The sequence below is a fragment of the Haemaphysalis longicornis genome, unplaced genomic scaffold, assembly GCF_048455015.1.
Source record: "Haemaphysalis longicornis isolate Haplotype H1 unplaced genomic scaffold, Haemaphysalis longicornis Haplotype H1 scaffold_7, whole genome shotgun sequence".
Classification (NCBI taxonomy): domain Eukaryota; kingdom Metazoa; phylum Arthropoda; class Arachnida; order Ixodida; family Ixodidae; genus Haemaphysalis; species Haemaphysalis longicornis.
In genome coordinates, this window is record NW_027526422.1 from 99,577,680 (window position 1) to 99,638,627 (window position 60,948).

The window sequence follows — 60,948 nt, forward strand, 5'->3', positions numbered from 1 at the left end:
TGCATATGAGGGAGAGTGAGGGGGTTGGCCGAATTGCTGTGCTTCAGGAGTACAGAGAGTGAATTGTGGATTAGGTGCGTGGTAGGAATGATTTCAGGGAATTAAACACCAATTTTGCGTGTTTTGTGAATTATTGCAGTGAGTTTGCCGTGTTCTTTCGGTTTCGGTTGGACGTACGGGGCCCCACATATGATACGACTCACTAGGAAAGCTTCAACAAGTCGGTACGTGTCTTGCTTACGGAGGCTGCGGGGTTGGATGCCGACTGTTTGGGTGAGGTATGTTAGCTGCGTGACGACAAGATGGAGTTGTGGTAAAAGAGTGGCTCCGGAACTGTCGGCGTGTAAGAGAATGCCGAGTATTCGAAGAGTGGTCCCCCGCCGGACGGGAACAGAGGCTATGGTGACGGACGGACGGGTCACGAGTTGGTTGGGGATGACGGCCGCGTGCGCGTGCGCAGAGCACAAGTAATGCGGACTTCTGGGGCACAGGTGAGGCCTCAGTGCTGTAGGTATTCGAGCGTGTAGTCCGTGGTTCGGTGTATATTGTCTTGCTGTTGTCCTACTGATACGGTGTTGGTTCAGGTTGTTAAAACAACTCCGTCAAATGCGTGGTGGAGTTTGGCAATACGAGATAGTTTGCATAGAAGCTGGAGGGCGATATTGAAAAGTAAGGAGAAAACGACGAATCCTTGAGAGGTGCCTTTTGCTCGCGTGGGAAATGGTCGTATTGTATGGGTCCCAGACTGATTGTGGCTGTCCGACCTACCACAAAGGCTTGACCAAAGTGGTAAGTAGCCGTGAGGCAGTTCCTTGTTTGGAGGCCTCGCTCACGAGATGGCCTTCTTATTGGGGGAACACCTTATAAGACCCATTCTGCGCAAACCCATGGCATCCGGTGCCTACAACAGTAACAAAAATCCTGTTGACTGAGCCGTTCACATACTCCCATATTATTCTTATGTACCCGCTCAAGGAGACATTGGTTAACACACAGCGCCATTGGCGGAAGCCAAACTTGAAGCTTGCTGACGATTTATCCTCAACAATCAAGTAAGTAAGGATTTCGCCTATCACAAACATAAGAAATTTTGAGACTCTTTTTTGATTTCCGTTTTCTCAAGGTGCGGGAACAAGTTCTCCGAAGGGAATTTTATGGCAGCGTATTTAGTCGTCCAGAGAAGGGACAATCATAGTCTGGTCGTCGTCCGGGACACCGTTCTACACGATGCGCTGTCGTCGGGAGGGCAAGGCGAGACCACACCATATAATTGTCTGCACAAGATGACCACGCGGTACAATATCGGAAATTATGCACCTAAAGTGCCCCTTGGTGAATGTGTGATAGTTTATATATGGTGTGCGGAAAATCTTTTGTCGACTACAAATTTAGGAATTAGATCCAGTGGAGCTCGACCTAGTGTTCAGGCAACTGGAGCGGCATTCTCGAGTTTTGTTCCTTTTGCGTCCCTTTCAAAAGTGTCCCTTTTGGCGAGCCCTGATTGGCTAAAAGCAAACAACCGGAAGTGACGTAACGCAAGCGCGGCAAACCTACTGCCAACGCCCACTGCTTAACCGGAAGTACGTCACGGTGAAAGGGACTCAAAAGGGACGTTTTCAAAAGGGACAGTTTCGAGAATACCGCCCCTGGAGTCTGTTACTAACCTGAAGGCGACGTTCATGAGTCCCAAGATTTTCACATCAAATTTCGGAACCCTCCAGTCGAAGGTTTGCGACCAAAAAAGCAAGATATTGCAAATATTTAAAGGCTGAGGTAAACGCGAAGAATACCCAATACGTGCTGCAATAAAGTACGAAACTTGCATGCCCCTAGACATCCCGAAAACGGCAGTCCAAAGAATCGGCTTGACATGTGAACGGTCCCCTCATCAACTGTAAGGGCAGTAACTTGACAATTATGCAAAAACTATTTACATATCTGCAATGAAGTTTTACAATTTTCATATCCAAGTTGACTCCTTGCATTACCCAAAATATTACTTTTCTGCCATGGTTTCAACAGTTGTCTGAGCAATCGGCCCTTTCTTTGAGCGAGTAAAACTGGTGTGTTCCTCCGACTTCAATGGCAGCTAACCTAAAACCATCAGCCTTAAAACAATTAACCATCTCTCATAATTAAATTAAATTAATTTTGCGACATTAATTCGTAAAATTTCCAGCAACAGCGGCTACTTCCCAACCCCACGATCTAACCGCGCAATCACAGCACACTTGACTATAAACAGCGCGAAGTGAACGGGACAAAAAGGGTTAACGACGACAAACGAGCGCGTTTTCAAAACTGCCGAAACTTGGGTCGGTTGGTACATGATCTAAGCGATGAAAACAGGGCGACTGACGGGCCACAAGGAAAGAGATGTACAAACACTTGCGCTGGTGTTTGCCTCTCCTTTCTTGCGTCCCATTCATCGCGCTGTTTCCGTCGCTTCGAGAGCTGATGTACAAACACTTGCGCTGGTGTTTGCCTCTCCTTTCTTGCGTCCCATTCATCGCGCTGTTTCCGTCGCTTCGAGAGCTGCTTGTCGTCGTTTTTTAACCCTTCCTGTCACGCGTCCACTTACCGCTGGTTAGTAGAGAATGCTAGCGAACCAACTAGCCCAGCTTTCACGTTTGTTATAGAACAACAGTACGCGTAGAGGCACGGCAGCAGACAAGGGTTGAGGAAGAGGGCGGGGTCCGGCCGCTAGATGAGTTTATTGTCGAACGTGAAGGGCAGGTTCCTGGCGGAGACGTGCGGACTGGCGGTGCTCGAGGACAGCTCCGAGACCACGGTCGGGGCGAGCGTGGTGTTGACCAGCGTGAGCGCCTCGTCGCCCACCACCAGTCCGCCCACGGAGTTGAGAATGCCCAGGTACAGGAAGCAGGACATGATCTTCATCACGATGCCCGGAAGGATCTGCATGTGGGCCACGAACTATAAGTAGGCCTGCTCAACGTAGCACGGCTACTGCTTGGTTTTGAGGCGACACTGTGGCTGTCACGGGGATGACATGGCAGCGCTCGTGCGCCGTTCTTTTAACGCTGACCACCTGTCGACGAGAAACGCTGCATGCTCACCAGCGTAAATCACGACCTGTCCATTTATGTGAAACTTGCCGCAAGCGTATAGACTGCAGAAAGAAAAGTTTTGTCGAAATCACTTCCGCAATATTTCTGGGACGGCAAGACTCTGAACAGAGCGGATGGACAACAGTTGAAAGAAAAGAAGATGGACAAAGGAAGTTTTAGCTTATAAACAACCTCCACTTCCGTCTTCCTGATAACTTTCGTGATTGATCCAAATCCCCCAGCTGGTTTATTTCCCCTCCTCTTCCTCCCCTTCCCCCGCACGAGGCATTCGGCCTCTCCCTTTTAAATAAATTCATTCCTTCATTCATTACCAACCTCTTTGTCTTCTTTATCCACAGTCCGCCCATTCACTATACGCCACCCTCCACTTGGAAACTACCTCGGGGTCGGAGCCTGCTCCAGTCAGGCCAGTTTTACAATTTTCAAGTAGAATAAAACTACCACTACTGCCTCCTACAGTGCCCTTCTTAGCATCGCATTCATGTCTACATTTGATGTATACGCACCATCTCCAGCGACGAAACGTAGGAGATCTCGAAGATGATGGCGTTCCGAGCTCCCGACGACGGCATCATGTAGTTGAACTCAGAGGCCGCGGACACGGGCAACATCAGGCTCAGAGGGTGGATGTCCGTCAGCTGGCTCTGCGAAAGGCGCGGGAAAATTTGAACCAGCATTCATACTACACGTGGGCCAAACAGAGAGGCTGCGTTCCGAGGTGGCGTAGTGCCGCACTGGTGTCACGGCAGTGGAGGGCCAAACACATCAGCGACGAACGACGCGTTTGCGCACGCTCTAGAAACCGATGCGGCAGAGATCAGGAACACGCATGAAGGCTGCATAACGGTTTCGGAGAGGGGGAAAATTCACCCTCCCTTCCTGAAGAAATTTAAGCTGAGAGAAGCCTGAAAGCCTTCTATGCCTATACGTGGTTCATACCTTTGTATTCTTCTTCATGGTCGATGCGTTTATTGCCTATCTAGAACCGTTCTTTTTTCGCGATTTTCAAGCAACCATGTAGACACAATGGAAGCCCGATTTCACGCACGCGCCGTGTGTCCAGATATCTTAACAGGGCTTTTCAGTTGACCAACCGGTCTATGTGGAAATGCATTAGTTTTTCTTTTGAACAGGACGTCATCGGCCCCACCAAGAAAGCTTTCACTTTAGAAACGCGTGCGGGAACGCGCCGCTCTCCGCACATGCGTTTTGACACTCGCCGTCAGGCAGACATATATCGCACGTACCACGTTCCCGGCGATGTAGTAGAGTTCGGGGAGCCGCTCCCTCACCGTGGTCACCTCGGAAGCGATGGAGGTGACGAAGAGGAAGAAGAGCTCCAGCCAGACCGTGTTGGAGGACAGCTGCTTGGACCAGTCCATCAGGGCCTTGAACGCGCCGCACTCCTGCGTTCGTGGAAGGACGCGGTGGGGATATTTGCTGAGGAGAAATAACGAATGTTCAGCCGGACAGGGATGCTGGGTTATCGCAGAGCAACCCGCCAAATTTTTGAGCCATATAGCACGAAAGTAGCCAAATGTGGACTCACAGAATGGCTCAAATAGCCAAATTACAAAAGTCCACACAATTCAGTTGAAGCGTTTGTTGAGGTGCCTTCTGCGAATAGTTGGATATGTACAGAATGAGTGCAAGAGTTACAACAAAACATCGCTCGTTTGAAGCCCCAAACAGCTGCAATAAGTCGGGTTGAACCGCTCCAAAATGACCTCGGTAGGTGTGAAGTCCTCAGAATGCTTGCCGTATCGCGTTATTCCGAAATTTACATGCAGGCTGTTCTCAGACATATTTAGGTACACCCTCTTCCGAGAACCAGTTTTCGTTCAAGTTACTTGACTAAAAACTCGTTCAAACGCACCATTGCAAACTGACAGCGTCAGCAGTGAAATGGCTGTCGTTGCAACACGAGTGGAAACACTCGGACACCAGCACTGTATTTGGCACCTAGGACATTCTTGGAAAAAAATGGTTACGGGGTCTTCACGGAGGTCATCAAGCTTACGCTGCAGCAAGCAATATTCTGACTCCATTGCATAAATAATTGACGCAGGAATAAACTTCCCGAAAGCCTTGAACAGAGCATCGAAAGAGAATTCACTATGTTGCACTGCAAGTGGAGGTCGCCTAACCGTTCCAGCTCGGATGGAAGGCGCTTCGAGGGGCTTTTCATACATGCGATCATGAATGAACGGCACTGCTCAAGAATAATGGCCTTCTCGCCCTCGTTATTTTACCCTATAGGCGTCACGAAAAACATTTCCCAGTTGGCAGGCTCGAACATGCTTAAATGGCTGTCACAATCGGCACTCCAAATAGCCAAAAATATAGCCAAATACCCAACCAACAGTTTTTGCCATCAACCACAAAAGCAGGTAGCCCAATTTTCAATTACGCCCATTCTTTTCTAAAGTTCCACTTCAGGCCGTTCGTTGGTGCATTTTGCCGGCGATTTCACAATTTAAGCAGCAACATATACCAGAAGACTCGGTTGTAAAATTATTCGCACTTGTACAGAAAACTCAGCTGCGAAATCAACATTGCACGCAATGTAGACAGCAGGTTGATGCCCGCATGCACAGGACAGACTTACATGCACGCCGAGTACACAATAAAAGAACGCGCTCCACTAGAGCCGCGGTTCCGAAAAAAAACACGGGGCACTTCCGCTACGCGAGAGATTTCGGGGCAGCGTAGATCTCTAGTTCTCATCTCTTCAAAGAATTGCACCGATCTCCCAGAAACCGAAATGCCCGAAGCGATCCAATCTTCTAGTTTTTTTTCAATACCCGTTATACATCGGTGGTACGGGAAGGGTCTCTGTGCATGAGCCCGTTTAATAAAAAAGTTTCCTTTCAATGTTTTCCTGCGCAATGGTCCACTGGTGAAAAAAATGCCTCTTCAAAGTCGTCTTCGGCAACAAAATTCAATGTGTTCTCGGGTAAGTATACATCTGAATTTTGCTCCCTTGGCGGATACTTTAAATGACTTGAGGTCATATCGGGAAAATACACTTGTAGCTAATCGGCACACTTGCTGGGGGCCAATTTAGAAACTATGCAATTATGCGAAAACGGGACATGATTGTCTCTTGGGGCAAAAAGACTGGACGGCTCAAGTGGACGTCAAAAACGGAATTGTCGCGGGGCCAGAACGGGTCGTCTGGTCGCCCCATATATATGAGCTTCTCCTGAGAGTTCTTCCCTCCATGGTGGGGGTCGATCAGCATGCATATTGAAAGAGACAGTGCCAACTTTTTTAAACTTTTTTGTAAATCTTAAATGCTTTCGGATTGTAGTCAGCAAACACATCAGTACTTAGAATAGGGGGTCACAAAATACTTCGGCCTAGAATTACTTCTCTATGCCCATCAGATAACTTATAAACTGGTTAAAAGATTCTTCCATATTTCCCAATCTTGGTGCTCTCCGAGCGCTCGAATGACGTCACCAGAGCGATGTAGCGGCCATTGACCGGATTGCTTTCATTTGCTGCAATGAATACATCCGATGGCCACTTTTGAAAAAATCGCCGCAAAAGCAAAGCGAAACAGAAGGCGTATCTGCTGCGACGGACAAATCACGCAGTGCTGCTCTGTTGTGGCGATAACTACAGCTGTCACAGTGCTTCCAGGCGCGAAGGAAAGAGTGAAAGCGTTTATCGGAAGTGGTTGCAAAATCCCTTGAAAGGACCGTGCTTTCGTACATGCGCATAAAAACGAGAGCCCCCTGAGCGCGCAGTCGCGTACGCACCCAGAGGGCGTAGGAGATGGCGATGTTCCCGGACATGACGAAGATGACCCCCCAGGGCATCTTGTGGTACACCTCGTTCCACTTGAGGATGCGGTTCTTCAGCTCGAAGTTGTGGAAGTCCGACGGCAGCAGAAACGCCAGGATGACTACGAAGTAGCCCACCGTGGATTCGCTCACCAGGCTGCGCGCGCAACAGAAAGAAAAATAAAAGCAGAGTCCTTCAATGCTTTTCTGGTCACGAAACTCCGGCTCCCGTTTCATACAGGGACAAAAGTTGCCGCTAGGGTCGCCGCTGTCAGCGCGGGGGCATTTCATGCCCGCGCCACCCGCGCGCAAGCATTCTGCCGAAGCTGGTACCCGTTCGAGGCAGTTGTTGATAGCTCATAAAATATTCTGCTATCATTCATATTTAGCTTGACGTACAATGTGGTTGCTGCACTCGCGTGTGAAAAGGTTTTCTTCGCTTACCTTTGCATGATATCAACGCTTTGATGGAGCTGCAGTCGTGCCGCAGCAGTTATGAATGTACCTGTTGTTGCGACAGTTCTTTCCTCTCGTGCAGGGCAGCGTAAAATTGTGCTTTGTTTAAGCGAAGGTTACCTACGTGGGCTTGCGACTCTGGCGAAGCCTCAGATTTAGAAATTAGCAAATATATGCGCAGTGAGCACCCGCGGCGACGCTGATCGCGCGAGTTATATGCAATCCGACCGCCTACGCCGCCGGTGTTCGCCGCGGCTGCGGTACCGAAACTAAAGCTCAAGCAGAATCATTCAGTTGATGATAGCGCATAGAATATTCTGCTATTACTCATATTTAGCCTGACGTACAATGTGGTTGCTGCACTCGCGTGTGAAAGTTTTCTTCGCTTACCCTTGCACGATATCAACGCTTCGATGGAGCCAGTCGTGCCGCAGCAGTTATGAATTTACGTGTTGTTGCAGCAGTTTTTTTATCTCGTGCAAGGCAGCGCAAAATTGTGCTTTGTTTAAGCGAAGGTTATCTAGTTGGGCTTGCGACTCTGGCGAAGCCTCAGATTTAAAAATTCGCAATTATGATACGCGCAGTGAGCCCCCGCGGCGACGCCGATCGCGCTATGCAATCCGACCGTCTACGCCGCCGATATATCGCCGCGGCTGTGGTACCGAAGCTAAAGCTATAAATTTCGTGTGTTTAGTTTGTTACAGTTGACCTCATTCCTGTGCGCTCATTACATAGAGCTTCAGCAAAGCTTCAAAGTGCGAGCGATGAAGCTTTCGTCGCATTAATACATGCCCATCTCTAGGATTCTAACCAAGTTTAAGTTCGAGTTCGCAGCTACCTTGTGTTCGTTTTCATGGAACTTCAACAGGGTAATAAAACTTGCTGTTGGGCTAGTTGGTTCATTCCACAGAGTAACGTTACATAGGCACAGAACGAGGAAAAGTGCGTCTCGCGCAATATTTTGCAGCCACTAAAGGTCATTCTAGAAGCTCCAATTTCCGAATTAGTTGCTTTCCCAGAAATATCCCACCCTGCGAGCCAAATCCAACTACCACTTCGATGTTGCATGCTTCAGTTTAACAGGGCGTTTTGCTATGATCGACTATACTCGCATAGCTATGAAGATTGGCCGGGGATGCTTGACCTGCTGAAATGAAGCAGTGTTTTAAAGTCTTTAAAAAAGCACACCTGTTTATGAGCATGATGCTGCTGCTCCACCACTGATTTATTCAGCTGACTACTTCACGTTGGTCAAAATACACTAAATGTTGTCAAGATAACGAGTCGATAACGATCAAGCTAACGATCAAGCTAACGAGACGACAAACGACGTCTCTTTGTTGCTGGCTGGACCATCGTTGAACGGGATCGCGGCTTCGGCTTGCTCAAATACGCCGGCAGCCCGTCGAAGCGCCTTGGAACGGCGTCGGGCCGCAGCTTAAGTTTCTCACGTCGCAAAGAGACGACGCCTCCTTTCACCAAAAAAGTTCCGTTCCAAATAACGTCCGCAGTGTCAAAATGTTTTTCGCAGACACGGACATGCTGCGAGTCAAAAGAAAAGCCGCCGGCTTCCGGTCGCGGTATTGCACGTTTCCACTGCTCGCGCTTATCGGCGTCACTTGGCAAGCAAAACAACGAGACCTTTTCGCTCGTAACTCTGTAGCCGGAATGGCATCCCGGTACGCAACAAGTCTTGGGCATTTCCGCCCAGTGTCCTCGCACAATATTACCAAAGGCGTCACATCAACTGGTAACTTAAAGGGACACTGCAGTGAATTTGTCAAGCTCCCGTTTTTGCTTGCACTGCGTAGACTGGCTCAAATGAGCACACTTTTCATCGTTTATCCGGTTGACAAATCGGTAATTATTTTACAAAGCGCGAAAGAAGAAAAACTACTATGCGCGGTTTGCGGCGGCCGCACCAACTAAGGCTGTGACGTTGGGAGGAGGGGGGCCGTGATTGGACGATGCCCAAGGTTAGCAATCACACAAGTTTCGGTTTCGGTTCTGTAAAACATAACCAATGGCGTTGTTGGATGGGCATTCTCAATATCTCAGTAATCATCGTACCGCGCTTCTGCCATGTTGTCGGCTGTAAAATGCACAAGATAAGCCTCCCAGGACGGCTTGTAATAGTAGCATTCACTAGCCGAGACCTACGCAGTACATGAACGCCCTCCGCGTACCCGCAGACGCCCAAATGTCATGCGCTTTTCCCCCATATTTGGAGCTTGCCTCCCTCATGCCTGTATCGTAAAAAGCGTGTTCGCACCAGGCCAAGGGTCTGTTCATTCTGGCCTGTGCCCACTGCCTGCAAGCAGTCGGTGCTTATGGCAACAGCACGCCAACGAGAACTCGCTAGCGCGCCAGTGCCAGCCTGCGCGCGTTTTGTGAACTAGTTCGTGTAGCCATGAACGTTGCGTCCCAAAAAAAGGTGAACTCAATATAGAAAACATCGGCGGAAAACAAAAAAGTTAACTTACAAAAAAGAAAAAGCACGTACCCGCGGGGATTCGAACTCGTGACTTGCAAAACACTTGCGGTGAAATACCTAGCGCCTCTGACCACTGAGCCACGGAACGGGACGCGGAGGCCTTGCTAATATAGGGTATATATTGTACAACCGGTTTACACTTTTATTTAGTTTTGGCATTTCAAGCAGCTTAGGTGACTATTTGTTGTACTGCGATCGTGCAGTAAGCGTCGCCCGAGTTTCCACAGTAGCTCACGTCTAGCAATTGCATTTCGTAGACGGAAAAGCGTTCGCTTATGCGTAGTCGTGCTGCTGACCGCTGTGCTTGTTCGCCCAACGCAAAAAAGTGCTTCCCGCGCCCTAGTTTTACACGGTAAAAATATCAGTTGATTTTATTTCCTTAGTACCTATATTGACTTCGCTGACTCTTCTCCCGCCTTCAAGAGGCCTTATATTTTCCTACTGGCGTTGCGCTTGTGCAGCGCTTGTGTGAAGCGACCTTGACTTGGAGCTAGATACAGTGTACAAACAAACCAAGTAAAGAAAGGCACATTCTTCCATTCACAAACGTGTCCTGGCTTCGTTTCAACTAAGCGAACGAATTGCGACCAAGCAATTTTTTTTAACCTCCTTGATTGCGACGACCCGCCGGCGGCCGGCGGACGAAACGCTGGGCCGACTGACTCTGTCGGCCGGGGAGCCGTGCAGTAGCGCAGCCGTGGCGCAGCCAATTTCCAGCTCATCCCCTCATGACGTCACACGAAAACGCCACAGAAAATTGGCGAGCGTAAAGAGAGGAGGACAGCATTTTCGAATTAGTTTTTCTACTAAATAAAATCGCGTAAACGCGCCTAGAGTGGTCGAAACATGGCCTGGGGACTCCGGACTACAATTTGCGCTAGTAATCCCGCAATGTTTACATATCACTTCAGTGTCCCTTTTGAAACTCAGAAAACAACGCGCCGATACTACCGGATTCCGTGGGAGTGCAGCCTCGCCGACGCAGCGCGCAGGTTTCGTATGTCCCCCACTATGCACTCAGCGCCGCCCCGCGGCGGCTACGGCGACATAGCAAACTGCTCCCATAGCGTAACGGCGGAGTTTCGTGACCAGAAAAGCATTGAAGGACTCTGATAAAAGCCTTACTTTTGGCCTGAGCACGCAATGCATGAAGTGGTCCATTATGCTGAGTCGCAAAGCACATCGCCAAAGAGAGGAAGCAACGGCAGATTGGCCCCGTCCGCGCTTGAATGTAGCGCGCCACTATCGAGACATATGTGTCTATGCTGACTTCGTGAGATTGCTGTAATGATCCGCGGTACGCGAAAACAGCGTTGTTAAAACCGATTTGGCAACGACTTGTCAGCGTGTCGTTCCCAGTTGACGCGTGACATATGCAAGAGCGTTGCAGCTGTTCCTTTCACGTAACGAATGAGCAAGCGTAACTTTTCTTCTGATGACCACCACCTGGAATCGTGCAGCTCCATAAATATACTTTGTATTTTGGTTGTACTACGTTTCTTACTTCTCAGTGATCCACGCGTATGCACTTCTCTCTGTATACATGGTGAAATGCAACTTTCTGCCCCACTCCTCGCTCAAATTCGTTGATAACGAGGTTGAACCAGTGTCAGATCAAAGCGGTGGAGGAAGGGAAGTGGGGGAGGGGATGACGATCCGTCCCCCTCCCGGGACACCCCTTAAACCACCCCTGTCAAAGCTGCCACCCACGTGCACCCCTCATGGCCATCATGCTCTAACTTATCCGACACCCCGAATCACCTATGTGTGACCAACAAACAAGGGCCAATGACTTTTTACTTTGAACTTGTCATTTAGGGAAAGGCCCTGTATTTTATACCTTCGCTAAAACCAACGCTTTCCGTCGTTATCTTAAGGCTGAGAAAAGGTGTACATCAAACGCCTCATTAACTTGTGGACTAAAGATTTGATTAACGACTGTCGTCCGCTAACAAATGTAATCCTGCTTGTTTCTTAGGGGCTTCTATACACGAATGAAGATAAAACGCAGTAGCCTAATGTCGTATTACTTCCCCCTTTATCCAAAGAAAATAAACTCGTTGCCGAAGTCATGTGGGGTGAAACAAGTTTTGCAAGAGACATCACGCTATCTTCTCAATTTCACCGAAAAAGCACGAAAACGCAAGAATTTCTTTGCCCCGGATCCACCAGCCACTTGGCTTGAGCTGGGAAAGTGTGAGCCACTTTGACGTAATTAGAGCTGCCCATCCGTGACCGTAAATCAGGGCGGTATTCTCGTATTTGTCACTATTGAAAACGTCCATTTTGCGTCCGTTTTATTGTGACGTACTTCGAGCTGTAGGCGGGCTTTGGGATGACTTTTGAGCAACTGTTCTTATAAACGCATTTTAAACGACGAAACCTATTTTATACTATCTTTTATGTGTTTATTATTCCGCCAGCGAACCAACAACAAGGCGACGAAAAATTGTCTGCTCCAAATCGTCTGCTCCGGGAAGCCGCGGTATGCCGCTGCTCATTCTAGTCCACTGTGCGCGGCTCATAGCTTCGCTGTGCTTGCATGGCGTCACATCCGCCGTGCTTGCAGCCAGTCAGGGCTTGCTCAAAACGGACACTTTTGAAAGGGACACAAAACTGACAAAACACGAGAATACCGCCCAGTCTCCCTCACTCCTAAACGCCAGTTACGATATGTCGCCTTGGGACTTCATACGCGTGGATTGCTGAACCGGCTGCCTGGGATATAAGCACCCCTATCTCCTGACGCGGATATAAGCACCCCTGGGATATAAGCACCCCTATCTACTGACGCGACTTGCTGTGCGAGTCGCGTCAGTTTCAATTTCAATTATAAATCATTGGGGCATTCACTTTCGGCTCAGTGGTGCCGATACGAGTGTATAACGTTGTCTTCTGTTTATTTATTTATTTATTTTTTTTTATTGTCAGTATTGACAGATACAGGTAACTACGCGGAAATCAGCAATGAGGTATGTTGAAACCAAACCAATGATAGAGATGATAAGGCAATAAGAAAGTTGACGCGCTATGTAACCAAATTTGGATGAGATTATGTAACTGCACACGAATACGTACATTTCGGGGAAAACGTTTGGATACAAGACAAAGCCAACACCCCGGCAAACAGACGAGTGCGCAAATGTGACCCAGGGAGACAAATTCATCAAATAGGCTTTGTACAGATTACAAGGCGGGACAAAGGAACCGTAAAAAATTTTAAACCCTAACTCTCAACTTCTTAACGAGGGAACCAAGCCTAAAACTCCATTAAAAAATTGGCCGCGTATTTATTTTTTTCGTCGCAAATGTCGACAAAAGACGATAGTCTTTGTCGACATTTGCCAGCTAAATGCCTCCTTTCGCTTCCCCGCTGACCTCTCTTGTTGTTCCTATTTCGTCACGCTCCTCCCAAGGTAAACACGCTATAGGTTTGCTCAGCTCAATTTAAATTTACCGCGTTCTACTGCTTCAGGCTGGATGCCTCGACGCCAGCGCTGCCGTACGACGGAGACGCGCGTGAATCGAGGCGCCTTACTTCAACGTTTATAGAACCCCGTTGCTCTACTCCACGTGCGTTCCAAGCAGAACGTGGAACCTTTCATTGATGTTGCCGTTCGATTTTTCAAATGCCGCAAGGTAGCGCGGGCCACAGCAGGCGACGGTTTTTTGCAGTTGATGTAGTATTTCATTTGCTATCTCAAAAACCAGCTTCCGTGAATGCTTTAGTAAAGGAACACTGCAAGTATCACTAATGTATTGATTTTCTGCCTTATATTTGCGTAATGTATTGTACTTGTTCAACATTAATGTTGACAAGTATTTGTCCGTGAGTATATAAGACTATTGCGCAGATTTAGTTTCACTTTGGCCGGCTGGCTGGATCTAGTCACAGACAGACAGACAGACAGACATGCAGATAGACAGACAGACATGCAGATAGACCAAAATTTGTGTTTAAGTAGCCTAAGAAAGGCTATCGTCCTTAATAAAGTCGCCAGCGAATAGAATAATGACCTGTCGTATGACCTTGACGTCAGCCCACCGGATATAAGTTACCGCGTGAATCATGAACGATCTTCGACAGGACAACAACGGAGAGGTGTTGATGGCAATCGGAGGAGTGATTTCATCCAAACCGGGGGGAAAAATGAGAATGGATGTGCTTGGTCAGGAAAAGCAAGCCGAGTCTGGTGCACCTTACTTATCTAAAGGTTGCTAAGTATAAAGCAGTTTAAGAACGTTGCTCAAGATGTAGCGGCAGAATCACTTTTGAATCGTAGTATTCAATCGAAGAGACGAGGTATAGCTTTTTACTGCGGAAGCGAAGTCGAGCTTGGGGGAGTTGGGGCGTATATACCGCATTTACTCGAATCTAAGCCCCCCCCCCCCCTTTTTTTTTCCGCAATCGCGATGTCCAAAGTGACAGGAATGCCTAGATTAGGAAAACCTAAATTACCGCTCCCAACGCCAATTTTTTTCGGGGACGTGTCTCGACGAGACAGGCGCGGGGAACACTGTTTTATTTGACAAGCATTCAAAAGAAAAATACGTACAGACAGTGTACCCACCGCTTAGGTGATACTCAGTCACTCTCACTACCATATCCTTTGTGTCGCATGGGCCACCGCTCTCAGTGTCCCCCAGCAGGTCTTCTTCTGTTCCGTTGAAGTGGTTTGTAATTGAAAACTTCATAAATTACTTGGCCGCAACGTCAACTCGGGCCCGCTTCCACGCGTCTAAAATCTACCTTCGATGGTTGCTTAAAAGGGAGGGGGCTGAGATTCGCATTCAAACGTTTTTTTTTCTTTTTAACATTTTTTTTTTCGAAAGTAGGGGAGGGTGCTTACAATCGGGGGTGCTTAGAATCGCAAAAATACGGTATGTTGAATGCTTCATAATAAGAACTGAGCCTAAAGTATGTCGATGCTCGCGAACTGGTGCCAAGCATACGCAAACAAGACTTGGGTAAAGCTCTAAAAGACGAACCCAAGACAGTCATGGAGGTCCCTCTCCACTGCCTTGGAATCGATTGATTGATTGTGGGGTTTAACGCGCCGACGCAACGCAGGTGATGAGGCGCGCCGTAGTGGAGGGCTCCGGATTAATTTTGACCACCTGGGGATCTTTAACGTGCGCCGAAATCTCGTACACACGGGCGTTTTTGCTTTTCGCCTCCATACTGCCTTCGAATCAAGAATCCGTATCTTTCCACAGTGCGTAACGTGTTCAAGCTGTACGTGATGCACTCCCCAGAAAAACTTTTTTTTTCTCGGAGAAATGGCTGACTTGATTGCGTTCAAACTTGCAGGAAGATCGCGCGTTTACTGGTAGACACTTTTCCGAAAATATGACACCAATGGCTTTTTTTTTTTTTTTTTTGCAACCGCATTAAAACCCGTCTTTGGTTTTGAGCCCAGCCTAAGCCTTTCTCGTTCTCTCACATGTGCCCCTCGCCGCAAAAAATAAAAACAAAATATTAATAATTTCCTTTAGCTTGGCTCCCAGAGGCACAGCATTGTGTCGTATGCGTTACTCTTAAACAAAACAGACCCTAAATTGTGACCTTCATGCAAATATTCAGTGAAGAGGGCCAGTAAGTTTCACGGAGAAAAATATCTGAGACAAATTTATTGTTGCAACACCATGTGTAGGAAGAGTTACGTTTTGCGGGCGTAGATAATACCTAAGTCTCTGATTTGAGCCAAGTAATTTTTTCTTGCCGTTTCCAGGTATTGAGTCGACGTTCTGTCCGAGTTTACAACGATTTTCCGGTCAGAACTGCGCGGCAGGTGGAGTTTCTTATCGCCGAAGAACTGTGGTAGGGTGGCGTGCTCGTTCCCATGTTAACCTTCATTGACAAATAAAGTAACGTCATTAAAAGCTCTTTATCTAACGTAGGCAAAAAAAAAAATAAAAACCTCCATTGTAGATATTTTGGCACGCGCGAAAGAGACCATTCCTTCCAATCCCCTCATCGGAATAATGATAGCAATTTTTACGAAAATGTAATCAAATAAGTTATATAATTAAGAAAACAGAAGAAAGTATGTGTTGTCTTTTGGTCCCACGGAGCTCGAAGCTTCGGTGCGCAGACCCAGTTTTTATTATTATTATTATTATTATTATTATTATTATTATTCACATTGCTGTTCAATAAAAATTTATTCCTCCTCTTCCTCAATAAAAGGGGGCCGGGTATTGAGCCTTGCGATACTCCGTAAGGCGCTAAAAAAACAAAAAGAAACAGGCCTTGATGGTACCCGCGCCACAAGACCCTGCCCTCATAAATACTATCGCCTTTGTTTTTTTTAGGTAGATCGAGAACCTTACTGCAAAACGTCAGACAGGCCGTGCGTAGACTGCAAACTGCGACCCAAAAGGCCTCAGACTGGTGCGTAGCAGGGAGCTGCGATTTAGATGTTACCGTTCAAATGCTTGCGGAAGAAAAGTAAGTTGGGTCTCTTAGTGCACGTGTGCCCTCGACTTCAAATATCCGACGCCATTTGAAACTAAAAAAGAAAAAAAAAAAATTTGCCGTGACCAGGATTCGAACCTGGGTTATTGCGGCCACAACGCAAGGTACTAACCACTATACGATCACGGCTGTCCGGGGGGACGGGAAACGTCTGCATAAAAATCGACGTTACGCGTGCAGTAAAACCGGCTACAATAATCCCGTTCGCATATTCGCTTGCTTTGCACGCTTTTCACGCAGAAAACTACCGTCACATCTGGGCTAGCCTTGACCGAAGCTTCGTGAGTTTGGACACAACGTCGCAGCGTCGCGACGCCGTAGGAGCATGCCGTAGCAGTGCAGTAGTGAACGAATGCAATCGAGCGCTGCGCAAGCCCGGGGTTCCGTTCAGCGAATGCCGTTAGAAACTCCTAAAAGACATCGATCGAAATTCGTGGCAGCCGTGGCCACACGATTGCGACCATTACGTCGTTCTTTCGCCTGAATTATGAAAACGTAAACACTGCGGCCGAGGCGACGGAACGTGAGGCGGCGCGACGACAGAAGAGAGAGGAGGGCACTTGTGCTACGTTGTACGAAACTCTATCTCATAATAAACCTCGTATTCGTTAAACTCTGTGTATTTAACGAAGAAAGAGAAGCACGAACACTACACGTATGATGTTAGTACGTACTCCAATCGGTGCACGTCGAAGTGAACAAACGCAAGCATGAAGCTCGTGTGTTGAGAAAGTGCGGTGTCGCTTCGTTTTTAATCACTTTGACGTCTCGTCCGTGCACCGTTACTTCTACATTTCACTTTCACGCGCAAACAGCCATGTGCACCTTGGTTACTGCTTGCAGATACGGGGTTACGGTCGACTTGGTCTCTGAGGTGGGCTGCGGGTGTTTCTAATCGCACGCCCTGTGCAAACAATGTTTACTTTCCAGTCGCACGCGGTGTCCGAATAATTTTAGTTTTTAGTTCGCACGCGTCGTGCGAACAATTTATTCCTGGTTCGTTCACGTTGAAAACGCCACTTGCCGCTTGCGGCAATTATCCAGCCCATCCAGCTCTTCGCCCGTGTACACGTCCGTTCATAAATCAGTACATTTGAGTTATTCCTTCATCACTGAGGTGACCTATGGCCTAAATTTATGAGAACGGAGTATAATTTAGAGCACATGCATAACGTCCTCCGATGATTTGGTGGATCTTTTCGATCGCATGTGCATGCTTGCCATCTTAACCCGATTTACTAAGCTGGTACTTTTAGTATAACTGCGCTGTCTATGCCTCCCGTAAACAGAATTAAAAAATTGTGCACGTGAAGTATATAAAAAAAAAAGCTTTAAATGTCCACTGTCCAGTACTTTGAACATTTATCGTGTCCCGGTGTCTGGAGCCCCCCGCTCAAAGTACTAAATTTAAACGACACCGGAGTAGCCATTTACTCTGCAAGCGGTGCGACATTTCGACGCCCAGAGGTGAAAATGGTATTCGAAAAATGGCATAAAATTTGAGCTTAAACGGCCGCTGCCCGGCGAATTTGCTAAAAAAAAAAAAAAAATTGCGGTATAGCTTATTTTTTGAAGATCTGACGTGTATGCATCTTTCGCAGCGGTTTTTTGCGTCCGTAAAAGGAGGAAAGCCTTTCCCTCCATACGTCGACCCCTTGTTCGTTTCCGGCATTTCAAATTTTGATATAAGACAGCGTATATTGCCCTTCCAGAAATGTACGCCTTCCGACCCGCCGCGGTGGCCCCGTGGCTAGGGCGTTGCGCTGCTGAGCACGAGGTCGCGGGTTCGATTCCCGGCCGCGGCGGCCGCTTTTCTGATGGAGGCGAAAAGCAAAAACGCCCGTGTGTGCGAGATTTCGGCGCACGTTAAAGATCCCCAGGTGGTCAAAATTAATCCGGAGCCCTCCACTACGGCGCGCCTCATCGCCTGCGTTGCGTCGGCGCGTTAAACCCCACAATCAATCAAATGTACGCCTTCCGAGCAATGCATGGGTGTTTACAGGTGAAACCGACTTTGCGAGATCGGTGTAAGCTTGGTCCTTGTACGCTGGTTTCCTCGTCACGGTGTGTTGCACAGTGAAGCCTACTCACGATGAAAAAAATAGGTGACCCTCCCGTAAACGCGGCGGGAAGCGGCCGCCAACAACGATCGGGCCGCGGACGCTAAGCGTAAGCGCGATGCCCGTCGGGTCTTCGACGAGGCGGAAGCGCAAAACGTAAGCTGTCGGTGTAGCGCTTCCTCGGCGCCATTTCACTGTGAGTGAAATTTCTGGCCAAACAACAAACAGGATGCCCGCAGGTCATCAACCTTCACAGAGTAGGATATGGCACTGATTTTTTTTTCTTTATTTCTGATTTTATTCATTCGATTTTTACAATCGCATCGTGAGAAACTATAGGCGCACTTCTGATCTCCGATTTAACATGCTTATGAGAAAAAAATAATAATGAAACGTATATTATAGTTTTATCGCAGCAGGCAGTCCGTATACTGTGTACCCTACTGGCAATGTGTGATTTCCTACAGCTGGCTCAGCAAGTTTGGGCAGTGGATGATCACATCCTTGCCTAGTCTCCAAATTATTTTCGGCGTTGATCTGCCCTTCTGAGTATTAATACTATTAATACTGAGGGTCGGACAGACATCAGGACCCAGGTGAGCTCAAATTTTCCGCCCAATGAGACAGCTCCGCTTCAAAGAAAGCCTTGTCGCTTAGCCTAAGAACACTAAACCACCGCGGCACATGCACGGCGTGGCGACAGCACGCACTCCTCCACATTTGCAAATAGAGGAATGTAATGTTTGTTCCTGCTGTCGTCCCTGTGCCGTTTTTAATGCTTCAACGTTCTACGTCCAACCCTTAGCACTTTCTCAGGAAGTTTTCTCGGCACCTGTGCAACCGCTGTAAAAAGGAAGCGAATACGCATCGAATTCCCCAGCCGCAGCGACAGGTCATGTAATGGACAGTCGTGGACGCTTGCGTATGTATCTCGCTTGCAGTTTCAGGGGTGAAGCCCCTTAGGGGCCGGGGCTGTTGGCATCTCCTGTCGTCGTCGTCGTCGTAATTGCCGTTCGTCTCATGTAGCCGCGGTAACTTACCAGGAAACACGTTTACGAGAACGTAACGCGTACTAAAAAACGCCGCGACACTCGTTTACGCCTCGGGCTAGAGAGCTTCGTGCTTCAAAGACAAAAGACTTTTACAGCAAATCTGTATACCTCTACCCTTCAACGGTTTCATCTCCGCTGGCAAAGACGTCAAGGCGTTTTTTGGAGACCGGGATTTTTTTTCTTCTCTTTGTTACCCCGAGACCACCCATCTGTAAATAATACCGTTAATAGTACCGTAGTCCGAGGTGGTCCTGCCAGCCGCGGATGATGTGCGGCTGCCTAGTCACCCACAGCACCAGGCACAGCAGGAACAGGCCAGTCACCGTCATCTCGTTCAGCCTGCGACGCGACACATGGCACGCGCCGGCGTCGAACGACAGACGCCCCGGGGCATTCACAGTGGCGCACACATTGAAGACAACATGCAAGCTAGTTCAATTTAAAAAGAAAAATACTGCCTTTGGTAACTCACTCGACCCCGTTCCATCCAAGAATACGTTTTTTTTAAAGAAACAATGCAAGAACTACGAAAAAAAAAACTCAAATTTCCCGCTACAGTGACGCAATATGCGCAGGAGTGACGCAATAGGGGCCAGCACTAGAAACATCGTTATCAGTGCGTTAACTGGACGTTTGCCTTCAAGTGGTTTCATCAAAAGGAATAAGATACCCTACTACAATCGCCCAGTCATGTTTCTCGGCGGTGGTTTGAGTCAGCGGCCGCCAATCACGTGAGCCAGATTCTGTGACGTCATAGGGAATTCGCCGGAAAATGGCTGCAGAGTCGCCACCGGGGCTCTCCTGTTATCAATCTCGGGCTATGGCTCCCCGAGAAGCGATCCGGAATTCGTTTCTCACATAGTTTCTGTGGCGTGGAGAATCCGCGAGCTATCCGCGGTGAGTCGGATGCTGTAAATCAAAGAGCCGCACTCCTTTATATGTTTTCTTTGGGATCGCTATGATTTGTTTGAAGTTTACAATAAAATTGATATCACTGTTATTGGGACAGAACAGTCTCTTGAATGAACCGAACTTGTGTTTTGTCCCATGTCCCGTTTAAATATACAGACGCGCGCTGTTAGACTGTCTTACGGCGAAAAAATATACGGCACGTTAGGGTAAAGCCACGGGTGTTCTTTTTTATGTCTTCCCTGACATTGATGCCAACAACAGCGTGACCATCAACTAAACACTCGGTGTTTTCTATTGACGAAACTACTCACTATGGTCAAACGTTCGCAGCTGATTAGAAATTACTGCAATTGATTGATTGAATATGAGGTTCAACGAGCCGGCGCTACACAGGCGTTGAGGTGCGCCGCATAGCGGAGGGCTCGGGATTAATTTTTACCGCCTGGGGATCTTTAAGGTGCGCCGAAATCTCGAACGCGCGGGCTTTGTCGCTTTTCGCCTACATCAGAAAAGCGGCCGCCGCGGCCGGGAAGCGAACCCGCGTCCTTGGGTTCAGCAGCACAACGCCTTAGAGAATTACTGCAATGCTTCATATGTATCGAGCCAATTTTCACTTGCACGAATAAAATGTTACATTGTCTCTTTTGTGACCAAATAGAGCTTAACCGGACTGGTTTTGTCAATCACTGTTGTTTAGAACGGGGTAGGGCGGGTGGATATTGGGCGGTATGATGTTTTAACAAAAAAAACGAAGGACGCATTTATTTCAGCTTCGGGTCATGTCAGTCGACTTTCGTGGACGTCAGTTCCACTGCGTACGTAGTATGAAAGATGTATTCAAGCAATAAAACAGGCTTCAATAGATGGCTGACCCGAACATCACGCGATAACATTAAATAAAGGCATAAAAAGAATAACATCACTCTTTCTCGTTATTTTCTTTGAGCACCACCACGGATGTTCGTTACTTGTTTTTTACATATGTTCGATGTATATGTTTTCGTTTATAGCTATCCTTTGACGTTGCCCATTAACGTGAACGTTTAGAAACTCGCCATTTTTCTTCCTGTGCCATTTCACCTTTAACTGAAAGGGAAGGGTATATGGGCCAGAAGTTGACAAAGGTCGCACACTCACGTCATCTCGCCAACTTGCTCGAGCTTGCTGCGGCAAGCTTCCTTGGCGGCTGCAGACTCCTCGGCGCCATCCTCGTCACTGAAACGAATCCAGGACAATCGCTGTAAGAACCTGTAGCCTTGCACCGTCGCCGGACGGGCTCGCGATAGTAAGAGTAAAGAACTGAGCTTTGAAACAGCGTTTGAACGAAGATAGTAAGAGAAGAGAAGACACAGACACGAGCGCTGGTGTCCGTGTCTTCTCTTCTCGTGTCTGTGTCTTGTCTTCTCTTCTCTTATACTGTCTTCGTTTAAGCGCTGTTTCAAAGTTTAATGATGAACCAACCAGCCCAAACCCAAACGTTAGTTAAAGAACTGAGCACACGTTGCGTCGCCACCGTAACGACGAATGTTTTTAAACACTTTCCCATTTGTCTCTCCTTCACCCATATGCCCTATCATGATGATGATGATCGGCACCATCAGCTTATTTTTGTCCACAGTAGGAGCTCCCATTTACTTCCAGCTGATCCTATCGTGCAGCGTCGTAATTCGTTCTTTGCCACCAAATTTCCTTTCCCTCCATCGAGTGATCAGTCTTCTGCTTCAATATTCTCGCCTCTCGGTAGCCACTTTGTTATCCTGGTGTTCTGTCACGTGGTCACTTCTCCGCATAACATGTGCAGCCCAGCTGCACTCCTTCCTCTTACTTTGAGCTAGGGCGTTTTCCAACCGAGTTTGCTGCCTAATCGAAGCAAGTTCAGAAATGTATAGGGATTCAAAAATTGGCCACAACTAGTAGTCAAGTTGTTCCCCATCCTGAATTGGAAAATTTCATCACGAACGACTGTTGCGTACATCGCAATTATAGGGCGCCATGTCTCCAGACAAACTGCTGTTTTATTGTCTTTTTGTCTTCGTTTTTGTTTGCAAAAAACACCAGTTAGTCTGGCCACGGTTGATGCGTTTCGAGGGCCGAAATAATGCAGCCAAGAGAGTGGCCAGCAGGCACTCACTACTTCCTGAGGAAGACGTAGAAGATGAAGAGCCATCCGAAGATCAGGATGACCAGGCCGAAGGTTCCGTTCATCAGCACCCACTTGGACTGGCTGATGCCGTAGTTGTACTGGCTGCAATGAGCGCAGAGTTACACTTAATATACAGTATATATTCAGGTATAGCCATCGTAACCGCCAGCCTGTTTGAGTCCAGTGAAGAATGAATTCCTCTCCCATTGACTTCCAACTGCTCTTATCATGAGCTGTCCGAATCCCTCTTTACCACCAAATTTCCGAAGTTTCTGTAACTCATCCCTCCATCGAGTCTCCCTCTACTTTTAGTCCTGTCTCTTGGTATCCACTTTGTTACCCTGATGGTCAACCTGTAGTCCCTTTTCCGCATTACAAGTCCATCCCAACTCCCCTCCTTTCACTTAACTTGAGCTATTATGTCTCCCGCACGGGTTTTCTCCCTAATCCAAGACGTTTCTTTCTATATCTCTATGCGTTCTATATTCATGTCATTCTCCTTTCCGTGGTTCCTTTGGACGAACTAAGTTTTGTTTCGAGGTGCTTAGTGCTTAGATTTGTGCCAAATTTGTACTTACCGGAACTACGTATTGGTTCTCTATTAGCGACACAAATAGCCCGCTGTTCGCTATTTCCGAGCGTTTAATCGCCAAATGCTCTCCAGCCTCTCTAGTGGGGTTGAAGACGTGCAAATGTTTTGTCCTACAACTTTCACTGAGTGTTTTAAAATTGATCTTAAATTATTCGTGAAACAATGAAAATGTTTTTTAGGCGATCGCACACAACAAACTCCCCCTAAACCACCAGCTAAAAAAACAAAGAAAACCGCTTTACCACTGCTATAACGGGCTTTTATTTCTTTCCTACGCGAATAAACTACCTCCTCAGCGTTATTGCTGCACTTTACGTGTTTTAACTGTTCCAAAAACGTTACAAACGCACCGATTGCGATGTAGTACAAATCTGTACTCTTCCCATAATTTCCACTGAGGCACGGATGGCCTGGAACGAGTCGCGTTGAATCAATCGCCAGGTTGCTCTAGGAACTCTATAGGCATCGGTCGAAACTAGTATCAAAACAGTTGTGGCTGGAAGACTAGGCATTCCGGCGACGTGTGCCTTAGAGGTTACTCAGTTTCTTTTACAGACATCATGAATGTTCTAATGCACCATCGAATGAGGAAACTGCGTATGGCATTCTTACTCCACAAGCAGTGCATCCAGGATGAAACAGGGCTTGTTTGCCAGCAACACGGCCGTTCCGCTGACAGCGGCGTAGCTCAGGGCGAGCATGAACGCCTTCCGCAAGATGGCGCAGTGTCTGCAAACGTCACAACCGCAAGTCCTTGCACTTACACCTTCCAGGCTATTCTAAAACTATGCGAGCATTCAACATGCACAAAGTCGAAGACCCGCCACGGTCAACTATGCAGGAAGTTTAAGCATTCTTAGAGGGATCCATGCCGTTCGGTCAAAAAAACTAATGCATTTCCCCATAGACCGGTTGGTCGGCTGAAAAAGCTCTGATAAGATCTATAAACACGCAACGCGTGTGTGAAACCGGGCCTACATTGTGTCAAGCTTACTGGAAAATCGCGAAAAAGGAACTGTTCTAGAAAAGGCGATGCACGCATCGATCGTGAAGAATAGAATACAATAGCGTGCCGATCACAAACCACGTACGGCGTACAGTTAGATCGTAGATGCGTTTACTTTGTGCGCGAAAAATCGTCGCATGGGTTCGCTCTTCGTTTGCGATTTGGGTCTTTGAAGGTTTGGCGATCGACTGGACGCACTTTCAGCGAAGGTTGGACACGCTTTTAGCTTTCGCACTTCTCTCAACGTTCTTTAAAAAGTGATGGTAAATGTTTGGCAGTAGCTTTGACAGTTTTTTAGTGGTACTCTTAACAGTACGCTTAAATGCTGTACGTTTAGTTAGGCTATCGTCTGTGACGAGGGTGTGGTGACTAGCACCCCTTCCTGGTAAGTGGATTGAAATTGCACTCAGGTAGGAGGGAATCGATGAACCGAGAAAGACGATATGTTATCGAATACTGAGCTAGGCAAATATGCATTCTAAGTCTTCCTTACATGAGAAGGCTCACGCTTGTTCGGGTTGAGGACACTTGCTTAAACATTTCTTTATTGTCTGCTTTGTATCCGCTCATTCCCGAATTCTACTGTGTAGTGCATTTATGTGAATTCTGTAGCTACGGGATCGACGCATTTAAGCTCGGTTTTACTCGTGCTTAAATTTCAATGTCTTCATATCTCAGAATTATCGTGTTTTTGACCCCGTTGCAATCAATGCAAAACTATTCACGATGAAATATTAGTAAGTGTAGCCTTTGAACAAAGTACTTTACGGGGGTGCTTACGTCTGCTCTTCGTGGAGGACGTGGTCGTAGTCCGCTGGAAAGAATGGTTGTAGCAAATCATGACCCAAACTGGTTGCGTGAACTACGAGGGTCGTATAGTCTAAAAGACCTGCGCAAGATTTCGATGAAACTAAACCTCGTTAGAGGCACTAACCAGGTGAGCTTAGAAAAATAACTTGGTGACAGCGCATGACTTTAAACTACACCTCTTAGGATCTAGGGCCAACTACTACATTATTGGTGGAGCTCTAACATCAAAAATATGTAACATCATTGATCTCGGTTACGCAAAACTGACATTACAAGTTTCCAGCCAAAATGTCCCTTCAAAGCTCCGGCTGCAATATGTGATTTCTCCCATCAAGAGATCCACATATCTCGCGTAGGGCCTAACTAAATGCGGCAACATTAATAGTGCGCTAGACGAAGGGAACACGATTGTTAGAAAAGCGTGGTATAACCCCACTTCGAATGAGGCCTAATGGCTAATTTTGATACCTTTTTTTACCCTGAAAATTGGTTTTTCTTTTAAAAAAAGATTGGCATCTAGCCCGTTCATTTATTTTATATTGGCTTTAAACCTGCCATAGCCTTGCTGGAGCGGGTACTGTTCCCCACTTTATTTTTCTTTTTTGTTGTTGTTGGGGGGTAGGGGGGGGGGACACATAATTTTAAAAGGATTTAAAAAAAGCCTGATGGTCTATTGCAGAAATGACATCGACCAGTTTTCTGCGAAGTTTTGCTAAGGCAAAATTTGACATCTACCTGAAATTCAGCCGTGCGGCTAGGGGAAAGCTGTCCAGCCTTTTCATAAAATTCGCAGTCCAAGGTCCTGTAGTACGAGGAATTTTGAATGATCGACGTTCAACGCGCCTACAGGCCACGAGGCGCGCCGTAGTGGAGGGCTCCGGATCAATTTCCACCATGCATTAGGGTATCTTTAACGTGCGCCGAAGTCTCGACTACACCGGCGTTTTCGCGGCGCTTTTCGCCTCCAACCGCGACGGATTCTAATGGTGTATAGCTTTTCCTTGTAGCCACGTCCGGCTGCACTTAGAATGCCAAGTTTTCCCTTTGCACGTATGAACTATTGCGATTAAGTGACTGTCACTGTCATCACTAGCCGCGTAGCATGCTCACCGTAGGGGGCAATGTCCTGCGCCTCGATGGCCGCCTTCGCCGCCTCCTGGTCCGCTCCAGCGGCTGCGGCGGCCGCCTGCTGCTGCTTGAGCCTCGCCTCCTCGGAGGCCTTGTTCAGCTTGACGACGCGCACGCGGACCTTGCTGGCGTACACCTCGGCCACCAGGGTGTCCACCAGGGAGATCATGATGGCCGTCACCGCGGCGTCGGTCACGAACATGGAGAAGAGGAACACGAGGAACATGTACGTGAGCAGCAGCCAGCGCACGCTCGTGCCCACGGCCAGCAGCAGGTAGAGGGCCATGCGCCGGTTCAGCTTGGACGTCTGCAGCAGGATCGAGATGAACAGCCCCGACAGCGCCCGGATGATGTCGTCCTGCGGGCGGAGGGGGAAGACGCCGCATTCGCAGAAGGAGCTTAATTGTCGCTGGACCACCGTGGAGTCCTCGGGCCCGCGTCTGAAAGACTTGTAGTGTTAGACACGAAGGTGATGGCAACGCGGACATTTTAATGTAAAAGAATAAACGCAGAGGAAGAGCGTCAATATATTTGAGGCTTATAACTGATAAGCCTTAGTGCAGTTGGTACACAAATTGCACGATGCTCTCTTGTACGATGTAGTCGGATGCAGGGCTGGAATAATTGAGCATCAGGGAGGGACGAGCTTAAGAACCCCGTCAAAGCTACTCTGCTTTGCTTGTGAGGACAAAATAGCGAGCTAGGCAGGTGCAGAAATCTCCTCCTCTCTCTTCTCCCGATCCCATCGTCCATGCATCAGAGCCACCCCAGTTTCACAAAATTTTTGATTTATTTATTCATACATATACCTGTACTAAAAATTGGTTGCAAAAATTACTTGAACCTCGGAGCATTATAGAAACATCCGTTCCTCAAAGTTTACATTCAAAGCCACGTGCATCAATGCACAGATTTGAGTAGCCAACGCTTTCATGCAGTGGTCCTTGGCCTGTATGACGTTCTCCGATACATACATGTTCTGGATAGGGTGGAAAAACTTTCTTGCGAGAAACAGCGCGCTGGGAACAAGCGGCCCCGTCGGCCATTCTTGGTCTTGCTTCCATAACCTGGTTATTTCTTCATAGCATTTCAAACACTTGAGACAAGACGATGCAGCAACGTGGCGACCGGTGAGGCTGTTACAAAAGCAGACAATGCGTAGCAGACAGTCCGTATGGCTTAGTGGATCAAACAGACGCCTCTTCTTTTCGAACCGCTCTCCTCGCATTTTTAGCGATTCAAAATACTCTGTAACTTGTTTCTATCATACTTATCTTTTCTAAGCTGTAGATGTGTGCTCCTGCTTTCGAAATACCAGATTTTCTGTCACTTTTACACTTTTTGTTTTTGGATAGAATGTTAAACGCTGTAGTTCGCAATTAATTGTCTTGTGTACTTCTTTTGCTTTTGTAGTATTCCACGCTGTATTTTGCAATTGTCTTGTATACTTCTTTTGTTTTTATTGTATTCCAATGTCGCTTTTGTTGTGTCCATTCTTTTCTCTTTTCTTTCGCTAATATTGTATGTTTCGTCGGCTTTCACCTCATTGCCTCCCCTATTAATGCCCACTTGGAGCATTAGGGTGCCTGAATAAATGAATAAAAATAAATAAATGCGCCCTCATTTGTTCGCGGCTAATGCCCACATCTGCTCACGTTCATGTATCTCTTGGCGACGTCCTTGGCTGGAATGAGGTTCGACAGCGGGAACACTACGAGCGGCACGAACGAGGCCACGTGGTACGGGATGGGCTCCAGGGTCCACAGCACCACGATTCCGCCCACGGCCAAGCCGCACTGCAGCAGCTGCAACGGGTGTACAGACGCGCGGTGTTAGGCGCTCAACGCGATGGCCCACGCAGCCGTGGTAAGTTGCAAGCTCCGTGCACACGCACCCTGTCCTTGCCGAGGAAGACGCCCACGAGCATGGCGATGAAGATGAGGTAGCCGACAATGATCTTGTACTTCCGCAACGCGTCCGACAGGAGAACCGAGCGGCTGATGCTGGACGCGTGTGAACCCTCCATGATGTCTGGCTCTTCTTCCTCGGCCTGCGGGCAACGTGCATCAGGGATTCATACACCTCCCCCAACACCCCTCCCCCCCAAAAAGAGATTCCACAACCACGAGCACCCTGCCCAAGGATTTATGCACCCCCAGGGAGGATTTCGACACCACCACAAAATCGAAATTACGGATAAACCCCTGACGTGCATACTCCCGCCGCCTGCTAGTGGGTCACAGACGAGCAAAAATAATCCGAAAGAGCACTCCAACAAGTTACCGGAACGTACAACTAGAAGCAAACAAGTGCTCCGTAATGAAAGAGAATTTTCTCGGAAGTTCGTTCTTGCAAGCGCTCGCTCGAAACGAAACGAAGAAAATGCAATGGCGGTCGCTCGTACGTTTCTCTCGTCCCTACTTCACCGTATCCTGCAGCTGACGAACCAGTGCCGTACGCGGGATTTCATTTCACGGTGTGTAGGGGAGACACCGAAAATACGGAGCGTAAAAACATGAAAAGAAGAAAAAAGAAAATAAAAAGCCTGAACGGGCGTACTCTATGACCTGCCCATTGTCTCATTCGTTTGGTCCTTCTACAGGTACATTGCGAAACGGTTGACTTGTTAGTTGATAGGCACAGAACGCTCGATCCCTGCATGCGACAGTGTGATCACTGTTTGCCATTCAAAAGTGTATACCGTCTCATTCATCTGTTTGGCCGCATAAATGCTGTGCTACCGTTAACGGCCGATCCGGGTCCGGGCCCACCGTCCAAGGCCCTAGCGAGTAGCCTTTGTCGGGGCTCGTTCACAGTCCTCCACCAAGCCCTGGATTCAGTCTGACTGTCAAAAGGTCAAGGCCGTCTCAAAATCGGCGCCAAAAGCTCAAAGCCGGAGAGGGAGAACAAAAAGACGACTGTTTCAGACCCTGCGTTCCCGATTCCCTAAGACGCGCAAGCGCGGTTGTAGTGCGCCGTGCATGAATGCGTGCTTACGTGGGGCGGGTCCTACAAGGGACAAGGGCTTCCTGGCGGCCGCTGCGTGGGAGCCGGGCGAAACACGAGTCGGCGGGGCTGCGGAGAAAGCACGTGACGCAAGCGAAGGGAACTGTTCTTTTACTTCTTCGCGTAGTCAGCTTTGTCAGATTTCAAATTGGCCTGATTAAATTTAGGTGACAGAACTTACGTCACGTGAAGTTTACGCGCACAACAGCGCGCAAAAGGCTCAAGGATTAGGCCTAAGCGCTACAAAATCACGAACCCCCTTCCTTTGTACAGGGCAGCAGCACAAAACCATTCGACTCATTCTTCACTGCGGTGAAGGATAGGAGGGTGCTGCAGTGGACCTCCCAAGAATTGAGGGCGATGAAGAAATTGATCGATGGTTATTGGATCGATAATGCAATCATTGATACTTGTGGCGGCGTTTTGACGACGTTACGTCACTACTTTGATAATACGTTATGCATCTACTTCGGCGCTACATTGAAATCCTCACAAAACCCGCCCCGTATAAGTGTACGCGGCGATGATAAGCTCAATGTTGATTTGAAGGCATCGCCTACCAACGACGCTTTCGCGGCGGCGGGCACACCTGCGACAATTTTGCGACGAGTCATTCCGCGCGCGTTGCCATAGCAACAACGCTCCCCGCGGATAGCGCACGCCCTCGTGTTACCATAGCGACGGCGCTAGTTAGGGAGAGAAATGGATGAGAGAGGGGGATTGGTCTTTGTGGCGACAGGAGTAGGTTAGAGATGGTGAAAGGATAGGAAGTAATGATCTTTTGGTGTAATTTGTGAAAAGGTACAGTAATTATAAGTTGTTACTAGAGCACTGCACAAGCCGATTTTTTCCTGGTGGTTCGATCGATCCTTTAGCTTTTGCAACTGTGTAGTGTCCAAATAGTGGGGAGCTGCTGAGAGAGCGCACAGAGCACGTCGTGCTGTGACCTTTAAAGGTGTGGAATGTAATTGTGGTGGTGGTTCTGAAGTACAGTTTGCTTCCCGTGCGCGCTCTCTCTGCGCAGTCTTGATCACGCTATTCGCGCACCACGGTTAATGATCTCCTACTCGGAGCATTTGGGTCACGTACAGTGCATCGACGACTATATGGCTCACTATGTAGCATATTGTTTAGCACATTTGGGCTTAATTTATTTGTGCGGTTATAATATTATGCGAGTACGCGTCATCTTGGCCCCCTTGGTCGGAAGAGAACCCAGCCAAGAGCTGCACTTTCATCACAATTTCAGCGAATACGCAGCTTTAAAAGTGCTCGATATCCATCGCAATTGCGATGGATATCGAGCGTGCATCAGAACGTGTTGAGCCTTGTTGGGAGAGTCGGCCCCCAAAATGACCTGTAAAATTAGTTCCAAGCGGTGCATCAAAAAACCGATTCTCTTCAATATTCACCAGTGTTCATATAGTGTTCGAAAATTTAAAGATTACATGTAATCTTTAAATTTTCGAACACTATAGACAAAACAGTGTTGGTCATAAAACTGCAGTTTTATGACCAACACTGTTTTGTCTATTGTTCTTCCAAAAATGGTTATTATCTGGTGAACTATAATAACAATAACAATAACAATAACAATAACAATACTTTATTTCAACCCAGGAGGGCTGGGGTGTGCTGGAAAGGCCAAAGGCCCATACCGAAAGGCGCAGCACACCGACTTTTACTTACTCAAAAATAATGCCATATTTGAAATCAGTGGGGGAAAGCAGCAAGACTGACAAGTTTCACAGAGTTTACTTAAAAATTAAATGAAATAGTTTTAAGAGCCATGTCCCCCCTTGCTTACCGCAGCGATGACGTGCAAGCATGAATGTTTGCAGAACTTTTTCCAGGCGGGGGGAAGGGGGGGGTGGGGTGCACATGCCCATAGAAATTTGGGCTCTTGAGGGGGGGGGGGGTGCAAGGGGGGGAGCAAACTTAGAAGGTACACAATAGGCAGTCTAAAAAGTCTGAAAAGGTTACAAAAAAGGTCCAAAATTCCAAGGCGGGTGGGGCACGTGCACCCTGGCACCTTGGAATTCGGCCCCTGGTCAGCTCGCTCCCCTACTGTGCTGGGGAAAGGGATAGCACAAGGAGTCTGTGCATGGGTGCTGGGGGTATCCCTATACAAGGTTGTACGTAAATCCCGGTACGTCGCAGGCAGCGAAGCAAATTTTAGGGGCGAAGCCCCTTAGGACCTCGGGCTGTCGGCGTCTCATGTCCATCGGCGGATCCAGAGAGGGGTCCAGATGTCCTGAGCCACCCCGGCCCGTTAACTATACCCCAAAAATATGAAATATGAGCCCCCAGGTCGTAAAAACAGTCTAGTTGATTGTTTTCAATTTCTTGTATTGTTCGTTTTCCAAAATTTTGGTGAATAAAAAAGGCTACTATCCACATCCTCATCATCATCACTGATAAAGGCTGACCCCTTCTTATCTTCTTATCCCCCTCAGGAAAAACATGGATCCGCCCTGGCTCATGTCATCGTCTCACGTATATATAGTCACGGTACTAAAGCACCTGGATCCTCGTTTGGAACACCTCGCGCTAGAACGCTTTGTGCTTCAAGCAAAGCTGTATACTTCTACCCCCCCCCCCCCAACGGTTTCATCTCCGTGGGCGAAAATTCCAAGGTGCCGAGAATGTTATACAGTGCATGATTCACCCCTCCCCAGGTTTCACGTTAGTGGAGATGGCCCGGGAATTTTTTTTAATATTCTGATGCTCAAGGCAAGTGCAAGGAAGGCTTTTCCACCAAATTGTTGCTTTTCAAGTCCTTTCGTGGCCAATATTGCGTGTATCACTTTTTCACATTATTTGAACTCAAATGAAACATTAATGCACTCAGCCTCATCAATTGAGCTCCTGTCAGGAAAGAAGGAGAGTGAGGAATTAAGAAGGGCCAAGGAAGCTGGCTTTCATACCTCCCCTCCCATTAAAACAAAAAGAGATGGAACGCTGTACTATCCCTACTAGAAGGGGTACACCACGCTGAAAACCTGTAAAAACTCAATTTTCCTTTTACCCGAAGCATGGCTCACCACTGGATCATCACCTCACAAGTGATATGCAGTGGGGTACGTAATATGCCAGCACTTTCTACCAAATGGTGGCCCAGATTTATGGAAAAAAGAAAAAAAAAACATGGGCAAACTACCATCTTAGCCAACAGGTCTACCCCACTAAGGAGAGGTTTTCTCTGCAGGAACTTGTCACAGCACAGCAGTACCCGACAGTGGCATAGCCAGAAGAATATTTTAGAGGCTGAAACAGAAAAAATAGGAGATACTGTGCGGGACGCCCAAGGAATATCTGTCGTTCTTCTGCATGCATAAATTTCAGGGGGTGTTCAGACACCGAAACACTCCCCATGGCTACATCCCAGGTGCCTACAAATGATCAGCTCCTCTAGCTGTGCAAAAATAAGTTCACAGAAGAGAACGTTACTTCAGAGTGCCATGACCTCTAGACTACAGGGAATTGCCTCGTCCAATAACCAGTTTTTCCTTCACTTTTAATGGCTGCTACCAAGCACACAAAGTTGTTTAGCATTATGTGCAAGAATGCATGCTGCCATTTGACGCGGGAGCAGGAAACGTGGAGGCAAAAGTGACTGGCAAAGAAACTGCCACACCAACAACGTCCCTGCTGCCTTCAACTGATTTGCCAAGAAAGGAAAGCTGCAATAGATAATACTACCCCCCCCCCCCCCCCCCCCCCCCCGTCCTTTCAGAAAACTTGGTCAGGGTGCCGCAACTTATCTCCCAATGCAAGCTGTAAAGTTTTCTCAATAAAAGTTTCAGCAGTTTGTGTTTGGCAGTGAAGCAATCAGCCAAGCGACTGGATTTGCCAGTTGTGTTAGTACTACAGTTGGACATATTTCCCAAATTTTCTAAACCAACAAAGTTGGATTCCACCACTGTTAATTTGAATTTTACGATGTTCAAATTAACTCAACAAAATAGTTTGCAGGTCCTTGCAACGTCAATAAATTGAGGTTCGCCTGTACTTTTAATAGGCACAACTGCTTAGTACCAGTCGAGGGTAAATACTAGAAAACTACAATAACCTTGCGACGTTGATGCAAGCTCTCACACAGCGCATTCTAGGTGTTTGAACCACACACACACACACAAAAAGAAAACAACAATCTTTATTTCATATTCAAACAACAAAGCTTTATTTAATCATCTATCAAAAATATTGCAACACTTAATTAGACAACAAAAACCGACATCATTTCTACACGTAACAAAGACATTGCACACACTGTTGGGGGCATCCACCAACTGAAAAGTCCGTTTGAGAAGTGCAGTCATCACCCACCCTCTCATTGTTGCGCGGCCTTACAATCAACATAAAATTGCACACAAGTGCACACACCCACACACAAACACCCGTGCAATGTGCAGTTCCGCACATTTCAAAACGCTCTTAGCGTTTTATATTAAGGCACTTACTGTGAAGATGCGAGATTTAGAAAAAAATTCCAAACTTGCAAGTGCGTAATCTCATAGGACGGAAGAGTACGGCCTATACGCAATCCACCTCATGAACCTAAAGCAATCACAAACTGTCATGTCGACCACCCTTAAAAATACGGATTTTATCGTAACCACATTCCGAGCGGCAATCGAAGCACGCAACTTATACTTCTTATGCAGGCTTTTCAAAAGCCGCGCGTGCCGCAAAGAGAAAATAAATAAGTAAGCGCAAGAAAGAAAGTACTGCGTCAGGTGAAAATAGCCTGGCAAATGGGGTGAGGAACCAACAATCTAGGTGAAAACAAACAAACGAAAAAAGAACGGACAGCCACTCGGGAAATAATAAGTCCCCTCACTCGATCCAACCTTGCAAAGAGAAAAACAAATTTGAAAATTTTCTAACCCCCTCCCCCTCGCGAAGAGGACGGCGGGAGAGTGCGGTGGTGCGTTCAGATGTTGTCGTAGCTCCTGTTTCCGCCGCCACCGCCGCCGATTCCCCCGCTCACAACATCACTCTGGCAGGTGACAAGCTTGACGAAGTAGACGCAGCCGTCCTGCGCGAGAATGGGGAAGAAGAAGAAAAAAAAGTTCGGGGTGATTTCTCATTTCAAAGGAATCAGTAAGGACGCAGAATATGGTTACAGGTGACTGAATGCATCTACACACACACACACAAACAAACAGTGGGCGCTTTAAACATGCACAAATATGCACAGTATGGACAACCCACTCTTTGTATTCGTGATGATGACTGTTGTGATGGGGACGATAAGATGTCGTACAAATAGACAAATGTTTGGAGCCAGTATTACGTTATGCTCTAAGAAGGAAAAAAAGAAGAAGAGATGCCACGCAAACTATGAATGCCCCCCTATTCAGCTGCCAGCCAGCTAAAATGAATCTACCAAAGGAAAGAGAAAGGGGTATCGGGGAGATGATGCACTGAGATGATGCACTGAGATGATGCACTCAAGAGACTATTAAAGCTTTTTGCTACAATGTTCGTTCAAAGGATTTTATAATAGTGTTTTTTAGGGTTATGATGCACGTTAATAAGAGTTTTAGTTTGCCCGCATAACCAAAGAGCTAACCAAGGCATCATAACCAAAGAGCTAACCAAGGCATCATAACCAAAGAGCTAAAGAGCACACCCAAGATCTAACAACTAGAAACTGATATGCAGTTTCGAGTCATCACTAGGAAGTACTTGTTATAAGTTGAATGGACCTTTTTTTTTCTGCGAGCGCTATGTTATCAAGCCTGTCAGGGTGTGCAAAAGACAGGAAAAAGTCGTTCGCAAGCCACGCCAAACCAATCCAAGCCACATGTTACTTGTAGCAACCTAGCCGCTCATTTGTTTCTCCCACTCAGACACACATGTCCGCAAACAGCAGATTGCTTGAAGATAAGCGATGCCGTCCCACGTTACGATGTTACCTCAGGCCAGAGACACAAGTCGAGGTAATCCGTTTATGGGTGTCTGAGCAGCTGCCGTTAGATGGCCAGGGCTTATAATGCAGCAGCAGCAGAAAATGGCCGTAGCTGGGTGCCAAGCCCGCATTTTCAGGTTGCAAAACTTCGACAGATTTTGCAGCTTTACAACATTAAGATGCAACCGCAAGTACACCAAGAATGTTAGGAGACTAGAGAAATTAAATAATTATTTTTCCTATTAACATGCTGCTAGTCTTGTCTGCATTGTTCATTTTCAATGTATCCCGCCCCCTATGTAATACCCTCCCAGTGAGGGCCTTTAGGAGCATTTTTGAATGAATTAAAGAATGAATGAATGAATGAATGAATGCATAAATAAAAGCTTTTGTCACTGCAAGTACAAATTCTAGGCGCGAATTGTAGTTGCGAACCTGTTTTGTGGCCACAATACTCTTGTTAAGTGCCTGTGCATGCATATATATGGGCTGCAGTGAACAATAGGCAAGCGAAGCAATGCAGCGGTCCATTTCTAACTTCAGGGTAGTTGGGTGTACAACTTAAGAAAAGAAAACGCATCCCCTTATTTTTTAAATGCCGCAGTTTAGGTTTCCACATCCCACATGAGGTCCCGTCATCACTAAAGGCTGAATTTGTAGGGAAGAAGAAAATTTTAGCCATAATTGCAGAAAACTAGATATGAAATATCCGTTTTGTTTTTCTGCCTCGATTTGGCGATGGAACTATTCTGTTCAACACCGAACTGAATGAGAAGTGTGCCTAATAGCTGCCAAGTACCATAAATTATATCAGGCAATTTTGGCAACAATGCACAATGCTCATCTGAAACAATTTTTTCCGATGGTGCCCACAATTCTGCAATACTTAGCAAACATTCTGTGCTACCTCTATGGCAAATGGTTAACACATTCTAAGAAGTTCTCATTCTTTATGACATCCCAATAAAACTTAAAGCACTTTGAAAGTAAGGCCCTGCCAAACCTGAGCCCATCTGTTACCCTCAAAGCACTGAAGCAGTGTTGCTCTCTGCTACCAATACAAAGAAAACAAATCTTTGCAGCAGGCTGTATGGCCCCAGCATTCAAGCTGCACATTGAAGAGACAACGCCAAAGTCCTAGCTTCCATGCTTACCTTTATTAAAAATCAATGTAAAATATGCTTACAGCCTAAAAATATGTATAACTAGGACCCACCATACTTTAGAAAATGCAAGTTACAACGTGTAAATAGCTGCTCTTGAAAACTAAAGTGCTATTATTTACACCATAAACTTGGGCAAACCGCCACTGCCGCCATGTATATGGTGGAAAAAAAAAATACATCCACAGCAACTTGTACACTGGTGCAAAAACAAGCACTGCCCTGTCGTGTACGTGTGTGCATGCTACACTAGCAATTGTTGGCACAAAAACATGCTGAAAGATCTTTGGCTACTTTGGCAGGCTCGCAACACTGCCACTCCTGAGACTGTAGGTTTTAGACAATGCTGAAGAGTTTGCAACAGGGAAAAAACGATAAACTGGCAGTTTTAATGTGAAACTTAACAGTAAATTTCCAGCATTGGATTAAAGACTTTTGTGGCTAATGAGAAAGGGGGAGAGTTGGTGGCATAACAGTGCTTCAGATTCCCTTGCAATGCCAACACCAAATCGCTTATCACAGGAAGAATCAGAGAAATACGAGGACTCGAGAACGATTCTTTGAGAGAACGTAGCCGGGCCTGCTAACAGAAAAACCTGGCTACGCAAGCCCCTAGGAAAGACAACAGCAATTTCCCACAACAAATTCTAATCTTTGGTGCTGAACAGTGCGCATTCAGTCGCGCGTGGGGACGAAATGGCCCAACTTTGAACACACGTAAAGACCCACATTGCATGACGATAGAACCACAATGCCACATTTAACTCTGCAACATGAACACAACGAAATAGGGGAAAGATAAAAGAAAGAGGTGGCTGGAACTTTTTACACTTGCCGATTCTTCACTGAAAGGGCAACAGCACTGACAGCAGCTGGAGTAGTAAAAATTGCCAAAAGCAAACCAGTAACCCTGTGGATGGAACAATGAGATCAGTTCAAATGGAGGCCCCCCTAGGGTCCCAATATAGAGAGCCAATCTGCAAAAAGTGCGGTTTAAGAAATCGAGAAGACGCTAAAATGTAACAGCTCATAGAGGATCATGCACCCTACCACCATGGACAAACGGCGGGGCTGGGGTGGATATAAAAATGTAAATAGGGAAGAGAAAAGAAGACCGCTCTGAATACAGAAAACAGATACTCGCACCAATTTATGTTCAACCCTCTCCTGAAAACAAGGTCGGATGGGAAACATCCAAAGGCCAGAAATAGAAAATGAAGAAAAGCGTGTGCTCACAGAAAACTGCGAACGATTTCGAGACCGCGGAAACGAAGGGATAAAAGGGGTGAGAAGATGAAGCTAGCTGAGACAATGAAACGAGACCCATCAAGTGTAAAAACAGGGCTGCTGAAAATACACAAAAAGAAATGCAGAGCAATTTTTTTTATAGCGTCAAGCAATGGAGAGACAGGCAATGCGAGGTAAGCAAAAATTGCGGCCTTGACAAACAAATGCATTCGAGAATGAGGTAAGCGAAAATTGTGGCCTTGACAACGAAAAAAAAAAAAAAAAAAAAAAGAAGAACGTTCTAGGATGCTTGGCACTAGATGCCCTCGTAGTAAAAAGGAAAAGGGAAGGGACTCTAGCTTGTGCAGCCCGTTCCCCCCTTTTGGGAGACTAGACGGGGCAGGCGGTGTTTCGGACGGACTGTGGCACGCATGTGTGCCAGACGGACTCCTCGACGAGCGAGAAACACACCACGATGAGGGAGGGCAGCTCGCTCCAGAACTGGTGGTGGGGCACCATCTCCCAGCCGCGGGCGCCGTTGTTGTGCCGGATCAGGATGCCGCCCACCAGGTACACCAGCAGCCCCACAAAGAACCTGCACCGCAGAAATCAAGAAGAGCGGTCACAGAGCGCAGCCCTGGGGGCTTCCAAGGTGGGTAGACAAAACAAACGGCGGCGAGCTAAAAAAGAGGGAATACAAAGTTTCTTATCCTGGTATATCGCCACGTATTATGCCTTTGGAAACTGTATGTTGGTCTACTAGTGCACGGTCGCACCAAAGCAGAGGGGAAAAAAAGAACGGCCACAGGGTGGAGCCTTGGGGGCTACCTTGGCAAGCGGACAAAACCAATCGCAGCCAGAGCCAGGCGAAAAAAAGAACACACAAAGTTTGTTATCCCGGCATATTGGTGTGAACCATGCCTTTGAATCTGTTTAGGTCGTGCTACCAGTGCATTTCTGTGCCTGGCTATCTTATTCTGAGCTTCAAGTGAAATGGGGGTTTGCAACACCCCTTCCCTGTCAAACAACACTGCACCGGCGATGTTTGACACGGAATGCATGTAGCTTTGCAGTCACTATCCTAGGCAATGTTCTCAATTAATTCAATGTTTCCGCATTTCTAGTACTGACACCAATTTTCGGCATTAATATTATTGCACAGTTCGCTTCCTTTACTCAACAGAATACCCTGGCTGAATTAGTATGAGCGGGCTGCGACGCGAAGAACATACTTCAATTGGATCTCATTTATCGGGCCGACATGGCAGCGCGCGGAGCGGCACTCAGCAAATGGACATCAGCGTGACATCATCCCGTGGCAGCCAAAAGAAGTTATGCGGACAGCGCTCGTCAAAAACTCGTGACGTCCCTTCACGCGCGCGGCCCCGCGAGCGGCGGGCAGACGCCGGCGCATTCACACACGGGTGCACGTAGCCAGAGCTACCGGCATAACCGCTGCCCAGAAAGGCACTGTTGGCAAAAATAAAATTCCACACACGGGAAAGGAAGTGATGATATAGCCCGGAATCGCAACAGAAGCCGCCATCAGGACTTTTATTGAAAGTGGTCGTTGAATTTTCGCCGCAATGGTAGGCCTAGCACCTTCAGGCAGCTCAGCCGTTCAGCTCCAACGGTGGCGCGGTCAAAACAACGCCCCCAATGGCCTCCGCAGTGTTTTGACGTCCGCACAAAGCGGTCAGGTTATGCCGGCATTCTGTCATATGCGCCTTTTGGGAGGAAAGTGCGGGAATTTGAAACAAACGATTTTCAGGACGTTCAATGTAATTAATTATTGCACACTGAAGTATTTAAAGTGTTGTTTCGGGTTCACCCGACCATTAGGCATCGGTAAAAGTTTATAGCCAGGCATGAGGTCACTCATTTTAATAAATGTTACATCTGCTAGAACATTGCTTTGTCCTTCATTGCATGAAAATATGATACAAGCGAGGGTCCAAACAAAAGTCTATACGTACAACCAGTCATTAAGATCAGCACTTCACTTTGTTACTTCAAAAGTTTGTTCAATCAGGAATCCATGGCTAGTTTACCAATAATATTCATACAAATTGACTTGACAATTGTAAGCACCCGTTCTCATCACCAGGGGGGAAAAACAAAGAAAGAGTTCCTTGCGTGCCAAAAGGACACAGCTGTTGCACGGTACTAACTCAGCCACTCCCCTACTCCGTCTCATTTTAAGCGAGCTATCTGCAAGGATTAGTTCGCGCAAAGGTCACAGGCCTGTGCAGTAGCGTGTGCATTAGGTATCTCTACAACAATCTCAGGTGATGAACGTCAAGAACAGCAGCTAAGCTAGGACTGTGCGGTGTGACTCTTTTTTGCTGGTGAACAGATTGCTGTTCCTTTATTTCTCTTTTTTTTAGTACTAATTGCGGTACAAGTTGGGAAGGGGGGGAGAGTGTAGCCTCACTATGCATGATAAAAACGAAAGTCAGAGGCAGAAACCATACCTCAAGATAAGATAACAAGATAAAGCAACAGGGCAATGTGAAAGAGAGCCGGTAAGCAGATAAACAACTTGTTTCAACAGAAAGGAAAAAAGAATGAGCAGACAATGCCTCAGCAAGCATTGCAGTATCTTCAGCGACCAACTGTGTGGTTGGCAGCTTGGAACACACATTTTTGTTGTGCCACCAAGTAACAGTGTCTCAAACACCACACTGCGAATTTTGCTTGAATTTTACAGTTACAAGCTTTCTTACATCGACTTTTAGGCTGAACTATGTTCCACTTCGGTTTTCACGGGTTCTGCTGCATTTTCACCTTACTTTCAGCAAAATTTCTCTTTTCTGTCCTATCTCCTCTCCTGATCAAAAAAATAGAAAGAAGAAAATTGTTAGACATTTTTAAAATTTTTGAAGAATTCCTCGTTGTTAGATATCGTGTTCAACTTGTTCTAGCAGCTTTTAGGCAACAATAAGTCATTTACAGCCGAGGTAATTTGTCTAGTATATTGCTGGGAAACAAATAGGAGAAAAAAAAAAAAAGAAGTTGCCCCTCCATAAAGGATTGCTTTTAAAACTTCTACACCAGCAACACACCAGAACAGGCTCAGTATTTTGCTTCGAAATGGGTTTTGAGCTAAATTGTTAGGATGTTCGAGAAGCGAAATTTTCAAGTCAAATCAAATATAAGTATCGAATATCGAATTGAATAAGGGATACTTTTCAAGCTATATTGCATTTAAAATTCACACGATGTGGTTCAATACTATTACAGTCTGGTTACAATAAATGCTCATGACAAAAAGAAAGAAAAAAGAAAGCAAACTAAACCATTTAGTATCTTTGTTTCTATGTTCAGCGATGCGCACCCCTTTGAGCATGCAAGATTCACTCTTGCTTCCAAGAGCAAGCTCAACAGTTGATAAGAGCCCCAGTATTTGCCCTACTCCTGAATGTTGGGCTAAAATCGAACTTTTGAAAATGTCGAATACCACAACCCCGGGTTGTTGAATACAAATGGAACTCCAAGGACCATTTGATCTGTTGATCGTGTGGCTTAAAACGCCGAAGCCACACCTGGGCCATGAGGCGCGCTGTAGTGGAGGGCTCCGAATTAACTTTGACCACCTGGGGATCTTTAAGGGTGCGCCAAAATCTTGACACGCCAGAGTTCTCACTTTTCGATTCCACCAGAAAAGAAGCCATCGTGGCTGTGATCGAACCTATGACCTTGCTTGGGCTGAGCAGCACAAAGTTTTAGCCACTGAGCCACCTCGGAGGGCAACTATTCAATTCGCTTTCAAAATGTCAAATGTTCGGCCACCCCAAAATAAAATAATAAAATAATAATACTGAAAATATTGCAGCGATGTGAAACTACCGTTCCACATCACTGCATTATTGGGACATCAAAGTGACGTAATGTGAAACTACCACTTCATATTGCTGCACTACTGGGGCATCAGTGACAAAATTTGCACTCACAGGATAAGGAGAACAGATCCCGCGCTGAGACCGCCGGGAGGAGCATGAGGGGTGCAGGCACCGTCAAAGGGAATGCTCACGTTGCGCTGAAAAGGACGCCAGGGTGAAAGAGAGAGTTAATGATGCAGTTGGAACAGTAAATGCCGGCACTGTAAGGGCGCTGATGTAACTCTAGAACAAACGTGCGACAATCTGGTGCAATTCCAGAGTGTGTTTCAGACAGAAATAGGTAAGTTGAATCTCTACGTTCATGTGGAAGCTTTGATCCAAACAAGTGAGTGCTCACTTAACTGCAACCGTGGTCGAGTGGCCACTGACGTTCTGAGCTGACACAAGAGAGCCACAACTCTGCTGTTTCTGCACATTTCACACTGGGTAGAACAGGGCTTAATTTCATTTGCTGCTGTATTCTGCTTACATCTTTCTTCACTTTTGTTTCTTCAACTTGTTAGTTTGACAGGCAGGCTTGATTGATTGATTGTAGGGTTTAACGCGCCGACGCAACGCAGGCGATGAGGCGCGCCGTAGTGGAGGGCTCCGGATTAATTTTGACCACCTGGGGACCTTTAACGTGCGCCGAAATCTCGTACACACGGGCGTTTTTGCTTTTCGCCTCCATCAGAAAAGCGGCCGCCGCGGCCGGGAATCGAACCCGCGACCTCGTGCTCAGCAGTGCAACGCCTTAGCCACTGAGCCACCGCGGCGGGTTTGACAGGCAGGCTAGTGACACGCCTCTGTGGCCAGCAGCTCATGAACTGCCCCGTTCACCAGTCACGTGACAACCACTAGGCTAACCCTTGTTCAGCTGCGGGCAAAGTGCTGGGGTAGTGCTGTGGCAATGCACTGGACTTTTATTCTTGAGGCCTGGGTTCACTGCCTGTACAAACTCAGATGTGTTTTTTGCTTACTCTTTACAGCAGTCGCCACCATTTTCTGTACCGGATGGCAACAACAAGTGTGCTGATTTTTGCACAACAGGGCACTTAAAGTTTTCACCCTCTAGAACAAACATTTCATGAAGACCAAATACAAGTTTGATTCAATAGAAATACTGCTTTATCTTGATAAGAGTCATACCAATGCTATCGCAAACTTCGAAAAAATAATGGAGATACTGAAGTAAGCATGCAAAGCAGTGGTGGCTCCCTAGCCACTTTCCGGCAACTTTTCTGTGACGTGACAGAATGGTTGGTGGCCGCTGAACTTGATTTATTGATTGACTGTAGGGTTTAACGCACCTACGCAACATAGGCGATGAGGCGCGCCGTAGTGGAGGGCTCCAGATTAATTTCCACCACCTGAAGATCTTTAACGTGCGCCAAAACCTCCAACACACGGGTGTTTTTGCTTTCCGCCTCCATCAGAAAAGCGGCCGCCACAGCCGGGAATCAACCCCCGGCCTTGGGCTCAGCAGCACAACGCCATAGCCACTGAGCCACCACGGCGGGGGTGGCTGTTGAACTAACCTATCGCTAAGACACACGAATGACTGGACCATTGCAGTGGGGCCTCTAGTTCTGTCCGATCGTATTACTTGAATGCTAATGTGCAGTTAACAATTATGATTTTACTGTTGGCCCATATAACATCCCTCCTACCCATAACACATCGCTGTAGTGCGAAATTTGAAAATTTCTCAATAAGTTTTGCGTATTTTTGTTTAAAAACCGTCTTCATGGCTGGAATGGAAGCTGAGTGAGGTACTGGTACTGAAGTCTGGTTCTTTCAAATTAAACAAAGTTGTAATGTGTCTTCGTGACCACTTTTAACCATGAGTGAAACTTAGGTGCAAACAGACACAGGGACGACAAAGGGAAACGACACCAGCGCTTTAATTTGGTGTCGTTTCCCTTTCTCGTCCCTGCGTCTGTTTGCGCTTAAGTTTCACTCATGGATGTTCACCAACTAGCTTGTCTCTCCATTATGCTTCCCTTTCAACCCTTTGCAAACCATTGTCGGGCATGGCCCGACAACGCAAAATGGCCCGACAACGCAAAATGGTTGTAGCGGTTTGTTTTCGGGATATGCCCGATATGGGTGTTCAAGATAATATTTTGTGTTTCTTTTTTGTTTTTTTTTTCATTGCGCCGTCATGCACGCACTTTTTGTAAACATGATGCGCCATCTCTTGAGGGATAAGTGAACTTTGTTGAATTTTTGTTTATTTTGCACTAGGGTGCAGCACAATGCTCAGCACGGGCCTTTTGTATTGCAGAGCATTTTAACGTGCGCGCTGTTTGCTGAGAAGCATGGCCCCTTTCTCATCACGGGCATTCTACGGTGGTACACTTAGCGAAAGCAATGACGATTTCAGCGAGGAAGAGAATTACCCGCCTCCATCAAGTAGTGATGACAGTGATTCGACGGAAGCAAGCAATAAAGACCACGACGGTGGTAGAGACAGCACTGGGCGGATCCTTACTCTGATCTACGCATTTTGTCTAAAGACAATAAATAGGCGGCCAAAAAAATATTTTCCTAGCATCTAGACGTTTCAATTGTCAATAATTTTGTATGGAGGCATACACAGCTGCAGAATCATGTGGAGAAAGAGCAGCGAAACCTGCAGTACCGCCACAACCTCATCCAACAGCTGGTGGGTGAGCTGAGGGATTGAGCCAAAAAGGGGGTTTCGTCAGCACATATGTAGTGCTAGGAAAGGCTATATGGGATGAGCCATTTTATCTACAAGCTCCCACGCCTAACCGGCAAGGACTGTGCTGTTTGTAGCGATAGAAAGAGGCAGGAGGGAAACTAATTTTCTGCAAAACCTGCAGTAACAACCCTGGTCTGCACCACGGAGAATGCTTCGAGCGGTCTCGCACGCTGCTAAAATATCGGCAAAGGAGTTGCAAGCAGAATGACAGAGGAAAAATAAATATCTTCCGAGTTTTTCTTGCACAGTTCCGGTTTTTCTTCGTGGCGCCAGAAGCTGCAACAATGGCTGCACACCAGAACGGCTGGAAAGTGGGTAAAAGTTCTGGACTGCAAACGGTTAATTAAGCAATTACCCCCGTGGCTTTGCTATGCAACGTACCTCGCAACCGTTCTTGTTGATGTCCTTGTAGTGCAGCTTGGTCAGCTCAGCCTCGGGGCCGACGGAGATGTGCTTCTCCTTATCACAGCTGAAGATTAAGTTGATCGTGACGTTCTTGTCGGTGCACTTGGTGACGTTTTCGGGCGGCACGCCGTGGAACCTGGCAACGAAGCTGTCAGGTCCTGGGAGCAACAGAGGCAGAGACAAAGGCATGTACTCGTGCGGGGGCACAGAAGCTCCCTCCCAAGTGGTAACTGCACTGTCCGATAACACCTCTAGCCGCTCTGCAACACCCACCTAAAGTTGGCTTCACTACCGCACACACATGCATTGCTTGGAAGACATTTTTTACGTGGGAAGGGGGGGGGGGGGGATTATAAGCAGACTAACATCAAAGTAGGAAGGCCGTAGCGCCTTTATCGAATACTTTAATAAGACCACACCTATTGCTATGCAGAGTAGGACTATAGTTACACACAGCGTCCATGCCCAGTTAAAGCCGGTCCACTAAATTATTCAAATTTCTTAGTTTTTTTTTCACACTGTAAGCCTAATTAAATGCTCATACAGGAGTGGTACTCTGCGATCCTCAAAGGGCTCACACTTTGAGAATCCAACTTTACAGGCATTTAGCATCAGAGTTATTAATGACACACTACACTTGTATTTCACAGGTTCCCAGTCTTTCAATGAGGCTCAGAATTATACGTGCTGATTTTGGCAACAACCTCATTGGCAAATTATTCGATGTTCCCAAGGTTAGTGGAAAGTTTGAAAGGGTTGATTGATTGAAAGGGTTTAACACGCCGACGCAACGCAGGTGGTGAGGCGTGCCGTAGTGGAGGGCTCCGGATTAATTTCGACCACCTGGGGATCTTTATCGTGTGCCGAAATTTCATACACATGGGCGTTTTTGCTTTCCGCCTCCATCAGAAAAGCGGCCGCCGCGGCCGGGAATCGAACCCGTGACTTCATGCTCAGCAGCACAACTCCTTAGCAACTGAGCCACTGCGGCGGGTTGGTTAGTGGAACGTAAGAAAACTTGAAAGTACTGCTGTGAGGAACAAAAGGCCCGATATGACAGCTATGGTTGGTTCTTTGCAATTGATGAAAGGGTGCTTGGAGGTAGACATCTTTATCTAGAATTAAAAAAAAAAAGCCAATGACGAACATATGAACGGTATGTTAGTGTTGGTATGCTAGCCTGATTGCAGAGGGCGGTTACACTATCACGCCGTGCGTACCTTGAGTAGATGCAGTAGAGTGCCACATTTTATATGTGTTCTAATTTATCAATGATGTACGCTTGATGTACCACATTACGCTAGCATATTCAAGAATGGGACGTACAAGTGTTAAACGTGCTACCAGCACATTTGCTTTAGGAGGTGCTGCTGTTAATTTTTCTTACAAAAATCTTCATTGTCTGAATGTCTTAGTGCATATAGTGTCTCTATGACATTCCATGTTAAATTCTTCGCAAATGTTATGCCCAGGCAATCGACACTGTTCCCCTGAGTTAAATTGTGGCTTGCTAGATTGTAATCAGGTGTATCGCTGGGAAGGAATTTTTTCAACCAGCCATATAAGAATGTGAAGGCTGCAGGGCCTTTAGGGGACCCTGCAACACTCTTTGAGCAACGCAGATAAACTTGCACGACGTTTAGATTACACTGCCAGAAATACCTGAGCCAAATACTACACGTGCATATGAAGCGGTGAGCGTGCAAATCACTGCAAAAGACGCCGAAAAACCAATCGCGCCCTCTTAAAATTGCCTCATTATGCACTACAGGCACCGCCAAAATGACGCAATTTGTGCGGTGGCCGCCCCATTGGCTGTTGCTAGTCGACTTCACGGCTTATTTCTTGCATTTCCTGTGATGATCTGCCGTCATCGGCGCTGTGTACCAACCTCTTCTATGCCTGAACCTGCACGCACAGTTTTGGTGTGTTTTTTTCGTGTTTTGAGTGCGCAGCGAGTTTGAGTGACCAACTCAATACTTCCCTTTCAATCAGACCACTCGAAAACAAATGCCCTCCTTTCTGGGAAAAAGCGTGCAGCTTTCGCCGCAATGTCTGCGGTCGAGTGGAGAGGGAATGATTATGTGCCATTTCTCGAGTCCTCATGCGTAGTTTCAGTAATAGTGAACAGATTTTCACAGTTCTTGCGACAGGAGATAGCTGGGACAGTAGACCTTACCCCAAAATACATTCTGAGTAGTCGATGGTAAGTGCTGCAGGGTCCCTTTAACGATTGCCATTTTTGTATGCCGCAAAAGTGTGACACAGAGAGCGTTTTGAAAGTTAAAAGGGGGAAACATTGCAACAAAATGATAGAAATATGGCAAGAACAAAGACAAAGCCATCTGGAGGAGCAGCAACTGTCTCCTCATCCACTCACCAGGCTTCAGCAGAGCATGGGAAAGAGAGAGAGAGGGAGAGCAGGTAGGTAAGAAATTTGATTCTGAAACAGTTTTGCGAGAGCGGCAGGGTACATTTTCAGGACTTTCGAGTGATGACCACATCTGAAAGAGCGACCCAATAACTAAAGTTTCTATTCACAAGACATTTACAAATGGCTTTTCTTGAACTAGTGTCACTAGTACGAGACAAATCTTAGCCATTCAAGCATTTTGCATTGCACTGCTGCGACTGTGAAATACTAATTCATTCTGGTGCCAAGGTAATCATTGTAAAACAACAACAGATAGGTAACTGCACGTATGCAAAAAAACTAAATAAAACCAGGTTGCGTGAGAAAGCATCTTTAAAATACTACTCTGAAGCAATTTTTTGATTCTAGAAACTCATCAGCCACAGTAACCATTGCTGGCTGTACAGCCCCGCATAAACCACAATTTTCAAACAAGGCTGGCCCAGTGGAGCTAGCATGAGGTCTATGCCCGGCCAACTTCAATGAAAATGTACGCCAACTGTTCTGACCAGTACAAACCGGTTGGCATTCGAGACCAGGTCAGGACTGGCCCAGCTCATGTAGTGCACGACCGGATAGTGCACAATGGATTAGCTCTTGAGACAGAGACGGAGCCCAGCCAATACATATCGCTCACTTAATACTCACGCAACCAAAGAATGGAGAAAGTAACAGAAGGCAACCAACGACTTTCCTACATAAACTGAAAACTCAGTTGCCTAGGTTGGTCGAAATGCAAATACATACGAGCATGAAATCTGCTTCGTCTGATCCGTCCTCTCGGAGTGATGATTGAATGGGTTTAACACGCCGACGCAATGCAAGCGATGAGGAGCGCCGTAGTGGAGGGCTCCGGATTAATTTTGACCACCAGGGGATTTTCAACGTGCCTTGAAATTTCGTACGCAGGCGTTGTTGCTTTCCGCCTCAATCAGAAAGGTGGCCGGTGCTCCGGCCGGGAATCGAACCCGCGTCCTCGTGCTCAGCAGCACAACGCCTTAGCTACTGATCCACTGCGGCGGGTGCCCTCTCGGACTGACTGAGCTGGCTTAGCATATACCCCAGCAAACAATGACTGCAAAACTTTGACTGCCAAACATCGTGTGCAACTGTGCAAACTCTGACATAAAAAAAAAAAAAAACATGGGGATTGCAATCAGTAGAAGCAGGATGGCCTACACCATGCTGCTACTGTTTTCCATGCTCTTAAAAAAATAAAAGCACATACGATGTATTACACACTGCTATTAACCGTTTTGCTTGAAAAAAGAAATAACAAAAAAGGAAAAGGGATGCTTTCACAACTCCGAGTTAGCACTGCCTCCTTCGAAGCCGACTTTGGTGCATACACAGCGATCCCAGCGATTATCCTGTGATTCTGTGTGTCCATACAATGCAAGTACATTGAGGAGCCCCTGCGACTCCAACCGAACCATTTTAATTTCATTTAATTGACGCCCTCTCAGCCTCAATTTATATTTTTAAAAACACAAAAAAATTCACAGGTGCCAAGGTCAGGTGAACATAGTGAATGTGGGAGCACTGTGACGTTTTTGGATATCACGACCTGTAGAGCAATGGGTGATGGGTGATGCCTGAGTGGGCGCCCTGTCACAGTGGAGGGTGCAGTTTTTCCACCTGTGTAGACACACCTGTGCCGAACGGTCACTCTTATTAAGTACTTGGAAAACTTTGCAACACAACTTGGTATTGATGGTTTGCTCACAAGGTGTCTGTAAGGCACGAATTCCTTGTTGACAATCCCACGGACGTCAACGAAAGCTATCAGCACAAACGGGACGTGACCGTCCGTCCCGTTTGCCGTGAAGGTCACGCCTGTCGTGCACCTTTCTTGGGCGCAGACACGCAGCAAGAACAATATAGGAGGGGGAAACGAAGCTTCCTAGCGCGGCCAGATAATGTCACAAGTGCTCGTCGTAAGTTAAGCTAGCGGCATCTGTCAAGGGAGAAGAAACTGCGCGGTCACCGCGATCGGCATTGCACTGCGCAGCCACGGAATGAAATGCGCCCGCTATCATTTCGTCCATCAGGTGCCGCTACCCTCTCCTTCGCCGTTGCAACGACAAAGCTTTTCAGTCCGCCTTGGTTTTCATTGTGACATTACCTGGCCGCTCGCACGTGCTTGCCGCAATGGCCCGTTTCCCCTCCCATACATTCTTGCTCCGTGGGCGAGGTGAACCGGGCAGTTTCCACTGCGACGGCTGCTGCTTCATTTCTGGACCATAATTGTTAAATTAGTATTCACCAGCAGTTGCAATATTGAACTTAGAAGCTTTTACTGTCTTTAAATAAATAAATAAATAAATTCAAATTTTTACATGCCGAAGCAACACCTGGGCTACAAGCACAACATAGTGGGGAAACCCAGGTTAATTTTGACCACATGGGGGGATTATTAACATGCGTCGCGGTTTCGACACACATGGCCATTTCCACTTCCTGCCTCCATCAGAAAAGCAGCCACTGCGGCCGAGACTTGAATCTGCACACTTGGGCTCAGCAGCACAACGCCTTAGCCACTGAGTGACTGCGGCGGGTGCGGTTGTCTGGCTAGTGCGAGTTCAGTACAGACAGAAAGACTGCGAAACTCGGCAGTCTTGGCACAAATTTGGTAGAACCGCATCTTATGTTCAGAACATTAGACACAACGTTATGAACTGCCCTATACGACTGTCCTGCATTATCAAGCACACTGCAAACAGTTTGCCTGCAATACGCAAGGATAGCCCTGTGAACTTTTGCTATTGTTTTCAGCATGCTTGTTGATGTTCACAAAGATTGTCAACATACGCTCGGCCCTAAACAGTCTTTCTTTGAACCGTGGCAATACCTCTGCAAGCTTCCCACGGCTTACGATGTGTTTCTGAAGCAGTTTTGCTAAATTCGGAACACTTGATGCAGATTCTGCACTCCTCAACCCTGTGAGGGTCCTCACGGGGTCACAAACGTGTCCTGCATGGTTGCTGCAATAACCTTACGGTGCCAACTAAAGGTTTACATTTCCCGCTCTTTGCGCTCCATGGATTGCATGGCAGGTGCTGCCATCTATCCAAAGAGTAGCAAGCAAACATTTGTTTTATCGTGGTTCAACCTTCCTGGCCCCGCTGGCACTAATTGTTATGTCTGACACTGCTCTCACCTCGCTTTGTTTACCTCTGGTTTTCAATGCATGCGCAAAGTGCTTACATAACCACACGCATGCGTCGCCTGCTCCCTTGGATTTTACCTAAGCGTAAGGTCGCCCAGTTTACAACTGCGCTTCCTGCAAGTTAGGTATGGTCTAGCACTGAGGAAGGTCTTTGATGACGATCTTTTTTATTCCCTTTTGGTCACTGTTTGTTTACAGCCACACGTTTCCTTGTTACAATGCACTACACATTTGCTTTGTAGTGAATATTCTTGTAATCGTTACCTTTACACAAGTCTTTAAAGGTAAAATGTGCAATAAAAATTATGGCTACAAAGGCACATTTGTAAAGAAAAGCATTGGACCCCCACAAGCATCAAGGGACCATGAAGAAGACAACACATCACTTCACTCTATTAGACAGATTGGGCAGTTCGCACCCCATCACAATTTTGTCTGACGGCAAAAGTTACTGCCACCACACAGAGATTTGTGTTTAAAAAAGTACATTTCGAATTACCCGCTTGCTGTGCCATTACATGACACGGCAAAAGCACCTATGCCGTACTTTGCGGAACAGCCAAAGACAGGCGGTCAGTACCCTGACATCGTGCTGCAGTTAAAAAAAAAACAAATGTCCGGCATTCCCACTTAGACTTAGTAAAACATAGCAAAGCACTGCAGCGTGCACTAATCTTACATCCCAAAATGGCACAGCCATAGACTGTTTAGCTTTGTTGGCGTTGAACGTCAAAAGTGAGCAGAACTGCACAACTTGAGCTCACCTGAAACTTCAGCACCTTGTGAAAAAAAACAACAGGCATAATTTGTTGGTGGTTCTTTCAAAATCTAAAGGTACCAGGCTATCACGAGAGCCACTCAAATAGTAGCGCAGTGTTGGCGAAGCTCATAAAGCCAATCACAACTTCCACCTCCAATCTATGTTCCATTGTAGCCTGTAGTGCCTCATCGACAAAAAATAATGCCATCTTTTCTTCAAAATACTACAAGCACCAGCTGCAATTGCACAGAACTATCTCGATCGATTAATTCGGTTGGCACCACCCAATCAAGCAAGTTTGACGTAGTAATATACATCACCAGTTAAACAAGTGCGGGGAAGAACTGCCGAGTCCCCAACCCTTGCTCTACATTCCTCAACATACAACTTACTTAACTGAATATTTGACTGAAGTTCTCAATAATGCTGGTGCGAGTGTTATTCCGATAAGGCAATGTTTTGATTAAAGTGAAGCTGTGGGTTATCTTCATGGCTCCTTTAATCCTTGCCTGCCGTAGACTAGCTGAGCTCGTCCACACGGGTTGTACCGCTCCTTCCGAAGACACTTTTGTGCAAGACACTTTTGCCATGTGGTAAAGCCATCTTCCAACAATTTTTTTTACATAAATAAAGAAGCCTCATTTCTCCGAAATAATGGTGTCATCTTAAGCCACCTCAGAGCAATCCTTTTTACAGAAGTAGAGAAATAAAGGAATGTTATTTCATCGAAATAATGGTGCCGTTTACTTCAGAACAACAACAAGAAAAAGCTCTACAAATAGAGAAAAACATTTTTCGGTAAATTTGGCACATTCTTCTTTCTTTTCCACGGTACGAAAAGGGTTGAACTCTGCCACACTGGTTGGCAACATACGCGGCAAATCAGTGAAACATAACCTCCCAAAATCGCACTAAACAAAACTACACGTCCTCTCAGCTGCACGGATGTCGGCGCACCGATACACAAGGCAAACAAACTTCTAACCACACCTAGGGCGGGAAGGCACACTAACACTCAGTTCATGACCATACTTAAATTCCTCAAACTGCTAGGTAGCACCTCATTTGGCCTCGCCATAATTTTTTAGGGGCGAAGCCCCTACGGGGCAAAGGCTGTCGGTGTCTCATGTCGGCGTCGTAACCGTCGTCTCATGTAGTCACGCTACTAAAACACCGGGACGCTCGTTTACCCCTCACGCTAGAACATAACACGTACTAAAAAAACACTGGAACACTCTTTTATGCCTCGTGCTGGAACGCTTCGTAACACGTACTAAAACAACACCAAAACACTCATTTACACCTCGCGCTAGAGAGCTTCGTGCTTCAAAGACACAAGACCTTTACAGCAAAGCTGTACACCCCTACCACCCAACGGTTTTATCTCCGTTGGCAAAAACGCCGAGGCACCAAGAATACACTTGTACACTGCATGCTTCGCCCCTCCAGAGTGAGAACATTACCGCAATGCCGTCCTCTTACCATTCGCCAGCAGCCCTGAGAACTTCCCAAGGTTGACCGGCCCCAACCCCGTGGTATTGACCTCGCATGCGTGTTCAGCACCACACGGGTTCACGGGCTCTGTGTGGCAAATCTGCAGGTACCAGAAGCACTCTCCAGGCCGGTTGGCTAAGCAATTAACGTCGGTCACTGCAGCCCTCCAGGCGGTCCTAGAAAGGGAGAGAGAAGACAGCAGGGAGCTGAGGGAAGAAGAGACAAGAGGGAGTGGGCAGTGTCTTCTTTGCCGCACATTCAAACGATCCAGAATGCGAAAGAAATTATTAATGCCCCTGCCACAATGGGAACTTTCAATCCGGATTGAAGCAAGCGCCCTTGACTTTTCGGCCGCGCTCTACGGACCGCCACTGCTACGCGGCACATTTCAATTCCAATTGAAAGTTGCACTGCTTGCACTCACGTCTGCCAGATGTCCGCAAAAATGTATTTCCCAACCAGTGTCTGGTAACTTTGCACGGTCATAAGTATACATTACTATATAAACGTTACCGCACGCTTATTTGGGTCAAGTTATTTGATACAATGTGTGGCATCAGTTGAAGTTGTCAACTTCTGTGCCATTAGAGAGCGGGGACGAGAGTGTCACTGTTTCCGTCCGATCATGCTTGGAAACCTCAATCGTACTTGGGAAACCAGGATTGAGTTTGCGCAGGATCGGGTTCGATCGCGATTGAAAGTGCCCGTGTGACAGGGGTATAAGGTACTCATTTTTAAGATACTTTTTCAGATACCTTGCGGGGCCTTGACTCAGTGGGTACAATGCTGCTGCTTATGTACAACAAATGCCAAGGTGCTTGTTCAGTGGTGCATGGTAGCACTACCATGGTTAGCACTGGAAAAGTTTGAACAGGTGGTACTATTGTGATACATTGAAATACGAACGACGCACCGGGTGGATTTCAGTACACACCGCGCATTTTGGTGACAAGCCGCGTATGCGCAGTACGAACAAGTTACGAAAGTTCGTGTCCAACCTTGGTATGGAAAGACCATCATTCGGCGTGTGAGCCTGTAGTTTGTCTTCCCACCATGTTTAGCGTCCACTCCCGCAAGCCTTATCCCACTTTGTCGCTGGGCTGAGTGAAAACGGCACACGCAGCTAGATATCTTCATTTTTTTTTTATTTAGTTCAAAGTGCCCAACAAACGATGGCAAGATGACGGTCTCTGCAAAGCAAGGTTGGTCACAAACTTGTAACTTGTTCCTATTGCGCACATGCGGCCCATCGCCAGGATGCGCGGCATGTATTGAAAGTCCCGCACTCCCTTGTTTGTATTTCAATGTAACACAATAGTACATTTCTAACCTGCCGCTCGCAAGCACCCAACACTGTGTGCTAACACTGCTTCACAGAAGGATGCACTGCAGATAAGATACTTGCAGTGCTTGCTTCAGTTGACCGCACTGTACCCAGCGCCCATGAGGACAGCTAGTGCATTTTAAACATGCCGGCTGCGAAGCCAACAATTATTTGTGTTACCATCACTGCTAGAAAGTGATCGGACAAGTAAAACTGTTGGCAAATCTTTGCCTTTCACCTGTATTTGCATTTGTAACACTGTTCGAAACCAACGGAACTTTTCACTGCACCTTTATTCATGCTCGTACCAATAGGAGCACACAATGTCTGTGATTGCACCACTCACAGGCTGTATGCGCAGAGTTGGTTCAGAGGTGACAACGACAAAAATTACGCCACATCTTGTTCTTTACACTGCCGCCTCCAACCTCTGACTGTTGGCAAATGAAGCTTTTTGAAAAGGACAGTGCAGGCCAAAGCCATGGCCAAGAAACATGATTGGCCTATTTAAGTGGGGCTTCTAGTTTACCCTGATCGTATCACCTGAATGCTAACAGGCAAGTGGACACACTGATAAGGATGTTTTTAGCACTGGCCCATATTATGTCACTCCTACCCATATTACATCACTGTAGAATGAAATTTGTGTTTTTGCATTTCTTGCATTTTTTGGTTAACCCTGTAATGACCAAACAATGAAAACAATAGATACAAATTCTAATGCTTTATTAGATTATAACTTGTGACAAAAAATAAAAACACGAAGAAACATTTTTCTCCCAAGGTTATCAAATTATACAATGTATTATATACCCATAAAAAATAAGTATATGTCTACCTACATATATGTAATGTAGGTATACAGTTTTACGCATTTACACCTTAGTATATGTATATCTACATATAAAAATACGAATATAATGTACCGTATACACATAAAAAGGTGTATCATATACCCATAACAATCCATGTAGATCCACTGGGAGCACTTACAATGGAGGAAGCCATCTTTCAAACTGCATGTGGGACTCAATGCGGCCAGTTATGAAAATACAATTTTTGAAAAACGTTTAGGAGGTATCAGAAATGATTCAGCGAGCATTACTTGGCAGTCGACAGGCCCAAATGAGAGCAAAAAAAAAAAAAAAGGAAGGTTGCGTGCCATATAGCATACATTGCGCATTACAGGGTTGTTGTATTGGGTGGTTGTATTGTGCTCACCACTTGTTATCTCCAAAACATCTAGCATAGGAGGTCCTGCCTGCGGTTCGGAAACCTTGGGACCTCCTCCTGTAAATTCCCCCGATGTTAATACACTCTTGTACTTTTCTGAATAAATTTGAATTTGAATTTAAACCATTAGTGGCTAGAGTGGAGCTGAGTGAGTGCCCAATGGCTAGTTATTTCATATTAAACGAAGTTTTTTGTCTTCATGGCCCTTCAAACCTAGGTTTTCTCTTGCACTTCCTGTTCTTTTTGCGACTTAAAGGACAACATCACGTCGGCAGCCTCCTGGCTATACGGTGGTGCCACATAATGCAAGGCAGAGAGACTTCTGCATACCTGGCCCACGTATGAGTCACGCGGTAAAGCCGATGACTGACTTGCAGTCACCTAGTCGCCTGCGGTGATGACTTCACCGTCTTGGCGCCAGCCTTCAAAATCAATACCACCAACAAGTGATAGTGGCACACACTTGCCCACCTTGGCAAAACGTAACCGAAAACAGAACTGAAACAATAATGACCGCTTGTGGTACTTGAGTGATGAGCTGGGTTATTTTAACAGCGAAGCTGTTTAGCAAATCGTAATTTTTTGTGTCCACGGTTAAAATTACCAAAAAATTGCTGAGTGTGCGCACGCGAGAGCGGCGACCACGCGGCACTAAAAATGAAAAAATGCCAAGCGCTTGTGTGTGCGTGCCTCGCAACGACGGCCCAGCGTCCCCGGCACACTTGTCAAGCCAAGCATGTCCACTTAAGGAGATTGGCCAAGATTTGCAAAAAAGACACAAAACTCCAGCGTTCACCGTAATTGTGGCAACACTAGCTTGGAACGAGAAAGACACGTCACAGCGTACACCCCTCCAAGGCGATGTTCAATGATTATCACTTCCTAAGAAATGACAGATGCTCATGCTTATAGTAACAATGATGGAGTAAAGGTCATTGCAGCAGTGAAGAAGAAGCAAATCGGCTGCAATTGTAGAGTTAGACTTTCGTGAGGGTCGTGAAGGTTGTGTACCACTTTGCAACTTCAAGTCTTAGCGGTAGTGTGAGCTTCCTTCGTTTTTTTTTTGTTTTCTCACTGCTCACAAGCTGAAGTCTGTTTTAAAAGAATGACTTCAACTTAGCAGGCCCCATACAGATACTTTTTCATTAGCAGGTAGCTATCTCACTGCTGTCCTTACGAAATGGCTAAGCAATCTCTGCCAGTCCCTTATCAGGTTCGCAACAAACACAAGTCCAAGTGCTGAAAATTGTACGCTGTTGAAACGCCCATTTTCACATCCCTGACGATAATGTGCACAGCTGTACATGTGCCATAGGCTGCGACATTGCAGTTCTTTTTTGTGCACTGAGGTGGACTATCATACATCCTAACCTATGGAATCAGCCTAGGACAGCATCAAGTATAATGCAGGAAACTGCACATTTCAGGCACAAATGGCAAACAAGTCATTTCAAACAACTATTTCTTTCTAATGAACACGTATTAAAACTATTCCATGGTTTTCTAATCTCAAATTATCTGGTGTTTACTCATAGGCACACCAGCATCAAACTACTATGAAGCCAAGTACGCTCAACTTCTCACTTGTTTGCTCCAGACCATGAGAACAAAACTGAACGAATTTTTCACAACACAGCTGTAGCTGCGATGCTACCAGATTTCCAGTGATAAAGGCGTCATCCTAAACGACAGCAACTTTGCCGCCAAAGCTGACTTCACAGCAAAGCCAGCAGTGCCTGTTGCTCCATACGCCCCCCCCCCCCCCCCCCTTCACCTACACCTAGCAGACAGGCCCACAGAAGCAGCTGAAAGAGGCAAGCTGTTCCTGTGAACCACTGGCGTTACAGTCTGGAGTGCTTGCTTCTCCCTGCCGCCAAGGCGCAAGGTGTTATATCACATCGCCGTGTGCCTTCCCAGAGTTCTTCAGTATACACCAGTTAAGAAACTCGGCTTCATAATCCCTGCTGTGCGAGCACTCCTGCTTCGTTGAAGCTGAGGGCCAAGCATATTGCCACAGCCCCTAGGATACAAAGCTGAACTCTGCTAAACTTTTACTCATTAACAGTAATACCTCTGCTACACTAGCGTCCGAATGTCATTTGAACCAAATGTCATTTGACTCGAATGCCAAGTTGTGCTGCTCCGCTGGGTTTCAAAATGCCATTCGGCTCAAATGACATTCGAGCCAAATGAGCACCGAGAGAGAAATTTGGGGCTCTCGAATGCGATTTTTAGAACTCTCGCGCACAGAGTTCCAAGTCAGCATAAACAAATACATTACTGGCGTACTTAAGACAAGCAAAATATTCGTAATTGTGGGACTTTGTTTACTTCTTATTCATTTAAATCATATTATCAAGATGGAATAATTCCATACTCGCAGCACCAGTGCGAGCAAGTGACAAACAAGTGTGGCCAGAAAGCACAAAAACCTCGATTGAGATTCAGAATTAAGCAAAAACCATGATAATTTGACATCATTTAATGCCAAACACTGCTGCTAAATTTGATTGTTGCATTATTGTGTAAAAACAGAACACAACTAAAGCAGTGCCATGCAGCATGGCGAGCGGTTGTTAAAGCTTTCAAATGCCGTCGAATTTGTAGCGGAGCACGGCGGATTCTGAATGGCATTTGAAGCACCCCATTTGAGTCAAATGACATCGTGAACATTCGGACCCTAGTGCAGCCGAGGCATTATGCACAACTTAATAAAATAAAGCTTGCTTTCCAAATTAGGAAACGTTAAATTAAACAATGTTCACTTATGTCCCAACAGTTTTTCTGTTATGACTTACGGCAGCAGCCGCAAATACTTGAGCACTACCTCAACTTTCTCTCAACAGATGGCAGGCTAATCCACTTGTCCCTCATTTGCCCTCAGGGCCTATGGGGAAATTTCACAACTGGCGTACATTGAGTAACTTTGGTGCTCTTCATACCCATAGCCAATGCGGGGTGGTTGTACAAAGTTTACCATCAGAAAGTTGAGAGAAGCGCGAAACTTTTCTAACATTAAAATTTCGTTGAAAACCTTAGCTGTACCTTTGCTGAAAGTGCGTCCAATCGATCGTCAAACCCGCAAAGACCCAAATCGCGAACAAAGAACGAACCCATGCGACGATTTTCTCGCACTAAGTAAACGCATCTACGATCTAAACGTATACCGATACGTGGTTTATGAGATAAGGGCATACTATTGTACTCCTCCGCGATAGACACTTGTATTGTCTTATCTAGAACCACTCCTTTCTAGCGATTTCAAGTAACCGTCTTGACACAATGGAAGCCCGCTTTCACGCACGCGCCGCCTGTCTAGACATCTTAGCAGGGCTTTTCGTTTGACCAACCAGTCTAAGGGGAAATGCTCTAGTTTTCTGACAGGATACCATTGATCCCAATAAGAAAGCTTTCACATTAAAAATCCACTAGGTGCACTGCGCATTTAAACTGGCCACGCAAGAAGGGTTTGCCTGAGCAAGCTGCAGGTGCTTTGCCATGTTACTGCCTAATTACCAATATAGCTGTGCAGTCACTTTGCACCACATCGCATGATGACCATGCAACTTTCTTCTAGTTTACGAATTGATTTTCCTTGGAAGTTTTTAACGGCTATATGAATGGTGTTTCCTTGCGCAGGGTCATCTTCAACTGACTTTTTTTTAGTAGCAATCTACAAACACAGACGTACCACAATCACACTCGCCTTCATTATGTCTCCCCCACCCTCTACCCATTCAACTGCCCATACTGCAACTCTCCCAACACCACCAGCCACCTAGTTTGGACATGTCCGTCCAATCCCCCCCCTCCCTACTCCCCTCTCCCCCTCTCCTGAGCATTGGGAGCGCGCGCTGCGCTGCAGCCAGCTCAAAGAACAGGAAGCCCAGATTCTCCGGGCGAAGACTGCAGCCACAGCCCGCGGCCTACCGGAATAGGATGGCCACCCAGTGCTCCACTTTTTAACCCAACTCCCTTCCCCTCTTTTCTTAATAAACGTTTTCAACAACAACAACAACAACAATCTGTTCTTGCGCAACCTAACAGGGCTGAGATTCCTGGTGGATGTTCAGGATCGGCCAGCAAGCCCCTGGCAATTAGGTTTCTCGTTAAGCACTCCAGCATGTTTTGTCCAGTCTTAGTGCTATGGCCTTCAAGGTTGGACTCAAGGTCAGAAGGCTTTTGGTCTGCCAAGTGCCACTCTTCATACCCAAGCAACATGCTCTCCCTTGGGTCATGAGCTACATATTTCAGCAGCATGGTGACCAGCTACACGGGTGTGATTGATTGATTGTATAGGGAGCAACGCGACGACGCAACACAGGTGATGACGCGTGCCGTAGTGGAGGGCTTCGGATTAATTTTGACTGCCTGGGGATCTTTAACGTGTGCTGAAATCTCGTACACACGAGCATTTTTGCTTTTCGCCTCCATTAGAAAATTGGCCGCCGCAGCCGGGAATCGAACCCGCGTCCTCGCGCTCAGCAGCACAAGCTACAGGGGTGTGAATGTAGGGGTCCTGCACTCTTCCACTCAGTGCAGCAAGGCCAAGGGGTGCAGCTACAGTAGTAGGCATGCAAAATTATGTTGGGATCGCAGTTGCTAGAAGAAAATTGTGCTTCATGGTTTACTCCGGTATTGAATCAACCATTAAAACACTCTTTTACTTCCCACATGCAATTGCTCCTTTTTGCTCCTGTAAAGTGTGTGTGTGTGTGTGATAACCTTGCATTTCTGAATTTTCCTTTAGTGACTGTAATGAACACGCGTTTTAGTATACTGCGTATGAAGAGTATTCGCAGAGTTACACTGGAATTATTTCCTTTTTGTTGACCTGCCCTAGTGCGATCCGCGCTGCATTGCCCTTGGCCCGTCTAGCTGTTCTGACAGCTTTATCGGCAGCAAGCGTCCCATCAGGATTGAGAAAGAAAAAGAAATGAACTAGTAACTACAATTAGCAATAAACTGAAAATTTGACCTTGCAGCACTTAGCTAGTCCACCATTCAATTATAACGGGCAAAAAGAAGTGTTATTTACTGTTCCAGTTGGTTCATACTGAAGGTTGGAGAGAAAAAAAGAACAGCGAAAAGATGAGACGCAAACTCTTTACTCCGTGTTCGCGTCTCATTTTTTTAATGGTTCTTGTTCGCCAACCTTCGCAGGTGACATTTTAGTTCCGTTAATTGTTTCGTTGCTTAAGCAACGTGGGCGGAAACCCCGCGAAAACAAATTCATCGCGGGCAACGATCTCGTCTATGTCTCGTATCGAGTGCCCAGCTATCTTATCTCGTGCGCAAACCAAAGTCTGTCGTGGAAAACAAGCGCCAGAGCACGCAATTTACACTCCGCGCAGAATAGGGTCCCCTTGTTACTAAGTGAAAGTACAATCTCGTCGCGGCACACCAAAGAATACAAATGTAATGCTCGGGCAACCTGCTCCGCTAGCAAACCCGCCCCCATGCGACAACAGCTGGTCCGGCGTCATCCCAGCCGAAATTAGCCACCATGGCTCGCAAGACGTAAAGCAAAAAAACGTGGCGAGCCGTCTACCGGGCTGCATGTTTTACTGAAACGTAAAAGCAAAAAGCTACGCCCAGGAAGGGTGTCACGCGGCGGTAAAACAAACCACATGACTCACTTGGTGAGGACATCGTAGTTGTAGCCGCCTTCAAGCTTGGGGCAGTCGTCAGCCGCTACGTAAATTACGGCCGTCGAAGCTAGGATGAGGGAAAAGCGGCATAAAATCGGCGTTAACTTGAGCATCTTTGGTGAACACAACACGTCCGAAACCTCCGATAAAGGGCCAATACTTCGCGTGGAGCTGATTTGAACCGAAAATGCATCAGCCACATCTAAACGGACTGGATTGACTTGTCTGATTATCGGCTGCGACGCAGGCTATTTTGACTTTGGTGGCCGACCCTCCATGTGGCCGACGAATGTTTTGCTTAGCAGTGGTTCACGGCGTAAAGTTTCTTAAAAAGTTGTGTAAGAGTATCTCTAGTATAATAAACCGTCATGTCTTTCTTGTTATCTTGCTGGCAAATCGGATTCAAGTAGCGTCACCTATACACCATTTTCCATAAGCAGCCGGGAAAGGAGGAAAATACTCTCAAACCAGTTCTCTCGGCGGCCGACCAGCGTTGCCTGTGCGCGCTGGGCTGTTAACATCATGGAGGAAGAAAAATGTTAGGAGGGAGCATGACGTCAGGCGGC

The 60,948-nt window shown here is 46.7% G+C and overlaps 2 protein-coding genes and 1 non-coding gene across 3 annotated transcripts; all 3 read right to left on the reverse strand.

Moving 5' to 3' along the window:
- Positions 1-2,682: 2,682 nt before the first annotated feature.
- Positions 2,683-28,077, reverse strand: LOC144146168 (sodium-dependent dicarboxylate transporter SdcS-like). Its single transcript, XM_077678134.1, has 12 exons — positions 27,906-28,077; positions 27,667-27,816; positions 25,994-26,369; positions 24,854-24,887; positions 23,680-23,796; positions 22,464-22,577; positions 21,470-21,547; positions 19,655-19,759; positions 6,857-7,037; positions 4,337-4,495; positions 3,596-3,733; positions 2,683-2,916 (listed from the first exon to the last, which is right to left on the reverse strand). The coding sequence occupies exons 1-12, from the start codon at positions 28,035-28,037 to the stop codon at positions 2,704-2,706; spliced, it is 1,797 nt and encodes a 598-aa protein (XP_077534260.1). The 5' UTR covers positions 28,038-28,077; the 3' UTR covers positions 2,683-2,703.
- On the reverse strand, positions 16,366-16,437 carry Trnah-gug (transfer RNA histidin (anticodon GUG)). Its single transcript has one exon. It is a non-coding gene; the product is annotated as a tRNA-His (tRNA).
- Positions 28,078-33,810: 5,733 nt separating the features above from the next.
- On the reverse strand, positions 33,811-60,618 carry LOC144146169 (cation-dependent mannose-6-phosphate receptor-like). Its single transcript, XM_077678135.1, has 6 exons — positions 60,371-60,618; positions 52,163-52,350; positions 44,315-44,496; positions 41,278-41,363; positions 37,796-37,919; positions 33,811-34,058 (listed from the first exon to the last, which is right to left on the reverse strand). Exons 1-6 carry the CDS (start codon positions 60,493-60,495, stop codon positions 33,954-33,956), a joined length of 810 nt encoding a protein of 269 aa, XP_077534261.1. The 5' UTR covers positions 60,496-60,618; the 3' UTR covers positions 33,811-33,953.
- Between the last annotated feature and the right edge of the window lie 330 nt (positions 60,619-60,948).

Excerpts from the sequence above, each read along its gene's own strand:
- LOC144146168 (XM_077678134.1), bottom strand. The coding sequence starts at position 28,037 with ATGGAGGGTTCACACGCGTCCAGCATCAGCCGCTCGGTTCTCCTGTCG. Across the intron at positions 26,370-27,666 it reads TCGCCAAGAGATACATGAAC|GACGACATCATCCGGGCGCT; the intron begins GTGAGCAGATGT and ends CTCCGCCCGCAG. Across the intron at positions 2,917-3,595 it reads ACGTTTCGTCGCTGGAGATG|ATCCTTCCGGGCATCGTGAT; the intron begins GTGCGTATACAT and ends GCCCACATGCAG.
- LOC144146169 (XM_077678135.1), bottom strand. The coding sequence starts at position 60,495 with ATGCTCAAGTTAACGCCGATTTTATGCCGCTTTTCCCTCATCCTAGCT. Across the intron at positions 44,497-52,162 it reads CTCAGGGCTGCTGGCGAATG|GACCTGACAGCTTCGTTGCC; the intron begins GTAAGAGGACGG and ends TGTTGCTCCCAG. Across the intron at positions 34,059-37,795 it reads AGCTGCCCTCCCTCATCGTG|GACGGCTGCGTCTACTTCGT; the intron begins GTGTGTTTCTCG and ends ATTCTCGCGCAG.